At 41.9% G+C, this 72,089-nt stretch overlaps 1 protein-coding gene across 1 annotated transcript; it reads left to right on the forward strand.

The window, feature by feature from the left end:
- The first annotated feature begins 14,604 nt into the window (after positions 1–14,604).
- optc (opticin) lies at positions 14,605–39,049 on the forward strand. The gene is made up of 6 exons (XM_038965528.1): positions 14,605–14,802; positions 15,041–15,212; positions 15,863–16,021; positions 35,019–35,221; positions 35,476–35,571; positions 38,882–39,049. Exons 1-6 carry the CDS (start codon positions 14,605–14,607, stop codon positions 39,047–39,049), a joined length of 996 nt encoding a protein of 331 aa, XP_038821456.1.
- Positions 39,050–72,089: the final 33,040 nt, after the last annotated feature.

Genomic DNA, 72,089 nt, shown 5'->3' on the forward strand with positions numbered 1-72,089 from the left:
AGTAGGTATCAGTAGGAATAAGAGTAAATATCTTGTGTTTTTGACAAGGATTTCACGAGGCCAAATTCACATGTTATTCCTAAATAACACTAGGCTAATACATAATCAAAAACATTTTATTTTATTATTTTATTAAACTTAGATGTTGATTAATGATTAATGTGATCCATTTTGAGCATAGTGGGCCTGTCTAACTTGAGTCAAACAAAAAAAAAGGGTCGTTGTGCAGACCTCAATAAAAAACATGGGCTGGTGTTTTAGAAATGGCAGGGACAATTTTTGGTCCCAGTCCGCCCCTGATTAACCAACATCATGTTATTTCAAGTTATCCCTCTGGAGCACAATATCAAATTTTTTAAAAGGATGCCTACATTGGTTTGAGTTTATTTTTTATTTTTACAGGGACAGTGCACATTAATCAACGTTTCAGTGAAAGTGCCGGGTTTAGCCAGCCGGCTAATTTTCAACTGCAGTCCCTGGGCAGGTTATTAAAAACAATTACAATACAGACAATCATTGAGCAGTGAGCACACACAGAGCAACATAGGACAAGCAAGCAATGGTTATAGGTTACGCCTATACTGAAGAAAAAAATCCTTTATTAATAGTCAAGGTAAATTACTGTTCAAGAAACTGTGACATACTGTATAAACTGAATACAGTAGAGTAACGTAAATTACATTGCACTGTTGGGGAACAAATCTAAGTCCGGGAAATCTTTGACGTATTATGGACATTACCGTAAAAAAAAACGAGGAAAAAAAACTGAAAAAATACCATAATAAAAATACAAAAAAACACAGTAGCCTTTCACTCACTGTATTTGTGAATATTCACAATAGAATGCCACAAAAAAACACACGGGCAACAAAATCAAAGCACATGTTTTGAAACAAGAGAGAAAACATTATTTGCTAATTATTTTTATGTTAGATTTTATTCTTAGTTAATTGGTACCTGTTTTGTTATTTTATATGCATTACTTTGTTTGTGGCAGTGCTGTTTTATGTTTTAGAAAAAACATACAATCAGAAAGGCACCTCATACAAATAAATTATTTTTCATTGTAAACCAAGCACACACAAAATACTTCAAACAAGTCTCCCTCCTCCCTCACAATCAATTACAGTACCTGTAAGGGTACTGTCAATGGATTACAGTAACAGCATTGGTACTGTAAAACTGTTTTATTTGCGATAACTTATTGGCAGCAAATTACCTGTAAGTTCCTGTAAAACAATGGTAAAAAATATTATATTTCCCAGCATGCTGTCTGCAGATTTTGAAATTGTTTGTAATATCTGTGTTTTACATGTACATCGATAGACTGATTAATCTTATGATACACAAAGATAAATAACATGCATATTTCTAAACTAATCAAATCAAAAAATGTTCAATCATTACTGATATGGTTGTTCCAGTTTAAATGGTTAGGTAGTCACCTCACAATGTTCCTAACCCTGACAGTCTTTCTGAATGCAGGTTGTGGTTTATAAATTGGTGCCAACAGATATGGCAGCTCTGCTTCTAGCTCTTAAAACCTGTCTAGGACAGGGGTTCCTCTAGCGCCACTCCTCCCACATTCCACTGAAAAGGCAGAGCGCGAAATTCAAAAAATATTTTTTAGAAATATTTAACTTTCACACATTAACAAGTCCAATACAGCAATTGAAAGATAAACATCTTGTGAATCCAGTCAACATGTCCGATTTTTAAAACGTTTTACAGCGAAAACACCACGTATATTTATGTTAGCTCACCACCAAATCCAAAAAAGCACAGACATTTCTTTCACAGCACAGCTTATACAAAACCCACAAATAGAGATAGAATTATTCCCTAACCTTGGAAAATCTTCATCAGATGAGTCATATAACATCATGTTACACAATACATTTATGTTTTGTTCGATAATGTGCATATACATATATATAAAAAAAATCTCAGTTTACATTGGCGCGTTATGTGCAGTAATGTTTTGATTCCAAAACATCTGGTGATTTTGCAGAAATACTCATAATAAACATTGATAAAAGATGCAAGTGCTATTCACATAATTAAAGATAAACTTATCCTCTATGCAACCGATGTGTCAGATTTCAAAATAAACTTTACGGAAAAAGATTAATCTGAGAACGGCGCCCAGAGCCCCAACCAGCCAAAGAAATAGTCACTATTTTGGCGTCAACAAAAGCTACAAAAACACTATAAATATTTGTGTATATTACCTGGAACCCAAAAGGATTCTTCAAAGGATGTTCCTATGGGGACAACCGAAGAACCCTTTAAGGATTTAGATAGCACTTTTTTTCTAAGAGTGTAGGTCGTCTTCCAACTGTTCAGCCCACCTGGCTCTCGGTCTTCCTCTTGGACGTGGCCAGTTTGGGGAAGGCTCCTTGAGGATCAGGGCAGGCTTCAGAGGTGGGTTTGATCTGACCGGGTGACCGAACAGTCAGACGCGGTAGGCTCTGACCAGGGAGGAGACATGGGTCAGTCTTTTTCGTATTGTGGAGTTTGAGATGTGGTTCAGCCATGTGATGCCCAGTATGTGGACGAGGCACTTGTAGTCAAAGGTGTCCATACGACGTGTGAGATCCAGGGTGATGGTCCATGACTGATCCATACATCAGGATGGAGATGACCAGGCTATTGTATATGCAACATTTTGCTTTCAGAAGCAAGTTTGTTTTTACCAGATGATGTTTAGGTTGGCCGCCGATGCATAGGTGAATGTCAGCATTGCTCCTGCAGTTAGGTGTTTAATGTGCTTCCAAGGTAGCAGAATGTAGGAACAACGGAGACATGGTGGGTGTCCACAACAGGGCTGGTTGGAGGGGATGCGATGTCGCTGAAAGATTGGATTTTAGTCCTGTCCCAGCTGATCATGAGGCCGAGTTGATAGGTCTCCTCATTCATGATCTCAAGGGAAAGGTGTATGATGTCCAAGAGCTCCTCACTGGAAGCCCCATGTGAACCAAGGCTGCCTGGGCCAACGGGGTGTCACAAGAATCAATAGTAAGCCCTTGCGGCGCACCCACTTCAAGGTGGGCTGAATCGGAGCCACTGGCAGAAACTTGTAAAAGAAGTTCAGAGGCCACTGGTGCGCCTGAGAGAGATAAAAGATTTTAGGGGCAAGCCAAGTTTATGAGGGAGAGAGACAGAGTCTCTCCATCTGTTGATGCACGCCACCACTGACATACTGTCAGTTCTGACGAGCACAAGCCGGCCTGACAAAAACAGGGGCAGGCGCCTCAGCGGCAGATACCACAGGTAACTGACATGCAGTGCGCTCTGCATCATTGTCCATACCCCCCAAATTCCGGTATGCAACCAGTGGTGCAAAGTACTTAAGTAAAAATAGTTTAAAGTACTATTTAAGTAGTTTTTTGTGCTATCTGTACTTTAATATTTCAAGTTTTGACAACTTTTACTTTTACTCTACTATGTTTCCCTGACACTCGAAATTACTAATTACATTTCTATTGCTTAGACAGGACACTAATATGGTCCAATTTAATATAACACGTAGTCATCCCTACTGCCTCTGATCTGGCAGACTCACTGAACACAAATACTGTGTTTGTAAATTATGTGTGAGTGTTAATCTGTACTCCTGTCTGTCCGTAAATTAAAACATGAAAATCATGCCATCTGGTTTGCTTAGTATAAGGGATTTGATGTATAGCATTTACTTTTACTCAAGTATGATATTTGAGTATTTTTTCCACCACTAGATATAACTCACAAGATACAATCCATGGAAGCCCACTGAAAATAGCAGAGGGTCGCACCACTGGGCCATGGCTGGTGGGCCTGACATTGACACCCGAAGCGACCGGCTTAGGCTGTCAGATGCATCCAGGTGAGAGATTGGCACTCAGCGCTGGAAGGCCCTCATCAACAATAGCTCCACGGGAACAACTTCTCTCAAAGAAGCCATCATCCCCAGTAGGCATAGGCACTGGCAAAAATGCACTGTGACGCAGCCGAAATTTAGCTAAGCAGAGCCGGAACCCAGACACCCTCCGTGGGGACAGAAAAATTGCAATATGCGTCGCAATCTAGCTCGAGACACAGAAATGGAATGCGCTGAGATGAAGTCAGACAGCTCTTTTTCTGGTTTCCTATGAAGCCTAGAGACTTAATACGGGACAGTAGCATGGATGAGTGAAACACTATCACCAGTCAATCGCTGTAATAGCCCGGCAGTTTGTGAGCATTCTGGGTTTGTAAACTCTGAGGTGCTTGTTAAGGGTACGTAGGTCTAAAATGGGACACGAAGTCCCATCACTTTTCCTAACCAGGAATACCGTCTGTATCAGCCATCCTGGATCTTCGACATGGGAACCACTCAAATTGCCTGCTTCTGGAGACAGGGCGATATTTCCTGAAGCCTTGCGAACTGTCAACGATGATGCTGCAGACGCATGGGTGCAGACAACAAATTGTATCCTGTTCCCTGACGTCACTGTTCACATGATCCAGGGTGACACTGCGCTTGCAAGCCATTGGTCAAAATAGACACCGCAACTCCTGTGAAGTGCGAGCTGAAGGGTCGGAACGCCACATTGTGTACTGGGTGAGATTGGTTCTTCTTCCATTTCCACCACAACCGTGTGTCCGAAAATGGAAAAGGGTACTTTTAATCAAACTCACATGCAGGAGACAACACTTTTAACGCTCCTGAACACTGTGGAACCCGATGTTCCAAGGTTTGCCTAAAGCCAGGCCCACTCTGTGTACACAGGCTCTGGCTATTTGCCGTACCCTGATTGGCCATGCCACTTGAAGTTAATATTGTCACAACGAGCCTGACTGGGTTTAGGCGGTAAGATGTGTTCCGGTAACCAATTGACACCCAGCGCTTCCCCAACGTGTTAATGAAGGGTCCGGTTCCACCTCTGTGATCCAGTCCTTCGTGAACTACCATGCTAGCCAGGTTGGCTCACTCCCCGAGGTGAGCTAGCTATTGCTAACTATTCATGCCTCCCCATGATGGAGTTTCTGGGTAGCTCTCTTGTTTAGTATACATAGCGTTAAGTCCCTTGGTTATTCTAAATGGAACGTGCTGCACTTAAAGAGTCTAGCTAGCCTAGCTTAGCCTAAAAAGCATCCTGGCTAACGTCGGCCCTATGAAGTGTCTAGTGATACAGGTTATGGGTTCTAGAGGCAATTCGTTGTTGATAGCAGAGTCGAGAGAACGAGCAGGGTTGGACACTATCCCACACACATTAAAAATTAAAAATAGACACAGGGAAATAGTTATTAATAGCTAGTTCACCTCTGCGAGTTAGCCAACCTGGCTAGCACGCTATCCAGAGCTTGGTTAGCTAGACCTGTCTCAAAAGTCCACAAAGGACTGGATCACCGAGGTGGAACCGGACCCTTCATTAACACGTTTGGTAAGAGACGCACGCGGTGCTTGACCTAGCAGACACAGGCGGCAGGGGGTACAAACTGAATATGGCCACCCTCTCTTCTCAAGTAGCCTCCCGTAGAGCACACAGGAGCCGGGTTGGGCATGAGAGGGCACACAGGAGCCGGGTTGGGCACGAGAGGGCACACAGGAGCCGGGTTGGGCATGAGAGGGCACACAGGAGCCGGGTTGGGCACGAGAGGGCACACAGGAGCCGGGTTGGGCATGAGAGGGCACACAGGAGCCGGGTTGGGCATGAGAGGGCACACAGGAGCCGGGTTGGGCATGAGAGGGCACACAGGAGCCGGGTTGGGCACGAGAGGGCACACAGGAGCCGGGTTGGGCATGAGAGGGCACACAGGAGCCGGGTTGGGCATGAGAGGGCACACAGGAGCCGGGTTGGGCACGAGCATGTGATCAAATGAAGCTTCGGACGTCATCGATGACGTACTTCTGATAAATTGATACAAATTGATACACATATTCAATTGTCATTTCTTGAGTAAAAGTACTAAGTTAAAGTAAAAGCTATACATCAAATTCCTTATATTAAGCAAACCAGAGGGCACTATTTTCTTGTTTTAAAATTTACTGAAATAAACATAATTTGTGTTTACTGAGTCTGCCAGATCAGAAGCAGTAGGGATGACAACGCATTATATTGATAGGTGTGTGAATTGGACCATATTGCTGTTCTGTCTGAGCATTCAAAACGTAACGAGTACTTTTGGGTGTCATGGAAAATGTATGGGAGTAAAAAGTACATATTTTCTTTAAGAATGTAGTGGAGTAAAAGTAAAAGTACAGATACCCCCAAAAACAATTTAAGTAGTACTTTACACCACTGGTAATACTAATGTATTAGATACCCTCTTGAAATAGTTGATGAAATCAGTAACAGTAACATTTGCGGAATCAGTATAGCCCTTGACACAGTCTCTCTCCATCTCCCTCTAATCATAATGCCATATTGGCCCATTTATATTCTACTTTGTTCCCAGCTTTCTTTGCTGCCAGGGGGCTGAGTTCATTCTTTGACTAATCCAGCCAAACACACACACACGTACGCACTCACACACACAATTTCTCTGTTAAAACTCGAGTCTGCCAGAAATATCATGAGGAATAACTGGAATATTCTCAAGCAATCAATGTGACAGGTGAGTGCTGGATTCGTAAGCAATTCCAATTTTATGGTAATCCTAATGGGATTTTGTGGGAATGCAGAGGTAGTGTATTGCGAGTTACGGCAGAAAAAACATGGAACGCAAAGAGTAATTAAAAGGTGTTGTGAAGCGGAAACGGAGACAGAAAACTAAATGAAGTGAGTTGAAAACAACATGAAGTTGACAGAATGAAACAAATCACACATCATAGTGTCTGTCATACTTTAGTTGAATGGATTTGGGACTTAATCCTTGGGTGGTGTTCGGGTCTGTGGCACCCATGTTCAATGTTTACTAAAAAAAAAAATGATACGATGAATTATTTTTTCAACTTGAGACTCGTTGATCTTGGCTCATTTTCTGTAAAGAAACATTTTCATTGTGCACACACTGCACCCCCCTACACATTTATACTACATATGTGATGTTCGGTTCCACTGGACCCGAGGGTAATACATTTGTGGAAAAGTGTGTGTGTGTGTAGGTGAAAACAAGTAAAAATGAAAGAAAAAAGTTTGCTGTGTGCCTTCACTCTGTCTTCCTCCTCCCTGGGCCTGCTGTTTCAACATAGCACAAAGAACCTGTCAGTCTCACTGCCTGTCTGCCTGTCTCCTGCTTTTCTCGCACTCTTTACCCTTTGTAGTGTGTGAAACTATACACAATGTCTTGCGGGAACCTGCACAATGTTATTACAATACATTATTTTGAACCATTGTAAAAACAAATCTCTATTTTCCCACACTGTACCCCAGCCAGGTGCCAATTGGGAGAGGGACACAACAAATAAATAGCTTTGCATGTGTGGCTCCTTACCACAATCAATCAGTATGGCAAAAATAATCTCTGCTCATAGGGCCTTTTTTTGCAGAGAGAAAAGCTAGTGTGGAAAGAAAGTCTTCCACTTTGGAAGATGATGAATTTTAATAATATGAGGATAATGTCACTGTCAATTTGGAGTCTGACAGTGAGTTGGAAGAAGAGGATGAGATTGACCCTCAGCCAGCCCCAGGACCACCCCGTCAGCAACCAGCTCATCAACAGCCTGCATGAGAAATATGGATGTAAAAAAATTGCGAAATTGAATAGTCTTCTTGCCCAAGGAATGAACCACCCCACATGGCTGCCAATGTGATAAGGATGCAACCAGGGCCAACATGGATGGCGGTTACTCATGTGCAGGACATAAAAGTCTGCTTTTGAACTGTACATCCCAGACACCATCCAGAAAATCAATCTGGACTGGAATAATTTGGAGGGAAGGCGTGTTTTTGGAGAGAGATGGAAAGGGATGGACCAAACTCATTTACATGCATACTTTGGGGTTCTTATCATTGCTGGTGTTTTCAGATCCAATGGGGAATCCACAGATTCCCTGTGGGATGCAGAAACTGACATTAAACTTTTCTGTGCATCAATGTCTCTGGAAAACTTCCACGTTATTTCCAGGATTATCCGCCTCGATAACCGAGACACCAGACCAGCTCGGCAGCAGAGAGACAAGCTAGCTGCAATCAGGTCAGTGTGGGACAAGTAGGTGGACCAGCTTCCCCTGTTTTACAACCCTGGGCCCAATGTTACTGTTGATGAGCAGCTTATGCCATTTAGGGGCCGCTCCCCCTTCTGGCAGTACATACCGTCTAAACCCACAAAATATGGAATCAAGATCTGGGCTGCCTGTGATGCTGCTTCATCATATGTGTCAAACTTGCAAGTGTATACGAGGAAGCAAGATGGAGGAGCCCCTGAGAAGAGCCAAGTGATGCGGGTTGTCCTGGACGTGACACAGGGACTCAACATATGGCATTTGGCCACAACATAACAAGCAATAACTTTTTTACTTCGCACAAGCTGGGACAGGAACTCCTCAAGAGGAAGCTAACGATGGTAGGAACAGTACGAAAAAACAAGCCAGAGCTCCCAACTCAACTGTTGATTACACTGAACAGGCCTATCGATTCCTTTAAGTTTTATGTTCATGGCCGACACGTCCCTAGTGTACTACGTGCCAAAGGCAAAAATATGGTACTCATGAGTAAGCTGCATAGGGATGGGAGAATCTATGGCCAGGAACATCAAAAACGAGAAATCATAATGGATTACAATGCCAAAAAAGGAGGGTTGGACAATTTAGACAAGCTGGTGACTGGCTACAGCTGCAAAATAAGGACCCTAAACTGGACACTTGTGATATTCTTCAACATCTTGGACATATCGGCGTACAACGCGTTTATCATCTGGATGGCGTTGAACCCAGATTGGATCAGAGGGAAGCTCCAGAGGTGACGGATCTTTCTTGAGGAGCTGGGCAAGGCATTGGTAAGACCTAAAATGTAACATATCCCAATGATCCCAGCTTCTGCAGCCATCGTGAGGAGGATTCAGGAAGAGCATGCTGGTGCCCCATCCGCCCGACCCACAGAACCAGAAACTCCAATACCAGAAGTAAGTGTGAGTGATGTTGTTGCATGTGTGTGTCTGACTCTCCTACCTGCTGTGACTATATGAGTGAGTGAGTGAGATGTTAGTAAAATTCCTAAGCTAAGTGTTTTCATTCGGTAGCAAAAAGAAGCAGCGCTGCAATGTGTGTGGACCCAAGGACAAGAAGACACAGTACACATGCATCAAGTGCAATAAATACATTTGCAACACACACCCAGTAAAACTCTGTCCCTCATGTGGTGTATAAACTGACCTTAATTTCTTTTCAACGGGTCTCATTTATCATTTCCATAAAATACTGGTGTAACGGTGTTCCTCCTCCTCTTCATCCGAAGAGGAGGAGCATGGATTGAACCAAGGCGCAGCGTTGTGAAATGACATGATTTATTAAACAAGACGAAAAAACGAACTACACTTGAATAATTAACAAAACAAATAAACGATGTAGACAGACCTGGACGACGAACTTACATGAAACACAAAGAAAGCAATAACAGGAAAACTGACTACACAAAAACCGAACGAACAAACATACCGCGAACAGTCCCGTGTGGCGTAACATACAGACACTGACACAGGAGACAACCACCCACAACAAACAGTGTGAAAACACCTACCTTAATATGACTCTCAATCAGAGGAAATGAAAAACACCTGCCTCTAATTGAGAGCCATATTAGGTACCCATTAACTAACATAGAAACAGAAAACATAGACTGCCCACCCAAACTCACGTCCTGACCAACTAACACATACAAAAACTAACAGAAAACAGGTCAGGAACGTGACAACTGGATGTAAAATTTGTTCAGTTCAATGCAATAAACATCAATAGCGATGGAAACCTTGCTTCATTTATATTTGTTCAAGACAAACATGATTTATTCCACACGTCTTCATTATAATTGAATTTATTGCACTTTAAAAAAAATGTGATTTAGCAGAGGTAAATGGCAAATATTAACAATTTATGGTGTCTATATTGCTTGTAATTGTGGTAAGTCAACATCTATGTATTAAGAATTAAGTATTTTTACATAAATTGTTATGGCTGTATTGTTTTGAAAACCCAATAATGTTGTAGGTTCATCAGACCCGCAAACATTGGGTGAATAACAAAAACTTGAACACCACACAAGGGTTAATGCCAAGCCCTTTGACTAGTGACCACAGGAGAGTCTGGGGATAAGAGAAGCAGCTTTAGAGTTTAGCTTGAAAGTTTAGCTTTCACAACTCCATTAGGTAAAATACATAAAGCACATGTTTTTCCTAAGAGCTCAAAGTGCGTTATATTGAAAGAGGGGGAAATCACCTCATGCACTGCCATCCACTGCACTTCCAATGCCATCCATTTGTTTTCTCAAAGAGAATGAAAGAAGGGTTATGTTTGGCTAGTGTTCCTTATGCTGGTGACCTGGGTCATGTTCACGTGGGGAGATGTTTTGAAACAGATTTAGGTCATTCAGTGCAACCTTAACCCTCACTCTTATCCTTGGGGGGATTCCTGCGGTCACAAATAAAACATTTAGAAAGATGGGACATTTAGAAAAACCTAATGTTGAATAGTACATTTGAAACCTCTTCTAACCCATTGCAACACATTTGGGGTAGATAGGACGCTTAGAATAAGTGGGCAAAAATGTAAATAAATATTTTACCATTAACCTGTTGTGATCATCCAAAAATCGCAACCAGGATGTCCAAGAATGTTATCATCCACAGGGCAATATCTATACAGTGCCTTCAGAAAGTACTCATACCCCTTGACTTACTCCACATTTTGTTGTGTTACAGCCTAAGTAAAAAATGTATGAAATAGATTTTTTTTCTCACCCATCTACACACAATACCCCATAATGACTAAGTGGAAACCAATTTTTTTTAGATGTTAGCAAATTTATTGAAAATGAAATACATACATATCTAATTTACATAAGTATTTACACCACTGAGTCAATACTTTAGAATGACCTTTGGCAGCAATTACAGTTGTGAGGCTTTCTCTAAGAGCTTTGCACACCTGGATTGTACACATTATTATTAAAAAAATTCTTCGAAATCCGTCAAGTTGGAAGACAGCCATTTTCTAGTCTTGCCATCAATTTTCAAGTCGATTTGACTCAAAACTGTAACTAGGCTACTCAGGAGCATTCAATGTCGTCTTCGTAAGCAACTTCAGTGCATATTTGCCATTTTGTTTTATGTCCTGCTGAAAGGTAATTTGTTTGCCAGTGTCTGTTGGAAAGCAGACTGAACCAAGTTTTCCTCTAGGAGTTTGCCTGTGCTTAGTTCTATTGTCACACCCTGACCATAGAGAACTGTTTATTCTCTATGTTGGTTAGGTCGGGGTGTGATTAAGGCTGTGTTATCTAGGGGAATTATATATCTATGTTGGCCTGGTATGATTCCCAAAAGAGGCAGCTGTTTATCGTTGTCTCTGATTGGGGATCATATTTAGGCAGCCATTTCCCCTTTTGTGCTTTGTGGGATCTTGACTATGTTTTTGTGTAGCTGCCTGTGAGCAACCCAGAACGTCACGTTTCGTTTTTTCTTCTGTTTGGTGAGCTTATTAAGTATTAAACATGTGGAATTCTACGCACGCTGCGCCTTGGTCCAATCATTACAACGATCGTGACATCTATTCCATTTTTTTCATCCTGAAAAACTCCCTAGTCCTTGCTGATGACAAGTATACCCATAACATGATGCAGCCACAACCGTGCTTGGAAATATGAAGAGTGGTACTCACGGATGTGTTGTGTTGGATTTTCCCCAAACCTAACGCATTGTATTCTGGACATGAAGGTCATTTCTTTGCCAATTTGTTTGCAGTTTTACTTTTTTGCCTTATTGCAAACAGGATTCAAGTTTTGGAATATTTTTATTCTGTACGGGCTTCCTTCTTTTCACTCTGTCATTTATATTAGTATTGTGGATTAACTACAATGTTGTTGATCCATCCTCAGTTTTCTCCTATCACAGCCATTAAACTCTGTAACGGTTTTAAAGTCACCATTGGCCTCGTGGTGAAGTCACTGAGCGGTTTCCTTCCTCTCCGGCAACTGGGTTAGGAAGGACACCTGTGTCTTTGTAGTGACTTGGTGTATTGATACACCATCCAAAGTGTAATTAATAACCTCACCATGCTCAAATGGATATTCAATGTCTGCTTTTTACATTTTCACCCATTTAGCTGCCCTTTGCGAGGCCTTGTAAAAACTCCCTGGTCTTGAATCTGTGTTTGAAATTCACTGTTCGACTGAGGGACCTTACAGATAATTGTATGTGTGGGGTACAAAGATGAGGTAGTCGTTCAAAAATCATGTTTAACACTATTGTTGCACACAGAGTTTGTCCATGCAACTTTTTATGTGACTTGTTAAGGTCATTTTTACTCCTGAAATGATGTAGGCTTGTCATAACAAAGATACTTATTGACTCAAGACATTTCAGCTTTTCAATTTGAATACATTTGTAAAAGTTTATAAAAACATAATTACACTTTGACATTATGGGTTATTGTGTGTAAGGCAGTTGCACAAAATATTAATTTAACCCCTTTTAAATTCAGGCTGTAACACAACAAAATGTTGAATAAGTCAAGGGGTATGAAGACTTTCTGAATGCGCTGTAACTGGTGAAAAGGCTTGGATGTGGAGTTCCAGGTTAGATCCCAGCCGATTCCAGCCAAGGTAGAGCATCTCCTATTGCAAAGTTAGTCCAAGAACCCTAGCAAAACTCTAACCCTAACCTTAACTCCCATATGGTGCCTTCTTGTTGACGTAAATTGGACAAAGCTGGATAGAACCATTTTGGGAAGGTGAACGTTTTTGATTGTTCTGGAATTTTTCATATAGACCATATAATCCTTGTGTTATTCGAACATTACATTGGTCTGTCAGCTAGAGTAATCAGGCCTTCAAAAAGACTAGAGGAGGAGGGGTCTGGGAGAAGTAGGAATGTGTGCATGTGTGAGAGTGTGTACGTGTGTGTGTGTGTGGGGGGGGGGATTAGTAACAGCTGAGTACATGTTGACCTAAATGACCTTGCCTTCCCTCAAATGCACCCTTTTCTCCCCCCTCCTATGTACCTCTCCTAATAATGACCCATTATTTTGGCCACGTCCCTCACCAGCCAACTGAACAACAGGGGTCCATTCCTCCACTGGCTAACCCTGCTAGACCAGCACTCTAAAGGAGAACACAATAGAGGAGAGACGAGGAGAGGGGGACTAGTTAACCCTGCTAGACCAGCACTCTAAAGGAGAAGACAGGAGAAGAGAGAGGATAAAAAGGGGACTAGTTAACTCCTGACACTGGTAAGTTCTATTTCGTGAATACTACACAGTGTATTTGGAAATTGTTTTTCTCTCTAAGCATACTCTTGTGCTGCTAAACCCCACTGTCACTAGAGAATGACTCAAGGGCCAATGGGGTTTGGTTTTATTAAGGGACTAATACAATAAACTGGTCATGTCAATCGGTACACATCATCATAGAGTGGTGTAATTCCACTTTTGTTAGTGTCAGAGTGTGATTTGGATATTTGTCTGATTGGCAACAACATTACTGTGATTTTGCTGACTCATTACATACAATATAATTTATATTTATGCACATGTTTAATAAGTAATTCAATTGACATCCCTTGAAACTCATTCCTGCTGTGTCAGTAGCTGTGGCTTGACTAGTACAATATCAGCACTCAGTTTGTTGATAATATCAGTCATCTCAATATTCCATTCAATAGACCTTATTGGTCGTCAAATAATATAACTTCTGGTGCATAATCCTGTTTTGTGTATGACTTGTGTTAAGTTCTGTTGGCACCAGACAAACCCAAGGCCAGACTCACACACTCATGTCTGCTTTCAGAGCAAACATTCCATCTGCATTCTTACCAACAACTCAACAATACTCCCTTGGTTCCAAAGCAACAGGGATCCTAGATGTGACCCCTGGGCAACCTTAGGTCTGATCTGAGGTCAGATCTGAGGTGCAGAAACAAACACCAAAAGATACAGGGTCAAATTCGGAGAACAGGGAAATGTGGAGATCTGACCTAAAAAGACTGTACATCGTTTGAAATATCCAGTTGCATTTGATTTGCCCTTGGAGGTGGTTGTGTCTGAGACAGTGGACATCTGGAGTTGTCTGTGTGTGCGTGTGTGTGAACAAAGACATCTCCAGCTATACTTAGGCTAGACAGGCCGGAGGCGGTAGGGAGAGGTGGACCCTAGAGGTCATGCAAACATTGGACTAATGCCCTTGTTAAAAACAGAATAGAAGAGCCTATAAAATATAGATCAATTACCATGCAGATGGGGTTTACAAACCAAAAAATCCACCAGGTTACTATCGCTGATTGCGACCATACAGAATTAATTTACAACATTCGCTCTATCACAACTGTTTATCCTAAGAGGTGATATGGTTGTGATATGAATTGAAACCAAGTGCTGTATTTGTAAGATGACTTGGTACATTTTAGATGCTAGCATTAACACTAACCAAAGCCTACTGAATTTAACCCTTTGACTGACAATCTCTTATCACAGGTAGTTCCATGTGTAGCCTGAGAATGGCCCTGCTGTGTGTGGTTGTGGCCTTTGCCCTGACTCTGCTAGGCCCCTGCCCCAGTGTGTGTGCCCCTCAGGGGGGGGCGGAGCCAGACGAACAGCCCTATGACCTGGATGACTTTGATATGAATGGAGAGACAGACTGGGAAAACTTGGACCTCAATGGAGAAAACTATGACTATGAAGACCTAGACCAAGAGGTGAGAAGGAGAGGAGGAGAGAGGAGAGACTAGCAGAGGGTGAGAAAAAAGAGGAAGGAACAAGAGAGGAGAGGCAAGATAAAGAGAGAAGAAAAGTAAGAGTGGACAATATGGGCGATAGGAATAGGTGTGAGAGGAAAGGGAAGGAATGATGGGAGTGGAAGAAGGGAAACGAGAGAGAGTGGTTGAGAGAGGTGAATTGGTCAATCTACTAATGTACTCTTCTCTGTGAGAGCAGATCGAGTTGGGGACGGTGGCCCCCCCTGCTCCTGAGACCCCTCCCCCGGCCAACATGCCCCCTCCTGAGTATGAGGAGGAGATGACCCTGTCCCCCAGGCCGACCCCTCCCCTGGCTCCAGTAACTCTGGACTTCAAAGGACCAGGCCTGTTTGGACCCGACACTGGCCTGGGTAAGCCGCGCGCGAGCGTGTGTGTGTGTGTGTGTGTGTGTGTGTGTGTGTGTGTGTGTGTGTGTGTGTGTGTGTGTGTGTGTGTGTGTGTGTGTGTGTGTGTGTGTGTGCACAAAATGTAATCTCTCTCTGTGCAGGTATGCCTACGTGTCTGCTGTGTGTATAATAATAATATGCCATTTAGCAGACACTTTAATTTGTTGACATTTTAAAAAAAAAAGATTCCACCTTTATTTAAGCAGGTAGGCCAGCTGAGAACAAGTTCTCATTTACAACTGTGACCTGGCCAAGATAAAGCAAAGCAGTGCGACAAAAACAACAACACAGAGTTACACATAAACAAATGTACAAAAGGAAAGAAAAATAGAAAAATCTATTTAAAGTGTGTGCAAATGTAGAAGAGTAGGGAGGTAGGCAATAAATAGGCCCTGGAGGTGAACATAATTTCAATTTATCATTAATACCGGAGTGATAGATGTGCAGATGATGATGTGCAAGTGGAGATACTGGGGTGCAAAAGAGCAAGAGGGTAATAATATGGGTAATAATAGTATTTATAATATTTATAAATAATATTTATCTAAAGTGACTTACAGTCATGCATGCATACCAGTAGGAGTGTGTGTAATGTTCTCTCTGTCTCTGTGCAGGTATGCCTACATGTTTGCTGTGTGTGTGCATCAGTGGAAGTGTGTATTGTGATGATGCTAACCTGGAGCAGATTCCTCCACTGCCTAAAGATACCACACACTTCTACGGACGCTTCAACAGTATCAGACACATCAAGAACACTGACTTCATCAACCTCAGTAAGATATATGCAGGCACACACACACACACACACACACACACACACACACACACACACACACACACACACACACACACACACACACACACACACACACACACACACACACACACACACACACACACACACACACTACTGGCTGCAAAACCTAATTTCCCCCCTTTAGAGACCAATAATACTGAGGCTAGATAGGGCCAAAATAATAATAACTGACAATACAGTATATGTTCACCTCACCCCCTTCTCTGTGTGAAACAGTAGTTCACCTCACGCTGCAAGTAGTGAGGGTGATTACACGGGCTGCTGCGGCTATTTGATCATAATGTAGACCTACCAGAGTGGCCTACCATCAAAAACAATGGATAAAAATGCATCTCATAACATTTGAACATAGAAATAGCTGTTTTATCATTCAGCCTACAGTAGCAGCAAAGGTGTGGTTTTCAATGTAGGCCTACAATCCATGATACTTTTGAAAAAAATATGCACGGCTTGACAATAACCTGTTTAACCACTTGTCCTTCAGACAAGGCAGTGACTGAAAATGTTGTGTTGTTTGATGCAAGAAACCACTTTACAAAATAAAACTCATTATTATTCCCGTACCATTATTACAGAGAATCAGACAAATTATGCTACCCTCTGCCTATCGGCTGCTTAGCTTATTGAAGACAGTCTCAAAATACAACACTGCCCCTTTAAGATATAAAAAAGCTCTTTACCTAACTTGCTTTTCAAAGATTTTGTGCTCTCATAGGAAGCAACCACTCCCCCATTGTTGACTCCAAATTAGCTATAACTGGGCTAATAACTGACTAACTAGCAAAGAATATTAACAAATGTGCACAGGTGGCTACATGCAGCTCTCGCTTTGATCTCAAAACAAGTGCAACCACTCATGCTTTTAACACAGTCCAGGTCAAAGTGAATGGCACAGATCCATATATGGCAATGGTTATTTGCATATAGTCCTACTGCAGCTCTGATTGGTTATGGCACACCGGTCTGTGTAGAGTAGGTCCATGTGTCCTGCATGTTAATGCAATAGAATCTCTTGCACAGTTAGTTTTGCAAAATAAGTCTTGCATAGTTAGTTTTGTTTCAGTTTGTTACATTGAAAGTGGCTAATATTGTGTTGATTTGAGCACAATTCCCACAGTAGAGCGAAACGTTGATAGTGTTAATTAACTAAAGAGGGAAAGTTCAGTCTCTTGCTTCTCCTTCGGCAGTCCAATGACTTGATAAAAATATTAATTTACTACTATAGCCCAAACAAATGCATACATTTTTAGACAGTCTAAAAATACATCTTAAGGAATAAGGATTTGAAGTGTATGGCCTATATCTAGGAGATCTAAAAACACTCAGGAAATATTTGTATTTTTTTAACACAAAACTACAGTAACTTCAGAAAGTATTCATACCCCTTTACTTATTCCATATTTGTTGTGTTACAGCCTACATTCAAAATGGATTAAATAAATGCAAATTCTCACCCATCTACACACAATATCCCATAATGGCAAAGTGAAAACATGTTTTTAGAAATGTATTGAAAATGAAATACAGAAATCATTTTATATAAGTATTCACACACCTGAGTCAATACATGTTAGAGTCAGCAATTACAGCTGTGATTGTCACGATCTTCAAAATGAGCGGACCAAGGCGCAGCGTGCATTGAGTTCCACATCTTTTTAAAACAAAGTGAAACTGGAAACAAAACAACAAAACAAAGAACGTGAAGTAGTAGTGCCCAAATACACAAATACAAACAATCAATATCCCACAACCACTGGTGGAGAAATGGCTACCTAAATATGATCCCCAATCAGAGGCAACGATAAACAGCTGCCTCTAATTGGGAACCATATTAGCACCAACATAGAAATAGACATACGAGACCACCCCCTAGTCACGCCCCCTAGACCACCCCCTAGTCACGCGTGACAGTACCCCCCCCCCAAAGGTGCGGACTCCGGCCGCAAAACCTGAAACCAAATGGGGAGGGTAGGGGGGGGTGATTAGTGTCGGTGGCGGCTCCAGTGTAGGTCGTAGCCCCCGCCCAGACCCCGGATCCGGCCATCGCGCCGGGCTGAACGCCTTGCCTGGACTGGGCATCGGCACAAAGAAGGGCTCCGGCCATCGCGCCGGGCTGAACGCCGTGCCAGGACTGGGCACCGGCGTACAGGAGGACTCCGGCCATGGAGCTGGGTTGGACGCCGTGCCTGGACTGGGCACCGGCGCAGAGGAAGGCTCCGGCCTTGGAGCTGGACTGAACGCCGTGCCTGGACTGAGTACCGGCGCAGAAGAAGGCTCCGGCCATGGAGCGGGACTGGACGCCATGCCTCGACTGGGCACCGGCGCAGAGGAAGGCTCCGGCCTTGGAGCTGGACTAGACACCGTGCCTGGACTTGGCACCGGCGCAGAGGAAGGCTCTGGCCTTGGAGCAGGACTGGACGCCGTGCCTGGACTGGGCACCGGCGCAGAGGAAGGCTCCGGCCTTGGAGCGGGACTGGACGCCATGCCTGGACTGGGCACCGGTGCAGAGGAAGGCTCCCGCAATGGAGCGGGACTGGACGCCATGCCTGGACTGGGCACCGGCGCAGAGGAAGGCTCCGGCCTTGTAGCAGGACTGGACGCTGCGCCTGGACTGAGCACCGGCGCAGAGGGAAGCTCCGGGCCTGGAGCGGGACTGGATGCCGTGCCTTGACTGGGTACCAGCGCAGAGGAAGGCTACGGCCTTGGAGCTGGACTAGACGCCGTGCCTGGACTTGCCACCGGCGCAGAGGAAGGCTCCTGCCCTGGAGCAGGACTCTACGCCTTACATGGAAGCTCCGGACCGTTGAACGTTGCTGGAGGTTGCGGTCCGTTGACCGCCGCTGGAGGTTCCGGACCGTGGACCGCCGCTGTATGTTCCAGACCGTGGACCGTCGTTGGAGGTTCCGGACTGGGAACCGTCACCGGAAGCTCTGGACTGGGAACCGTCACCGGAAGCTCTGGACTGGGAACCGTCGCCGGAAGCTCTGGACTGGGAGCCGTCGCCGGAAGCTCTGGACTGTGAATGCGTACTGGAGGCCTAGTGCGTGGAGCCGGTACAGGTGGCACCGGACTGATGACACGCACTTCAGGGCGAGTGCGGGGAGGAGGCACAGGATGTACCGGATTGGGGAGGTGCACTGGAGTCCAGATGTGTGGAGCCGGCACAGGTTTCACCAGACTGCTAACCGGATCTTCTGGTCGAATGTTGAGCAGAACACACTTGCACAACATCTCTCTCATCTCTCAACTTCTCCATTGCCTCCCTGACAGTCTCTGGCTCTTCCCGCGGCTCAGCCGCCAGCTCCATGTGCCCCCGCCAAAAGAATCTTGGGGTTTCTTTGGCAGCAGACTGACGACACGCTCCTCATGGCGAGTGCGAGGAACCCGGCACAGGACATACCGGGCTGGGGAGGCGCACTGGAGATCTGGTGCGTGGAGGCGTCATAGATGGCATCGGACTGATGACTCGCTCTTCAGCCCGCCTGCGCTGCAGCCTACTCCATGCTAACCCCTCTCTCCGGTATCCTTCCTCACATTGTTCCATCGACTCCCAGGCGGGCTCTGACACTCTCCTCGGCTCGACCGGCCACCCCTTGTGCCCCCCCTCAAAAAAGTATTGGGGTTGTATAAGTATATAAGTATATATTTTATATAAGTATTCACACACCTGAGTCAATACATGTTAGAGTCAGCAATTACAGCTGTGATTGTCACGATCTTCAAAATGAGCGGACCAAGGCGCAGCGTGCATTGAGTTCCACATCTTTTTAAAACAAAGTGAAACTGGAAACAAAACAACAAAACAAAGAACGTGAAGTAGTAGTGCCCAAATACACAAATACAAACAATCAATATCCCACAATCACAGGTGGAGAAATGGCAACCTAAATATGATCCCCAATCAGAGGCAACGATAAACAGCTGCCTCTAATTGGGAACCATATTAGCACCAACATAGAAATAGACTAAACCACCCCCTAGTCACGCCCTGACCTACTACACCATAGAGAACCAAGGGCTCTCTATGGTCAGGGCGTGACAGTGAATCTTCCTAGGTAAGTCGCTAAGAGCTTTGCACACCTGGATTGTACAATATTTGCCCTTTGTTATTTTCTAAATTCTTCAAGCTCAAATTGTTTGTTGACCATTGCTAGAGAATTAAACTATATCAAAAATGTAAGTATGTATTAAAGTTTTAAAGCATTTTTTGTTGTTGTTGAATATTCTAGCACTTGCATGGCCATGAAAGACCTTCCATTCAAACAACTGTGTGTGTGTGTGTGTGTGTGTGTGTGTGTGTGTGTGTGTGTGTGTGTGTGTGTGTGTGTGTGTGTGTGTGTGTGTGTGTGTGTGTGTGTGTGTGTGTGTGTGTGTGTGTGTGTGTGCCCATCCCACCTATCACCATAGACAACCCTTGTATGATTTCCATTATCCATATATTCCGTTATATATATATTTTTCAATTGTGCTGTGATGTTTTACATAGGTTAAAACAAATTCTAATCATATAGTATCCACAGATTATGAGCTAAAGATGAAAACCTTTCCTACGAGTATTATTATATGATTTTGTGACTGACTCTGCCTTTCCAAATTGCCCAAAACCGCTATTTGTAAGGTGTATTTTAAGTGCATGTTGTGATTTTTGAACCATTACTGAACCTGTGATCAGAAACAAGCTACATGGGGGCAATACCAGAATAAATGATCTTGTGATTCTGATTCTACAGAGCTGAGATTGTTGTATGCCACATATATATATATAGCATTCTGTTGGTTGCAAGAATTTTATATAATAATTTAAATTGAAAAACTCTAAGTTTTGAATCAAGTGTTGTTTTTTGTACCAGTTCATAAACCATGTGCTATAGAATCGTTAATGGAAAATCTCTTCCTATTTATTTTGCAACCTGTTTGGCTCTGCTGTCAACATTTTTTCCTCAAATTAAACTGGTATATTTTTCTATTTATGCCAATTCCAAACAACTACCATATCTTCTCCCTTTTCCACTTGCCTCCTCTATTTTTGTAGTATTGCTGCAATCAGTTGGTTGTAAGTTTGGATTGAGCGGACATTCACATATATTTCCGATAGCTGCATATGTGACATAACTCCACCGTTTCTATTCGTAATTGAATTAATAAATATAATACAATCTTTTTTTTTTTATCCATAAAGAATGTTTTTTTATTAATCAGTATTTGAGTGTAACCATAACATTTCTGGAGGATCAAACTGAAATTGTAACCAGCTTTGTATGGCTTGTTTAAGAAAGGGCGATACTTTAAACAAAATGTAATTTTCAATTTGTCGGAAATGAGAAGTCTGTATAAAGACAAAAAGAATGAGCCTTTCTTAATAATCTACTGGAGAACCATTTTGGGTTATGAATGAGTGAAGCTTTTAGTGACAGGTTTAAAGCTTTAATATTTAATAATTTTAATCTCCCAAACTCATATTCATTATATAATTAGGCACGTTTAATTTTGTCTGGCTTAGGATTCCAAATCAAATGAAATATTTTTTGCTCATTTGATTTAAAAAATGAGTCGTCTGGAGTAGGCAGCTCCGTTAGTAAGTAAGTAAACTGTTCATTCTTTCAAGTAATTGTTGTATATTATCTCCAATAATTTGTCCATGTAAAAGATGGACCACACTGAATTTGGTGTTGATAGCTAAAAAAATAACAAGGAAACTATTAACAACTCATTCTTTGCATGTGTAACGCTAATACTCAAAACCATATGCAATCAAACGTACTCATTACATTTTGAATGCTTGGCAGGACAGGGGAAATGGTCAAATTCACACACTTATCAAGAGAACAACCCTGGTCATCCCTATTGCTGCTGATCCGGCGTACTCACTAAACACAAATGCTTCATTTGTAATTCAATGTCTGAGGGCTGGAGTGTGCCCCTGGCACACTTTAAAAAAATAGTTCTGTCTGGTTTGCTTAATATATGGATTTTGAAATGATTTATACTTTTACATTTGATACTTAAGTGTATTTTAGCGATTGCATTTCGTTTTGAAACTTAAGTATATTTAAAACCAAAAACTTTTAGACTTTTACTCAAATAGTATTTTACTGGATGACTTTCACTTTTACTTGAGTCCTTTTCTATTAAGGTATCTTTACTTTTACTTAAGTATGACAATTGGGTATGTTTTCCAACACCGAGGAACCATAAGTCAGATTCATTCCAGATGTTGTATTTAAACTCATTGCATCATTCTAGACAAGGTGGCAGGTAGCCTAGCGGTTAAGAGTGTTGGGCCAGTAACAGAAAGTTTGCTGGTTCGAATCCCTGAACCAGCAAGGTATACAAACCGTTCTGCCCTTGAGCAAGGCAGTTAACCGCTAACAACAACTGCTATGTGGATTAAGGTAGCCAATTTGGGACAAATGCGGAAGACACATTTTGGCTGGATGCAGTTGTGCATACTGACTAGGTATTCATTGTTTTGATAAATAAAAGAATTCTGCATTCAAATATGGTCACACTGTACCTATAGATGCACTTTAGCACATATGCTAATTCTAAAAATACTTTTAAAATCCTCTCATGAACTGTAAGTCCAATTGTCTTACAATGGCACCGGAGAGAATGGCTGACATTTTACAGTCTCTTAACCAATTGTGCTATTGTGTGTGTTTTTTCACGTTATTTGTAACTTATTTTGTACATAATGTTTCTGCCACCGTCTCTTATGAAAGAGCTTCTAGAAAAGAGCTTCTAGAAATCAGGACAGAGATTACTTACCTCGTATTGAAAGACAATTTTTTCTTTAACGAGTCGGACGAGGGGGATTTACTCCAGGCACCCGACAAGGCCCTCATCCCCGTCATTCGCAGACGAAAGAGACAGAGATATCGAGGACGAAGGTCGGGGTGCCTTGTGAGGATCAAGCGGCGAGTGTGTAATTTGCCTTTACGATCGGTCCTATTAGCCAACGTACAATCATTGGATAATAAAATAGACAAACTACAAGCACATATTTCCTACCAACGGGACATTAAAAACTGTAATGTTTCACTCAGTCGTTGCTGAACGACGACATTAAAACATACAGCTGGCGGGGTTATACACTATATTGGCAGGATAGAACAGTAGCCTCTGGTAAGACAAGGGGTGGAGGTCCATGTATATTTGAAAACAACAGCTGGTGCACGACATCTAAGGAAGTCTCAAGGTTTTGCTCACCTCGAAGCAACAAGCATGTTAAATGTGTAACCAGAGGGGAAAAAACTCTTGACCACCTTTACTCCACACACAGAGACGCATACAAAGCTCTCCTTCACCCTCCATTTGGCAAATCTGACCATAATTCTATCCTCCTGATTCCTGCTTACAAGCAAAAACTAAAGCAGGAAGCACCAGTGACTCAGTCAATAAAAAGTGGTCAGATGAAGCAGATGCTAAGCTACAGGACTATTTTGCTGGCACAGACTTGAATATGTTCCGGGATTCTTTCGATGGCATTGAGGAGTGCACCACATCAGTCACTGGCTTCATAAATAAGTGCATCGATGATGTCGTCCCCACAGTGACCGCACGTACGTACCCCAAACAGAAGCCATGGATTACAAGCAGCATCTGCACTGAGCTAAAGGCTAGAGCTGCCACTGTCAAGGAGAGGAAATCTAACCTGGAAGCTTATAAGAAATCCCGCTATGCCCTCCGACGAACCATCAAACAGGCATTGTGTCAATACAGGACTAAGATCGAATCGTACTACACCGGCTCCGACGCTTGTCGGATGTGACAAGACTTACAAGTTATTACAGATAACAAAGGGAAGCACAGCCGCGAGCTGCCCAGTGACACGAGCCTACCAGACCAGCTAAATTACTTCTATGCTCGCTTCGAAGCAAGTAACACTGAAACATGCATGAAAGCATCAGCTGTTCTGGGAAGACCGTGTGATCACGCTCTCCGTAGCCGATGTGAGTAAGACCATTAAACATGTCAACATTCACAAGGCCGCAGGGCCAGACGGATTACTAGGACGTGTACTCTGAGAATGTGCTGACCAACAGGCAAGTGACCTCACTGTCATATTCAACCTCTCCTTGTCTGTCTGTCATGTTTCAAGCAGACCACCATTTTCCCTATACCTAAGAACACTAAGATAACCTGCCTAAAAGTCTACCGACCCATAGCACTCACGTCTGTAGCCATGAAGTGCTTTGAAAGGCTGGTTATGGACCACATCAACACCATTATCCCAGAAACCCTAGACCCACTCCAATTTGCATTCCGCCCCATCAGATCCACATATGATGCAATCTCTATTGCACTCCACACTGCCCTTTCGCAAATGGACAAAAGGAACACCTATGTGAGCTCAGCGTTCAGCACCATAATGCCCTTACAGCTCATCACTAAGCCATGGACCCTGGGACAAAACATCTCCCTCTGCAACTGGATCCTGGACTTACAGACGGGCCGCCCCCAGGTGGTAAGGGTAGGTAACATCATATCTGCCACTCTGATCCTCAACACGCGGGCCCCTCAGGGGTGCGTGCTCAGTCCCCTCCTGTACTCCCTGTTCACTTATGACTACATGGCCAGGCACTACTCCAACACCATCATTAAGTTTGCTGATGACACAACAGTTTTAGGCCTGATCACCGACAACGATGAGACAGCCTATAGGGAGGAGGTCAGAGACCTGGTTGTGTGGTGCCAGGACAACAACTTCTCCCTAAACATGATCAAGACAAAGGAGATGATTGTGGACTACAGGAAAAGGAGGACCAACCACGCCCTTCATTCTCATCGACGGGACTGTAGTGGAGCAGGTTGAGAGCTTCAAGTTCCTTGGTGTCCACATCAACAACAAACTAACATAGGCCAAAGACACCAAGACAGTCGTGAAGAGGGCACACCAAAACATATTCCCCCTCAGGAGACTGAAAATATTTGGCATGGGTCCTCAGATCCAACCAGTGATGGTTGCATCACTGCATGGTATGGCAACTGCTTGGCCTCTGACCGCAAGACACTACAGATGGTAGTGCGTACGGCCCAGTACATCACTGGCGCCAAGCTTCCTACCATCCAGGACCTCTATACCAGGCGGTTTCAGAGGAAGGCCCTAAAAATTGTCAAAGACTCCAGCCACCCTAGTCATAGACTTTTCTCTCTGCTACTGCAAGGCAAGCGGTTACTTTTATTTCTTATTTTATACTTATCTATTTTTTACTTAACATTTTTCTTAAAACTGCATTGTTGGTTAAGGGCTTGTAAGTAAGCATTTCACTGTTAGGTATTACCTGTTGTATTCAGCTCATTTGACAAATACATTTTGATTTGATTTGATTTGAAATTGACTCCATGTGGTATATAAACTCAACGAATTAGCTTCTAATGAATTTGAAAATGATTCGTTGCCGAATTCAAAGTAATGCTGAACATATTACACAAATCTTAACATAAACCATTAGTCAAATTGACCCCAGAATTGGAATATAAACTCAATACATTAAGTATTGACTTTAAGAATGATTACAGTATTTTCACTGATTGTACATATTTGAAGATCGTTCATACACGATAGAGTGCTTGTTTTGTTATCCTACACTTCTTGTGTCCTTTCTGTCATCCTGTGAACCCTGGTCCTTGCTGCTCACAGCTATATTTTGTTGAACTTTTTCCCCAAATAACTGCCAGGTGTTTGTTTGAAGAGAGTAGTGGGTTGTCTGTGTTTACATGTCTATACCACTGGCTTTTATGATCTGATTGTCTGTATTTTAGCCAATGAGGCTCAATGTGCCCAGCGAAACTAATGCACTGCCAGGGATAATTGTCACTTTGGCCTGTGGGGAGGAAGAGACACAGCAGCAGTGTTAGTATGGACGGTAGGGGAAGTCAGGATTTTGCAATTGAGTTTTATTTGTCTATTTAAGGGCCATGTAAGTTTGGTGTTGACCAGTTGACTAATGGCATTATGCTAGAGATAAGCAACCGTGCTCAGGTGACTGTCCCACAGTCAGAGTCATGCAATAAGTTGATTTTAGATGTGCTGCAGCAGAACTTTGATCTTGGGGCTTACATTGCTGATGACAGTAACTCTCCGCAATCTATCAGTGGATTGATGTCTACATTTGAATGAAAGCAAACGGGAAACGTTTAGCTGGACTGAAAGGGGGGGGTTGATAAGAGAGTGTTTCATCTTCCTAAAAGATGCTAGAGTCAGGATCTACTTTTTTTGTAGGAGATTGTGATGAAGATGACAGTGTCGCTGTGTTGGAATGTGCTCGGGAGACAGACTCTGTTGTAGAGGAGTTAGATAGGGAACGTGGTGATAGGAGGAACCTGGAAAAGGAGTGTGAGCGTCTCAGGGAGGAGAGAGACAGGCTGTACAAGGAAAGGATAGATGAGGCTGAAGCTGTTACACAGATGCTGTTAGAGAGGTTTGTATGGATTTTATCCCTACCATGTGTGTTATTTCAGTAAAAGCATCACAGGTTGTCAAGGTTGTTTTGGAAAAACTTGGTGGGTCACAGGTTGACAGGTGACCAGGTCCAATATTCTGCATGTACATGGTTTTGGAGGCATGACAGTTTTCAATGCAACATCTGGAGGATGCTTTGAATAAGCTCACCCTTTGCACTGATGCTACTAGTAAGTTTGAACACAAGTACGGCCCTGCAGGCATATTTCTAAAGGATGGCACCAAGTTTGATTTAGATTTTAAAGAGCAGGAATCCATCTCTACCAAGTGCACCTTTGACACAGTGCGTGCAATGGTTTACGATGTGGTCAGTAGTGGTGGTGGAGACATTGATGCAAAGGGACACTTTTTGTAAGATTAACCCATTACAGTCTAAAGGGGGGGGGGGGGGGGGGGGGTTCTACTAAGCTGTTTTAGGAAGGTCATACCAAGGAAATTTTGCTACTTAATTTAGATAATTTTTTTATGTACAGTGCATTCGGAAAGTATTCAGAACCCTTCCCTTTTTCCTAATTGTGTTACCTTACAGCCTAATACCAAAACATATTAAATAAATTGTTTACCTCATTAATATACACACAATACCCCATAATGACAAAGCGCAAACAGATTTATTCCAAATAAAAACATAAATAATTTATCTACATAAGTATTCAGACCACTTGACATGAGACACAAAATAAATTGAGCTCAGGTGCATCCTGTTTCCATTGATCATCCTTGAAATGTTTCTACCATGTCTGGTCAATTTAATTAATTGGACATGATTTGGAAAGGCACACAGCTGTCTATATAAAATCCCACAGTTGACAGTGCATGTCAGAGCAAAAACCAAGCCATGAGGTGGAAGGAAATGTTATTAGAGATCCGAGACAGGATTCTGTAGAGGCACAGATCTGGGGAAGGGTACAACAACATTTCTTCAGCATTGAAGGTCCCCAAGAACACAGTGGCATCCATCATTCTTAAATGGAAGATGTTTGGAACCACCAAGACTCTACCCAGAGCTACCCACCAGGCCAAACTGAGACATCGGGGAGAAGGGCCTTAGAAGGGCCTTGGCCAGGGAGGTGACCAAGAACCCGATGGTCACTCTGGCAGAGCTCCAGAGTTCCTCTGTGGAGATGGGAGAACCTTCCAGAAGGACAACCTCCTCTGCAGCACTCCACCAATCAGACCTTTATGGTAGTGGCCAGATGGAAGCCACTCCTCAGTAAAAGGTACATGACAGCCCCCTTGGAGTTTGCCAAAAGGAACCTTAAGGACTCTCAGATGATGAGAAACAAGATTCTCTGGTCTGATGAAACCAAGATTGAACTCTTTGGCCTGTATGCCAAGCGTCACGTGTGGAGGAAAACTGGCACCATCCCTACGGTGAAGCATGGTTGTAGAAGCATCATGCTATGGGCATGTGTTTCAATGGCAGGGTCTGGGAGACTAGTCAGGATCGAGGAAAAGATGAACAGAGCAGATCAGAAAGTACAGAGAGATCCTTGATGAAAACCTTCTCCAGAGCGCTCAGGACCTCAGACTGGGACGAAGGTTCACCTTCCAACAGGACAACAACCCCAAGCACACAGCCAAGACAACACAGGAGTGGCTTCGGGACAAGTGTCTGAATGTCCTTGAGTGGCCCAACCAGAGCCCGGACTTGAACCCTATCGAACAGCTCTGGAGATACCTGAAAATAGCTGTTCAGCGAAACTCCCCATCCAACCTGACAGAGCTTGAGAGGATCTGCAGAGAAGAATGTGAGAAACTCCCCAAATACAGGTGTGCCAAGCTTGTAGTGTCATACCCAAGAAGACTCAAGGTGCTTCCGAAAAGTACTGAGTAAAGGGTCTGAATACTTATGTAAATGTGATATTTTCAGGGGGGTTTTGTTATAAATTTGCAAACATTTAAAACATAAAAAAAAAAAATCTTTGTCATTATGGGGTGTTGTGTGTAGATTGATGAGGGGAAAAAACAATTGAATATATTTTAGAATAAGGCAGTAACGTAACAAAATGTGGAAAAAGTGAATACTTTCCAAATGCAATGTATTTTAAAATATTTGATGAACATTTGTATTGGCCTTACTGCTATTAGTCCATACAAACATAGCACAACAGATAGTCCCCCGAAAAATCAAAAGGAAGTTTGTTCTGAAGTGTCTGTCCTATATCTGAGTGATACCATGAATGGGATCATTTACAAAGTGTGAGATCTATCAATATGAACGTTTGCTTGAGCGTGTGCATAAATTACTCAGAGCCATGATCATGACGCACAGTCCCCCTGACTGCTTGTCAAGCATAGCCTAGTGAACGGGGAAAATGTATGTTGAACATGTGGGAAATTGTGAGAGTAATAATTAAATCATTTTACATTTTTCAATAATAATCCATGTAAAGTACAGTAACTTGTTAAATTAGAGGCACGTATGAAAGTTAATTTATTGTTGAAATATTATAAAAGACTGAGATAATGGGGCATTGAATGAGAGATGGCTGATCTTTCTCTGTTGGAAGATTTTGCACATGTTGCATTTCGCAGAGAGCCCGTTTTTAGAGAAAGGTGGGATTGGCTTTTCAACGGGCACTTTTCAGCTGGAACTTGACGATGGGTATTTCACAGCCCTCGATGAGCCGATGTTTTGGATGCAATCATCAGCAAAACGAATAGTTACATACAATTGCCATAGACCATCGCAAAACAGGTTGAAGTGAAGAGAGGCTTCTTTGCCATCAATCAGCCTGGTCTCATAGACTAGACATAACATAGTAAAAGTACATTTATGACACTCAAGTTAGTATGATGTTACCTTTGGTTTAGTTACATAAGACAGAAGGTTACTTAAAGAAAAAAGTAGGGTGGTTAGTCAGGGTGGATGGTTGGGTGTACAGTCGTGGCCAAACGTTTTGAGAAAGACACAAATATTAATTTCCACAAAGTTTGCTGCCTCAGTGTCTTTAGATATTTTTGTCAGATGTTACTATGGAAGTATAATTACAAGCATTTCATAAGTGTCAAAGGCTTTAATTGACAATTACATGAAGTTGATGCAAAGAGTCAATATTTGCAGTGTTGACCCTTCTTTTTCAAGACCTCTGCAATCCGCCCTGGCATGCTGTCAATTAACTTCTGGGCCACATCCTGACTGATGGCAGCCCATTCTTGCATAATTAATACTTGGAGTTTGTCAGAATTTGTGGGTTTTTGTTTGTCCACCCGCCTTTTGAGGAATGACCACAAGTTCTCAATGGGATTAAGGTCTGGGGAGTTTCCTGGCCATGGACCCAAAATATCAATGTTTTGTTCCCCAAGACACTTAGTTATCACTTTTTCCTTATGGCAAGGTGCTCCATCATGCTGGAAAAGGAATTGTTCGTCACCAAACTGTTCCTGGATGGTTGGGAGAAGTTTCTCTCGGAGGATGTGTTGGTACCATTCTTTATTCATGGCTGTGTTCTTAGGCAAAATTGTGAGTGAGTCCACTCACTTGGCTGAGAAGCAACCCCACACATGAATGGTCTCAGGATGCTTTACTGTTGGCATGACACAGGACTGATGGTCTGATGGTACCGCTCAACTTGTGCCCCAAACAATCGGAAAGGGGATTCATCAGAAAAAATGACTTTACCCCAGTCCTCAGCAGTCCAATCCCTGTACCTTTTGCAGAATATCAGTCTGTCCCTGATGTTTTTCCTGGAGAAAAGCAATAAAATGCAAATTAATTACTTAAAAATCATACAATGTGATTTTCTGGATTTTTGTTTTAGATTCCGTCTCTCACAGTTGAAGTGTACCTATGATAAAAATTACAGACCTCTACATGCTTTGTAAGTAGGAAAACCTGCAAAATCGGCAGTGTATCAAATACTTGTTCTCCCCACTGTAGGTCTACCCCTGAGTCCAGGTTGCGTCAATCAATTCCCATATATAAATGGATCAATAGATGGCACCCACATCTCCGTAAAAGCAGCATCCCAAAACAAGTTAAAATATGTGAACAGAAAACGTTTTCACTCATTAATATGCAGGCGATAGGTTGTGCAAAATACACTGCTGAATGTGGTGGCCAGGTGGAACGCATGACTCGTTCATTCTGCAGAACAGCAATTTGGCCTAAGAACGGAAATGTTTGCCTATATGACTACAGGAGGGAGCTGTTTACAATGGATGGCTTAGTGACAAGTGTTGCCTACTCATTTGAAGTATATTTGCCAAATGTAAAGCAAGTTGTCCTAATGGTCCTCTCTTTATAGCTATGTTTTTTATTTTTACTTGTCAAGTGACAACTGAGCGAGCCAAATAAAATACTATATTTTGGTTGTTCTCGACCTGTAACGCTTGTCGTCGGAATGAGACCAAGGTGCAGCGTGGTAGGCGTACATTCTTCTTTAATTTAAATGTACACCAAAAAACAATAAACAATACAACGACCGAACAGCTTCGTCGTGCAAACTACATGCACTCAAAACAAAGACAAGATCCCACACTGAAGGAGGGAAAAAGGACTGCCAAAGTATGATTCCCAATCAGAGACAACGATAGACAGCTGCCTCTGATTGGGAACCACACTGAGCCAAAAACAAAGAAATAGAAAACATAGAAATAAAGAAACTAGAAAGCCCACCCTAGTCACACCCTGGCCTAACCAAAGTAGAGAATAAAAACCTCTCTATGGCCAGGGCGTGACACGACCTCTGACCATAGCACCTCTATTTCAGTCTAGAAAAAGCTTTCTTTGGTTGTGCCATTGCATTTCATGGTACGGCGTTTCATATTCCCTACAGGCTTTAAAGGGATGACTTGATGACGTCATGTTCATTTGGCCCATGGTGACACCAATACTTCCCACAGTTCAGTCAAGTCGGCTGGATGTCCTTTGGGTGGTGGACAATTACTTGATACACACGGGAAACAGTTGAGTGTCAAAAAAAACAGCAGCGTTGCAGTTCTTGACACAAACCGGTGCGCCTGGCACCTACTAACTACCATACCCCGTTCAAAGGCACTTAAATATTTTATCTTGCCCCTTCACCCTCCAATGGCACACATACACAACCCATGTCTCAAGGCTTAAACATCTTTCTTTTAACCTGTCTCCTCCACTTCATATATACTGATTTAAGTGGATTTAACAAGTGACATCAATGTGGGATCATAGCCTTCACCTGCAATCCCCTAGTCAGTCTGTGTCATCGAAAGCAGGTTTTCTTAATGTTTTGTACAATCAGTGTAGGTTCACACTTATGTTGAGAATATTGGGCTGTGGAGAGAGAAATGATCTACCTGTCTCAGCTAAAGTGGGGTGGAAAATACTCAGTAGGTTCTCTACTGACCAAATATGTGTCGTTTTGGAGAGGGACTGTGTCGTATATATCCAGCAGCACTTCATTCTCCACCCCCTCCATAGCCACCAATGGACTGTACATGGGATACAAATTGGCTTGTAGTGTTAATAATTATATTTTCCGATATTTATTCCCTATTGGAATTCGGCCTCTAGGTACCCTCTCTCAGGCCAGAGGTCACCGTAAAGCAGGCCTCAGTAACTGGTATATGGGCCCCTGAGCCATAAAATCAGCCATAGGTGTCCTTAAGCAATTATGTTTCAAATGTATAGTCTATTCAACCCCAAGATCTCAGCCTTGATTTAATGCTTTGGCACCAGGCACGAAAGGGTGAAACAGCAAACAGCTAAGGCAAGAGAGTATTTAGGTCAGCCCTGCCAGCTGGAGGGGGAGAGATTTGCTGTGAACAAATCTCTTAGAGGAATGTGTCTGTCTTCCAATACATCTGTCTACGTCTGTCTATGTCTGTATTTGTCTTTCTACGTCTGTCCAAATTGTTGTGGTAAACCGTGGGTTTTGGGTTGAGCGTACAGAGATTAACACAGAGAAAGGGAGGTTCTAGTCAGAAAACACGACTTTACTAGGCAACAAAATAAACATAACAAAATAATGTAGGCTTGGCTCGGTCCTTCTTCTCAGGTTCTGCTCAGTGTCTGTCTCTCTGTCCCTCCTCGCGGTGTGCCACGTTGCTCCCTTTATTTGGCCTGCGCGGCTGGTTGGCACTCTCCCCTAATTACCTCTACTTGGAGCCATCCATGTTGGGGTGCCCAGCCCGTGTACTCCCAGCAGAAGGTGCCAACGTCGCAGCATGTACCTCCCCTCTATCACCAACCCCCAGGGTAGACTTCCCGGGATACTATACTGTCTATGTCTGTCTGTATTTGTCTGTCTATGTCTGTATTTGTCTATTAAACCTTTAAATATAGAAGTTGTTTGCCTTATATTTTGCATCTAGCATTTCTCCACACCTAGACCAGGATTTCAATTCCTAACAGTAGAGTGTAAGCTTTTCTACCTGTCTTAGCTAAAGTGGGGTGGAAAATACTCAGTAGGGTCTCTACTAACCAAATATGTGTTGTTTTGGAGAGGGACTGTATCGTACATATCCAGCAGATATGTACGATACACATATCCCCATGTGCAGTGCAAACCATTGGCTTTTTTATGGCAGTTTTGGAGCAGTGGCTTCTTCCTTGCTGAGCGGCCTTTCAGGATATGTCGATATTGGACTCGTTTTACTGTGGATATAGATACATTTGTACTTCCTCCAGCATCTTCACAAGGTCCTTTGCTGTTGTTCTGTGATTGATTTGCACTTTTCGCACCAAAGTACATTCATCTCTAGGAGACAGAACGCGTCTCCTTCCTGAGCGGTATGACGGCTGCGTGGTCCCATGGTGTATATACTTGCATACTTTTGTTTGCACAGATGAATGTGGTACATTCAGGCGTTTGAAAATTGCACCCAAGGAAGAACCAGACGGGTGGACGTCTACCATTTGTTTCTGAGGTCTTGGCTGATTTCTTTTGATTTTCCAATGATGTCAAGCAAAGAGGTACTGAGTTTGAAGATAGGCCTTGAAATACATCCACAGGTACACCACCAATTGACTCAAATGATGTAAATTTGCCTATCAGAAGCTTCTAAAGCCATGACATCATTTTCTGGAATTGTCCAAGCTGTTTAAAGGCACAGTCAACTTAGTGTTTGTAAACTTCTGACGCAGTGGAATTGTGATAAAGTGAATTATAAGTGAAATAATCTGTCTGTAAACAATTGTTGGGAAAATGACTTGTGTCATGCACAAAGTAGATGTCCTAATCGACTTGCCAAAACTATAGTTTGTTAGTAATACATTTGTGGAGTGGTTGAAAAACTAGTATTAATTACTCCAACAAAAGTTTATTTAAACTTCCGACTTCAACTGTACATACCGTATGCGCTTACAGTAGAAACGAGAACACGATATACAGAAAATAAGGAACGTACTTTGATAGGAACGCACACATGTCCAACGTTATTATGTGTAAGGAAAACAACAAGGAAGGCAAAGCGAGCGCCAGCAAGAACATTTTCAAATTCTTGCAAAACTGAGCTATTATTTGCATACTTGATCTGTGCAAACGTGTGAAGTTTGGTGTGTTCTCCTGGAAGAGAGAATTTTATCTGGCTCAGTAAAGCCTCAAACATAAATTTACCCAAACACTGAAATGGTCTACTTCTATGTGAATTAATGAGGCGGAACACACCTCAATTCAAACTGTTGTCAGAAAATACAACTTGTACGAAATTTGAAATTTTATTTGAAATTGACAAGTTGAAACACGGCCTATAAATAATTAGCAGGCAGCGCATGTTAACTGTCCTGTTGTGTAATAATCATATTTTGGAACAGTGAGTGCATTCTGACATGTGCATAAAACATGTGAATTAAACAACTCACGCGGGGGCGACCGTTAGAGATATTTGGAACTTGGAACTCACACGTGAAAAGATTAATTTCACAGATTTTTATGGAGATTTTTGTATTATGCTAATTAAGCTCCGGACCTCGTAGGGTAAGAGCTGAGTACCCCTGCTGTAGGCTGTCTTTTGACATGTGTGGAGTGGGAACAGTGGTTATTCTTGGAAACAGTGATATTTTGGAATATTGCTCATCTCTTCACTTTTGAGAGTTATTTGACAATGGCAAGTATTTTGGAAACCTCATCCTCTGATCTTTCTGATACTATATGTACAAATCAATATACAGAAATCAAAACTTCTTACCTGCATGTGACTCTGTAGAAGGATTTGAAAAAGTAATTTTTTGGCACTCAGGGAAAATAATGTCTTCTTAAGACTGCTTATAACACAGATTCTGTTTCTGATGTCGAAATTCTAACATACATTTGTTAAATAGACGTAGGAAAAGTCAAAGAAGGAGGTGGGCATGTGTGTGGGGGACATAATGCAAGTATTCCAAAAGTAACCGAAAGTAATCAGATTATGTTACCGAGTATGACATTACTGATGACAATTTTGAACAGGTAACTAGTAACTGTATACTAGTAACTGTATCGGATTACATTTAGAACGTAACCTACCCAACACTGTGTGTGATACAATATATGTTCACCTCAACCCCCTGGTCTGTGCGTTCCAGACAAGCTGAAGAGCATCGACTTAACAGGGAACCAGATCTCTGGGGTGGATGAAGATGCATTCCGCCCCCTACCACAGCTCCAGGACATCCTGTTGGCTGATAACAACCTGCAGGCGTTGCCAGAGCTCCCACCCACCCTCAGATACATCGATGTGCGCAACAACAGACTGATCAGCAATGGACTACATACAGATGGGTTTAAGGTGCACACACACATTTGCACGCACACACATAAAGACATTCACACGCACACACGCTCTAGCTATAATTTTGATGAATTCTTTGAAGTAAATGCCAGAAGGCATTCCTTTTTACAACATCATTGAACAGTATATACCAAACTAGCTGAAGCAGTATTGTAGGATACAGTTTCTCTTGACTGAATAGAGATGGAGCTCCCTCTGGTGGCTTTTATTGATGTTTTACATTGTTGTTTTACTCCATCTGGCCTAAACAGGAGATGAGCCTGCTCGAGTTCCTGTATCTGTCTGATAACAATCTGGACTACATCCCCGTCCCACTACCTGAGAGCCTCCGAGTACTACACCTGCAGGTATCAACATGCATGTACACACACCCCTCCTACACCTCACACACCTCTCATACACTCCTCATGCATCTCACACACACCTCTCATACACCTCACACACCCCACATAAAAAATACTACAGGTTACTATAGAATATTATAGTACTTACTATATCATTCTATAGCATTTTGTAGTAAACTCTAGTATACTTTAAAATCCTCAACAACAACAAAAAAGGATCCCTCGATCACGTGTAGTACTTGCTATAGCATTTTGAAGTATACTGTAGAATACTCCACACTGTAGTATACTGTAGTATCCCTCGATTGTGTAGTGCTTACTATAGAATGTTGTAGAATACTACACTACAAATCAAATCAAATTGTATTAGTCACATGGTCCGAATACAACAGGTTTAGACCTTACAGTGAAATAATTACTTACGAACCCCCAACCAACAATGCAGTTTCCAAAAAATACGGACAAGAATAAGAGATAAAAGTTACAAGTAATTAAAGAACAGCAGTAAAACAACAATAGCGAGACTATATACAGGGTACTGGTACAGAGTCAATATGCGGGGGCACCGGTTAGTTGAGGTAGTATGTACATGTAGGTAGAGTTATTGAAGTGACTATGCATAGATGACAGCGGTGTAAAGAGGGATGGGGGGGCAATGCAAATAATTTGGGTAACCATTTGATTAGATGTTCAGGAGTCTTATGGCTTGGGGGTAGAAACTGTTTAGAAGCCTCTTGGACCTAGTCTTGGTGCTCCGGTACCTCTTGCCGTGTGGTAGCAGAGAGAACAGTCTATGACTAGGGTGGCTGGAGTCTTTGACAATTTTTATAGGGCCTTCCTCTGACACCGCCTGATATAGAGGTCATAGATGGCAGGAAGCTTGGCCCAAGTGATGTACTGGGCCGTTCGCACTACCCTCTGTAATGCCTTGCGGTCGGAAGCCGAGCAGTTCCCATTCCAGGCAGTGATGCAACCTGTCAGGATGCTCTCGATGGTGCAGCTGTAGAACCTTTTGAGGATCTGAGAACCCATGCCAAATATTTTCAGTCTCCTGAGGGGGAATAGGTTTTGTTGTGCCTTCTTCACAACTGTTTTGGTGTGTTTGGACCATGTTACTTTGTTGGTGACGTGGCCACCAAGGAACTTGAAGCTCTCAACCTGCTCCACTGCATCCCCGTCAATGAAAATGGGTGCGTGCTTGGTCTTCTTTTTCCTCTAGTCCACAATCATCTCATTTGTCTTGATCATGTTAAGGGAGAGGTTGTTGTCCTGGCACCACACGGCCAGGTCTCTGACCTCCTCCCTATAGGCTGTCTCATCGTTGTCGGTGATCAGGCCTACCGCTGTTCTGTCATCAGCAAACTTAATGACGGTGTTGGAGTTGTGCTTGGCCGTGCAGTCATGAATGAACAGGGAGTACAGGACGGGGCTGAGCACGCACCCCTGAGGGGCCCCTGTGTTGAGGATCAGCATGGCAGATGTGTTGTAACCTACCCTTACCACCTGGGGGCGACCCGTCAGGAAGTCGCCCCCAGGTGGTCGCCCCCACCCCCCGGGTGGCGCAGTGGTCTAGGGCACTGCATCGCAGTGCTAGCTGCGCCACCAGAGTCTCTGGGTTCGCGCCCAGGCTGGGCTGGGTTCGCGCTCAGGCTCTGTTGCAGCCGGCCGCAACCGGGAGGTCCGTGGGGCGACGCACAATTGGCATAGCGTCGTCCGGGTTAGGGAGGGTTTGGCCGGTAGGGATATCCTTGTCTCAGTATGTAAAATGTAATAAAAAATCTCTCATCTCTCTAACTACCATCAGGCTACCAAAACAACAAATCCCACCTTACCTCCTCCACCTTGTCCATATAAAATTAAGGAAAAAATATATCAAGGCCAGATCCCCCCCCACACCAAATCGTAAATAAACCAGCTTCAGAAACACATCAAATAACAATTTACCCTGCAGAACCAGAATAACTGGACCGCATTCTAGAATCAGTTTGGCAAAGACTCCAACCCACGCATCTTCTGGCAGAAAATAAAGAGTCTTAATGGGAACACAAAGTACCACACATTCCCGACATTCTCAACCCGTAGAGAATAACTAAGAAAAGGCCGTACTGTTACAAAATGTGCACTCCTGCACCCCCCGCACGTCAATGCACCCTTAATAATACCAAGCCTTGAGTCAACCACGCCCTCCTTGCCCCTGCCTGCCTTGCCTCCTCCTCTCATCCCATGAGATGAAATGGATAGAAAAGAGCAAAAGCTTTGAACTATCCAATTAGGGTCTAGTCCTACCTACCTACAGATTACTGAAAGGAGCAGCCGTTCAGTTCCCAATCCTAACTCCTACAGGTTATGGACAACTTTCTATTTTTGTATTTGTCCGGTAGGTTTCACTAAAGGACAAAGGCCCAAATAGCAAAAATATATAGATAAACACAATAGTAAATACTACAGTACACTGTCCTACAGTTTTCTGCAATGATGTCTGCAAAATTACTACTGTAAATACTACAGTAATGTCTGCAAAAAACACCACAGCATACTAGTCATATCCGTAAAAACACTAAATGAAATACTACAGTATTCACTTTAGTGTTTTTGTACAAAAACACTGCGAGAAAACATTAGAGTGAATAGTATAATGTATAAATATAGTAATACCAGTACTGTATACTTCAATATTTTTTCCTGTGGGACTCCCCACACCCAGCACAACCAGACTAGCATACACATGAGACTCTGTCTCAAACCTAGTATTCTCTGAGGGCTGAAAATAGAGGAGACTAACTTTTCACCCCACACAGCTCTACAGCAATCCTCAGGCTGTCCCCCATACTGTTTCAGACCCAGTATAACCTGGCTTTTCGATTCCCACAAAATGGCCAAGCTGCAAAGTCGTAATGATTTCTGAAAACAAAAATTCGCTTTTTGGTCTTAATTTAGGCATAAGGTTAACAGTGTGGTTAAGGTTTGGGTTAGAGTTAGGTTTAAAATCAGAATTTAAAAAGAGAAATTGTAGAACTAGGAGGAGCTTCCGACATTGCAACTTGGTCAGATAGTGACGACCTGGTTTCTCCTCTCCTCTGTAGTCATGGATTCACAACGGGCACAGAGTCAAATTGGAGCAGTGACGTAATGAGAAATTGACTCTCCAGATTCAATGAATTAATCTAATGACGTCTGCCATCATGTCTCTGCTTCATCCAGTTGAATTTCCTCATCAAAGTAACACATAACCCCCCCACACCCCCCTCGCTCTGTTTGTCCGTCTGTCTGTCTCTCTCTGTCTCACTCTCTCCTCCTCTCCTCTCCCCACCAGAACAACAACATCCAGAATCTTCATGTGGACACATTCTGTAACAGCCACGACCGTAACTACATACGACGCTCCCTGGAGGACATCAGGCTGGATGGAAACCCTGTCAACATCAACCTGTACGCCTCCTCCTACATCTGCCTGCCTCGTCTGCCTATCGGGAGCCACTGAGGGGGGCATTGAGGGGACATGGATGGAGGCCATGGAGGAGCTCTGCAGAGAGGGAGGCAGGGATGGATCTACAAAGATGGTGGTAGGGAGGGAGGGTGAGTGAGGGAGGAAAGGGAAAGAGAAAATATTCATTTTATAAAGCAAATCAAAGACAGAGATGAGCGTGAGGGTTGGGGAAAGGAAGGATGGAAAGGGGGAGTTGTTAATTATATTCTGGTTCGCTATCTCTTTAACATTAGCTGCTAACTCAATCCTGAGACAACTGTTATGTCACACCAGTAAGAGGCTGTCCTGACTGAATGATTGATTGGCAGATGGCCAGATAAATGAGGGGTCGTTTGCTTGTACCTGACAGGTATCAATCATGCTGAAATCCAACCTGGGCAGAGGAAAACAGCTGCCACTGTATCGACAGTCTGTATGTCTGCCTGTCTGACTGCTACTTTTGCCTACTGAAACACGTGTGTCGCCTCACAATGAGATCGTCATTCTTTATTATAGGTTGACCATAATAAAAACAACTGTGATTCACTTAGTTTGTTTGTTAATCAATGATGTAAATTCATCAATTAAAGTATAAACACTGCTCCATTATTGTCACTTCCCGTGTATAAATATATTATAACGGTAGAGTAGCCAGATCAACATGATATTGTATTTTGTTTCATTTCCATTTATTATCTCATCACTGGGATGTGTTCGGTAAAACAGCAGTGACATCAGAGAGAAACATCTACCAATCGCAAATTGAACCCTATAGCCCCTGTCCCCCATGCATTTGTGGAGATCTGAGGGGAGGGATTACAATTTCATGTTGGTCCACTTTCCCTACTGATAGGCTAGGTGTAATTTCCGCCAAAGTGCTTTTACCTCCCCAATATTCTCAGATGATGAGATGAGGTGAGGTATTGAAAGGTTTTGAAAATAGGAGTGTCAATCATTTTGACTCCTACCTTTTTTATAATAAAAAATATTGTTAAACAAAATCTCTTTCGCTGAGCAATAGTCGACACAGTGGACATTTCATAATACCCATAATACCTAGCGACAAAACCCGATAATGATTCCAATCGTTTTTTCAAGGATGAGCATAAAAAGGGGAGAAGACCAATATAAGTCTGCCCATGTGGAGAAGTGCAGCTATAGTGAGGTTTGGTCAGGGCCAGCATGAGGAATAAAGTTGATCCTGTGTCTGTGAGTGTAGTTATTAAGTTAAGTTTGAGCATCATAACATGTTCTATACAGCTATAATCTTTCTACAAAGAAAGAGACACTTAATAATTTATATAATCATTAAACAGATTTCCCCGTATACCAGACGTGGATGAGTGATAACTCAGTTCTAGAATGTTGTCAAGGAGAATGAATCAAAAACATCTATTGACATTCAGAATTGACTTTGTTTAGACATCCATCCTGTATTGTAGTTTCATGACCAGAGACAAATCTTCAAAGGCAGTATTGTTTATTCGTGGTGTTGCATGCATTCACACAGCCTTGATTTATAAGATCCTTCCCACTATGTCAAGTGATAAAATCCCAAATGATCAATTAAAAGTTCATGGAAAAACTGCACTTGTCCTTATGTGAAAATTACATTTGATTAAATACTCTACAGCTGTAATGTCATCAATGAAATCAAACTTTATTCACATAGCACATTTCTTACAACAAATGCATTTCAAGGTGTTCAAAGTCATGCGTTGAAAGGCATGTGGCTCTTAACAGGTCTCTACAGGTGACCTGGGGATTCTCTCTACCACATGTGAATGCCCCCGTGGAGCTCATAAGTGTAGCCATGCAGCTGCATTGGCTATTTTTTTGCGGTTCACAATATCGACTGTACTTATGTGGAATGCTAGTGGAGGAAACCAGCCGTGCCAAACCAGGTGCAGTCAGTGGAGGACCTGTACCCGGCCAAAGACTACAACCATCTGTCCACAGAGGAGGATCTTCAGTGGCTAAGGAACCATCTCTGGGTCAGGTTAAGTGGAATGACGTGGCTCCTTAAACCTGAGCCAGAACAACGCTGCCGTCTCTGTCATCCCTGTCTGCACTGGACATTGTTGAAAAACAAGCGAACAATGAATAAAGATCATAGACAAACAATAGATTCCTAGAATAGGTTATATTACATTAAACTTTTGGTCAAAGCAGCCAGCTAAAGTAGTGTAGTTAGCATAAGTTCAATCACAAAGGCTGGTCTGAGAGCATCTCCTCACAGTTTTATTCAGGAGTACATCAAACATTCACATAACATTTTATCATGGTCACAGTGGGAATGTACATCTGTGTTGTTTGAATTATGTCTTTCCCCAGAGTGAGAGAGAGAGTACACCACTTCCAGCAGATCTCCTTGCTGGCATTGATCATGCACTGCTTTTCATGGGGTGAGCCTGATGTTCCACATGTCACGCCTCATGTCTAAAGCATGGGGGAAAAGGAAACATAAAGTCAAATTCTACAAATGCAATGTTTTACACAATATTGTATCATATTTGATGAGTTTGTGTTTTGCATGGGGGAATTTTTTTTAGCCCAAATCAAATCAAATTGTATTTGCCATATACACAGATGTTATTTTGTGGGTGTAGCAAAATGCTTGTGTTTCTTTCTCCAACAGTGCAGTAATATCTAACAATTCACAACAATACACACAATACACACAACCTAAAAGAAAAATAATGGAATGAAGTAATATATAAATATAAGGATGAGCAATGTCGGAGTGGCATAGACTAAATACAGTAGAATAGAATACAGTATATACTACATAAGAGATGAGTAAATCAAAAATATGTAAACATTATTAAAGTGAATAGTGATCCATTATTAGAGTGGCCAGTGATTACAAGCCTATGAATATGTGGGCAGCAGCCTCTAAGGTGATGGCTATTTAACAGGGTGATTGCCTTGAGATAGAAACTGTTTTTCAATCCAACCAGGAAGTGGGAAATCTGAAGTGGGAAGTGGGAAATCTGGTTTGTAGGTTTTCAACTCTTTGCATATCCAAGATACAGTGGAAATGGGGTCATGTTGCACTTCCTCAGGCTTCCACTAGATGTCAACAGTCTTTAGAACCTTGTTTGATGCTTCAACTGTGAAGTGGGGGTGAATGAGAGGGGATTGAGTAAGGTCTCTCCCAGAGTGCCACGAGCTGACCATGCGCTGACCATGCGAGAGTTAGCTGCATTCCATCGCATTTCTGAAGACAAAGGAAATCTCCGGTTGGAACATTATTGAAGATTTATGTTATAAACATCCTAAAGATTGATTCTATACTTAGTTTGACATGTTTCTATGGACTGTAATATGACTTTTTGTCCGTACTTTCCGCTGGACTTGCACACGCCTCATGAATTTGGATTTGTGAACTAAACGCGCAAACAAAAAGGAGGTATTTGGACATAAATGATGGACTTTATCGAACAAACTAACATTTGTGGAACTGAGATTCCTGGGAGTGCATTCTGATGAAGATCAAAGGTAAGTGAATATTTATAATGCTATTTCTGACTTCTGCTGACTCCACAACATGGTGGGTATCTGTATGGCTTGTTTTGGTCTCTGAGCGCTGTACTCAGATTATTGCATGGTGTGCTTTTTCCGTAAAGCTTTTTTTGAAATCTAACACAGCGGTTACATTAAGGAGAAGTTGATCTATAATTCCATGCATAACACTTGTATCCTCTATCAATGTTTATTATGAGTATTTCTGTAAATTGATGTGGCTCTCTGCAAAATCACCGGATGTTTTGGAAGCAAAACACTACTGAACATAACGCACCAATGTAAACTGAAATTTTGGGATATAAATATGAACTTTATCGAACAAAACATACATGTATTGTGTAACATGAAGTCCTAGGAGTGTCATCTGATGAAGATCAAAGGTTAGTGATTAATTTGATCTCTATTTCTGCTTTTTGTGACTCCTATCTTTGGCTGGGAAAATGGCTGTGTGTTTTTTGAACTTGGTGGTGATCTAACATAATCATATGTTGTGTTTTCGCTGTAAAGCATTTTTTAAATCGAACACGATGGGTAGATTAACAAGATGTTTATCTTTCATTTGCTGTATTGGATTTGTTAATGTGTGAAAGCTACATATTTCAAAAAAATGTAAAATAAATCCCGTGCTGCCTTTTCAGCGGAATGTTGTGGGGGGGTTCCGCTAGCGGAACCTGTGTCCTAGAAAGGTTAAAGCAGCAGATGTCATTTTCAGGATACGTCAATACAGCACAGAAAGCTTATTGTGGTTGTTCATTAGGTGATGGGAAATATGCAATATGTATACAAAATAATATACTTACCTTCCTTGAAAATCCATCTATACCGCCAAAGATGACAATGTTGTATCTTGGAAAAAAGCACTGGAATTAAAGTGAAATGTTTAACTGTTTCATTATGTATGTATTACCAGTTGATGAAGAACTCAAATTTCATACATCACTGAAAATGTGTCTACGAATAAGAATAAAAAAGTTAAAATAATTTCTTAGATTTGATGGAGACATTATACATCTTAGTACCTTATGAATTTATGATTTGTATCAATGTGGACGAGAGGAGCAGGAACTGAGTATTTTTGCAGAGCAATGCAACGAAGCTGGATCATTCTTGCAATGATACCTGCACCATCTACACGCTGCAAAGACTCCCAAACTCTTTGCCATTGTACATGATGGCCCATTGCTTAGAGACTTCCTTAGACCAGAAAGTCAGGGCCATTAAGGCAAGGATGCAGGCTTTAGAATGGTCAAACTCTTCATCTGACATATCAGATTAGCATTCCCTTACAGACATATTGTGATCAGATTCAGTTGAATTGTTCACGTCATTACCGGTCAAAACTAGTAGACTTGTTTACGTGCTGCTGTGCATTTTGTTGCTAACCTTACTTTGCTACCTGACAACATTACGGTTTTTACTTTTTTATTACCGTTTATATCTTTTGTTTTTCCATTGCTCAACTTTTTTTTCATTCAGTTTTTTCACGCCGAACGCTTTACCTGGACATGGTTCGTCAGGACCTCCACCAGCCGAAGCTAAGTAGTAACATTAACCTGATGAGGATAGAGAGCGCTATTTACACTATGGGGGAAAAACTGAACTCATTCTGCAGCACTTTTCCTGACCCGGAAGTTCAAAGTCTGAAATCGAGGCTCTCTTCCTCTTCATGCCTATAAATGGGCACAAGAGCTATTAGTATACATGCACGTCAAACACCTTCCTCTGGGTGTCAAGAAGGCTGTGAGAGAAGAAATGAGGTGATTATCTCGATCTGGGATGGAATAAATCCTCTTGGAATGACGTGTACCCAATTTCCGGTACTCTGAAGAACGCAATTTGGACAGTGGGGTTGCCTTTTGTTTTGCTGACGTTATAGGCGAATATTATTTCCGGCTTTGATTTTATTTGATACATGTCACCATATCATCGTAACGTATGTTTTTTCAATATAGTTTCATCAGATTATTGAAATTTTTTCGGGAGTTTTGCCGTGTTCCGTTCTCTTCCGTTTGTTTACATGGAGAGATCCGTGCAACCCGGCTAGCGCGCTTGCTAAATGGAGAGAGAAAGTTGCCATTCTGAATCCAAACAACGACTCATCTGGACAAAGGACACCTTGTTCAACATTCTGATGAAAGATCAGCAAAAGTAAGACCCAATTTATGATGTTATTTCATATATCTGTCGTAGTCGCCGGCAACCAAGTGTTTCTATTGTGCTAAGCTAAGCTAATATAACGCTACATTTTGTTTGCGCTGTAAAACACTTAATAAATCTGAAATATTGTCTGGCATCACAAGATGCCTGTCTTTCATTTGCTGTACACTATGTATTTTTCAGAAATGTTTTATGATGAGTAATTAGGTATTTGACGTTGGTGTCTGTAAATATTATGGCTGCTTTCGGTGCAATTTCTGAATGTAGCTGCAATGTAAACTATGATTTATACCTGAAATATGCACATTTTTCGAAAAAAACATATGCTATACAATAAATATGTTATCAGACTGTCATCTGATGAGGTTGTTTCTTGGTTAGTGGCTATTTTTATCTTTATTTGGCCGAATTTGTGATAGCTACTGATGTAGTAAAAAACTGATGGAGTAATAAAAGTGGAGTCTTTTGCTAACGTGGTTAGCTAATAGATTTACATATTTTGTCTTCCCTGTAAAACATTTAAAAAATTGGACATGTTGGCTGGATTCACGAGATGTGTACCTTTCATATGCTGTATTGGACTTGTTAATGTGTGAAAGTTAAATATTTAAAAAAAATATCTTTTGAATTTCGCGCCCTGCACTTGAAGTGGCTGTTGTCATAAGTGTACCGACGTCGGGCTGCAGCCATAAGAAGTTAATATCTTTTGCTGGTTTTGTCGCTATCGCTACTGTTGCCTTGAATCAATGTAGCTGTGTGGTTGGCTATTGTAGTAAGCTAGTATAATGCTATATTGTGTTTTGGCTGTAAAACACTTAAAGAATCGGAAATATTGGCTGGATTCACAAGATGTTTGTCTTTCATTTGCTGTACACCATGTATTTTTCATAAATGTTTTATGATGAGTATTTAGGTATTTCAATTTGGTCTCTGTAATTGTTCTAGCTGCTTCGGTGCAATTTCCGATTGTAGCTGCAATGTAAAACTATGATTTATACCTCAAATATGCAAATTTTTCGAACAAAACATAGATTTATTGTATAACATGTTATAAGACTGTCATCTGATGAAGTTGTTTCTTGGTTAGTTTGGTTGGTTCTTGGTTAGTTTGGTTGGTTTTGTGCAAGCCACCTGTGCTGTGAAAAATGTCTGTGCCTTTTTGTATTTGGTGGTGAGCTAACATAAATATACGTGGTGTTTTTGCTGTAAAACATTTTAAAAATCGGACATGTTGGCTGGATTCACAAGATGTTTATCTTTCATTTGCTGTATTGGACTTGTTAACTTCTTTTGGGATAGGGTGCAGAGTTTTCACTTATGGAAAAATAGCGTGCACAATTTCAACTTTGTTCTACTCATCCCCAGAATATAAGATATGCATATTATTAGTAGATTTGGATAGAAAACACTCTGAAGTTTCTAAAACTGTTTGAATCATATCTGTAAGTATAACATAACTTATATAGCAGTCAAAACCCTGAGGACTAACTTTTTTTTTTAAGGAGATATTATAGGCAGGCCAGAATTCTAATCACTTTAGTCGCAGTTCCTACTGCTTCCACTGGATGTCGCCAGTGTATGGAAAAAGATTAAGGTTAATCATTTGAACAGTGTGAAAGAAAAACACCAGGAAGTAGGTTGACGTCTGGTGTTTTTGTTTGATTGTTGCGCAAGACTTGAAAAGTACCGTGAGTTTGTTTATCTCCTATATTGAAAACAGATTGACCCGTCTTCAATTTGATCGATTATTAACGTTTACAAATACCTTAGGTTGTATTACAAAAGTACTTTGAAATGTTTTGGCAAAGTTTAGAGGTAATTTTTTTGATATTTTGTCATGACTTTCTGCAAATTGAACGCTGTTTTTTCCTGGTACAATGGCGCAAAATAAATGGACAATTTGGATATATATGGACGGAATTAATCAAACAAAAGGACCATTTGTGATGTTTATGGGACATATTGGAGTGCCAACAAAAGAATTTCGTCAAAGGTAATGCATGTTTTATATTTTATATCTGCGTTTTGAGTAGCGCCGGCATGGTTGAATAGGCTACACTCTCTTGTTGACATTTTGCTATCATCAGATAATAGCATCTTATGCTTTCGCCGAAAAGCCTTTTTGAAATCTGACATGTTGGCTGGATTCACAACGAGTGTAGCTTTAATTTGGTATCTTATATGTGTGATTTAATAAAGTTTGATTTTATATAATTTTTTTAAATCTGGCGCTCTACATTTTAACATGGCTGTTGGGACGCTAGCGTCCTGCTATCCCAGAGAGGTTAATGTGTGAAAGTTAAATATTTCTAAGAAATATATTTTGAATTTCACGCCCTGCACTTGGACTGGCTGTTGTCATATTTTGCCCGACTTCGGGCTTGCAGGTTAATCTGAAGATGGAGCTGGCTAAAGCTAAAACTGGCGAGTGTAGAGAGTATGGGGATATTTTTATCCACTTTGGTACCAATAAAGTTAGGATGAAACAGTCACCAAGTGCAACATAGCTTCTCTGGCCCCCTCCCAGTTAGGGGGAGTGATGAGCTCTACAGCAGAGTCTCACAACTAAATCGCTGCCCCTCCCAAAATATAGAATTTGTAGATAATTGGCCCTCTTTCTGGGACTCACCCACAAACAAGACCAAGCCTGGCCTGTTGAGGAGTGACGGACTCCATCCTAGCTGGAGGGGTGCTCTCAACTACGAACATAGACAGGGCTCTAACTCTCCTAGCTCGACATTGAGATAGCCAGCCTGCCAGCTTAGTGGAGTCTGCCATAGCACAGTCAGTGTAGTCATCTCAGCTATCCCCATTGAGACCATGTCTGTGCCTCGACCTAGGTTGGGCAAAACTAAACATGGCGGTGTTCGCCTTAGCAATCTCACTGGACTAAAGACCTCCTCCATTCCTGCCATTATTGAAAGAGATCGTGATACCTCACATCTCAAAATAGGGCTACTTAATGTTAGATCCCTCACTTCCAAGGTAGTTATAGTCAATGAACTAATCACTGATCATAATCTTGATGCGATTGGCCTGACTGAAACATGGCTTAAGCCTGATGAATTTACTGTGTTAAATGAAGCCTCACCTCCTGGTTACACTACTGACCATATACCATGCGCATTCCGCAAAGGCGGAGGTGTTGCTACATTTAGGATAGCAAATTTCAATTTACAAAAAAAACAAACAACCAAGGATCATCAAAAATCGTGCTATGAATTCTCGGAAAGCCCAAAGATTCCTAGATGCACTTCCGGACTCCCTCCGCCTACCCAAGGACGTCAGAGTACAAAAATCAGTTAACCTGTTATGGCTGCAGGCCGGTGTCGGTACACTTATGACAACAGCCCGTCCAAGTGCAGGGCGTGAAATTCAAAAGATATTTTTTAGAATTTTTTAACTTTCACACATTAACAAGTCCAATACAGCAAATGAAAGATAAACATCTTGTGAATCCAGCCAACATGTCTGATTTTTTAAATGTTTTACAGCGAAAACACCATGTATATATATGTTAGCTCACCATCAAATACAAAAAAGCACAGACATTTTTCACAGCACAGGTAGCATACACAAAACCAACCAAACTAACCAAGAACCAACCAAACTAACCAAGAAACAACTTCATCAGATGACAGTCTTATAACATGTTATACAATAAATCTATGTTTTGTTCGAAAAATTTGCATATTTGAGGTATAAATCATAGTTTTACATTGAGGCTACAATCGGAAATTGCACCGAAGTAGCTAGAACAATTACAGAGACCAAATTGAAATACCTAAATACTCATCTTAAAACATTTATGAAAAATACATGGTGTACAGCAAATGAAAGACAAACATCTTGTGAATCCAGGCAATATTTCCGATTCTTTAAGTGTTTTACAGCGAAAACACAGTATAGCATTATATTAGCTTACTACAATATCCTACCACACAACCACATTCATTCAATTCAACGTTAGCGATGGCGAATAAACCAGCAAAAGATATTAATTTTTTCACTAACCTTCATAAACTTCATCAGATGACAGTCCTATAGCATCATATTACACAATACATATATGGTTTGTTCGAAAATGTGCATATTTAGAGCTGAAATCCGTGGTTATACAATGTGACCATGTAGCAATTATTTTCCAGAATCTCCGTATATGTTTCTGACACTCACCTATTCTGACCAAATAACTATTCATAAACTTTACTAAAAAATACATGTTGTATAGGAAATGATAGATACACTAGTTCTTAATGCAATCGCCGTGTTAGAATTCTAAAAATAACTTCAGTACGACATGCAGCTTACGTTATAGCGAGAGAGCGCCCAAAATCTGGGCGCAAACTAATAGTAAACATGTTCGACAGATATATGAAATAACATCATAAATGGGTCCTACTTTTGATGATCTCCCATCAGAATGTTGTACAAGGGGTCCTTTATCCAGAACAATCGTTGTTTGGTTTTAGAATGGCATTTTTCCCTCTCGAATGAGCAAGCAAAACTAGCCAAGTGGCGCTAAGCTCTCCTTCGTCACCAAACGCAAAGAACGCAACACGCCTAAACTCCCGAAAAAAATTCAATAATCTAATTAAACTATATTGAAAAAACATACTTTACGATGATATTATCACATTTATCAAATAAAATCAAAGCCGGAGATATAAGACGTCTATAACGAATGCTTTTCAGAAGCCAATACTGGTGACCTTTATTTGCTTCCTGAACAAAGGAATTCTGGGGTCATGTCATTCCAAGCTCTCTCTTTTGACCATAGAAATACCTAGAAACCCCATTTCACCTCTCACAGCCTATTGACATCTAGTGGAAGGCGTATTAAGTGCATGTATACTAATAGATATCAAGCACATTTATAGGCAGGCCCTGGAACAGAGCCTCGATTTAAGATTTTTCACTTTCTGACAGGAAGTTTGCTGCAAAATGAGTTCTGTTTTACTCACAGATTTAATTCAAACGGTTTTAGAAACTTCAGAGTGTTTTCTATCCAAAAGTAATAATAATATGCATATTGTACGAGCAAGAATTGAGTACGAGGCCGTTTGAAATGGGCACCTTTTATCCAAGCTACTCAATACTGCCCCTGCAGCCCAACGAAGTTAACCATCTAACTGAGGAACTTAATTTAACCTTGCGCAATACCCTAGATGCAGTCGCACCCCTAAAAACAAAACATTTGTCATAAGAAACTAGCTCCCTGGTACACAGAAAATACCCGCGCTCTGAAGCAAGTTTCCAGAAAATTGGAACGGAAATGGCGCCATACCAAACTGGAAGTCTTCCGACTAGCTTGGAAAGACAGTACCGTGCAGTATCGAAGAGCCCTCACTGCTGCTCAATCATCCTATTTTCCAACTTAATTTAGGTAAATATGAACAATCCAAAATGTATTTTTGATACTGTCGCAAAGTTTACTAAAAAGCAGCATTCCAAGAGAGGATGGCTTTCACTTCAGCAGTGATAAATTCATGAACTTCTTTGAGGAAAAGATCATGATCATTTGAAAGCAAATTACAGACTCCTCTTTAAATCTGAGGATTCCTCCAAAGTTCAGTTGTCCTGAGTCTGCACAACTTTGCCAGGACCTAGGGAGACACTCAAGTGTTTAAACTCAGACTAAACAGAGATGCTTGTTCTAGGTCCCAAGAAACAAAGAGATCTTCTGTTGAATCTGACAATTAATCTTGATGGTTGTACAGTCGTCTCAAATAAAACTGAAGGACCTCGGCGTTACTCTGGACCCTGATCTCTCTTTTGACTAACATATCAAGACTGTTTCAAGGACGGCTTTTTTCCATCTACGTAACATTGCAAAAATCCGAAACTCTGTCCAAAAATGATGCAGAAAAAATGTATCCATACTTTTGCCACTTCTAGGTTAGACTACTGCAATGCTCTACTTTCCGGCTACCTGGATAAAGCACTAAAAAAAACTTCAGTTAGTGCTAAACATGGCTGCTAGAATCTTGACTAGAACCCCAAAATTGGATCACATTACTCCAGTGCTAGCCTCTCTACACTTTCTTCCTGTTAAGGCAAGGGCTGATTTTAAGGTTTTACTGCTAACCTACAAAGCATTACATGGGCTTGCTCCTACCTATCTTTCCGATTTGGTCCTGCCGTACATACCTACACATACGCTATGGTCACAAGATGCAGGCCTCTTAACTGTCCCTAGAATTTCCAAGCAATCAGCTGGAGGCAGGGCTTTCTCTCATTTTTATGGAATGGTCTGCCTACCCATGTGAGAGACGCAGACTGGGTCTCAACCTTTAAGTCTTTATTGAAGACTCATCTCTTCAGTAGGTCCTATGATTGAGTGTAGTCTGGCCCAGGAGTGTGAAGGTGAACGGAAAGGCACAGGACCAACGATCCGCCCTTGCTGTCTCTGCCTGGCCGGTTCCCCTTTCTCCACTGGGATTCTCTGCCTCTAACCCTATTACAGGGGCTGAGTAAATGGCTTACTGGTGCTCTTCCATGCCGTCCATAGGAGGGGTGGTTCACTTGAGTGGATTGAGTCAATGACGTGATCTTCCTGTCTGGGTTGGCGCCCCCCCTTGGGTTGTGCCCTGGCGGAGATCTTTGTGGGCTATACTCGGCCTTGTCTCAGGATGGTAAGTTGGTGGTTGAATATATCCCTCTAGTGCTGTGGGGGCTGTGCTTTGGCAAAGTGGGTGGGGTTATGTCCTGCCTGTCTGGCCCTGTCTGGGAGTATCGTCGGATGGGGCCACAGTGTCTCCCGACACCTCCTGTCTCAGCCTCCAGTATTTATGCTGCAGTAGTTTGTGTTGGGGGGGGGGGGGGGGGGGGGTCGGTTAAATCTGGAGTATTTCTCCCATCTTATTCGGTGTCCTGGGGTAATTTAAGTATGCTCTCTCTAATTCTCTTTCTTTCTCCCTCTCGGGGGACCTGAGCCCTAGGAACATGCCTCACGAGTACCTGGCCTGATGACTCATTGCTGTCCCCAGTCCACCTGGCCATGCTGCTGCTCCAGTTTCAACTGTTCCACCTGCGGCTATGGAACCCTGACCTGTTCACCAGACCTGCTGTCCCAGACCTGCTGTTTTCAACTCTCTAGGGACAGCAGGAGCGGTAGAGATACTCTGAATGATCGGCTATGAAAAGCCAACTGACATTTACTCCTAAGGTGTTGACCTGTTGCACTCTCGACAACAACGGATTATTATTATTTGACCCTGCTGGTCATCTATGAACATCTTGGCCATGTTCTGTTATCTTCTTATGGCTGGGTGCAGTATTGAGTAGCTTGGATGAATAAGGTGCCCAGAGGTGCCCAGAGTAAATGGCCTGCTACTCAGTCCCAGTTGCTAATATATGCATATTATTAGTATATTTGGATAGAAAACACTCTGAGTTTCTAAAACTGTTTGAATGATGTCTGTGAGTATAACAGAACTCATATGGCAGGCGAAAACCTGAGACAAATTCCAACCGGGAAGTGGGAAATCTGAGGTTGGTCGTTTTTCAATTCATTCCCTATTGAAGATACAGTGGGATATTGGTCATGTTGCACTTCCTTGGGCTTCCACTAGATGTCAACAGTCTTTAGAAATTTGTTTGAGGCTTCTACTGTAAAGGAGGGGCTCATAAAGGCTCTTTGAGTCAGTGGTCTGGCAGAGTGCCACAGGCTCGTGACACTCGTTCACGTGAGAGGTAGCTCGCATTGCATTGCTTTAGATTTAAGATTTATGTTAAAAACATCCTAAAGATTGATTCTATACATCGTTTGACATTTTTCTACGGACTGTAACGGAACTTTTTGACATTTCGTCTGCTCCTAGTGAACACGCTTCGTGACTTTGGATTTGTTTACAAAAATCGCTAACAAAAGTAGCTATTTGGACATAAATGGACATTATCGAACAAAACAAACATTTATTTTGGAACTGGGATTCCTGAGAGTGCATTCTGATGAAGATCAAAGGTAAGTGAATATTTATCATGTTATTTCTGACTTCTGTTGACTGCACAATATGGCGGATATCTTTTTGACTGGTTTGGGCTCTGAGTGCCGTACTCAGATTATTGCATGGTTTGCTTTTTCCATAAAGCTTTTTTGAAATCTGACAGCGGTTGCATTAAGGAGAAGTGGATCTAAAATTCCATGTATAACACTTGTATCTTTGATCAACGTTTATTATGAGTATTTCTGGAAATTGATGTTGCTCCCATTGGAAACGACAGGTTGTGGTCTATCTTGGTTTAGTTATACAAATCTTTGTCTACATCTCCCAGAAAAGGATGTCAAGGAGACATTTTTGTATCTAAGAAATATTTAAAAAAATGGTAGTCTTTGATTAACCTAAAACGTTTCAAGTTGATAGGTCATTGTGAAGTGAATTTACAAAGTATTTAAAAGAAAAAATCTGATTCCCTGATTTATCCATCTCTGAACCAATCACGTAGCTTAGCTAAATTAAGAGATGTACCATGGGCCTACATACCGAACTAGGTGTTATTTGGACCATTCCTGAGAATACATTTTTCAAATGTTTGAAAAGATTTCCAAGATGGAGGAAAATCTACCCTGTCCTCGAGGCAAATATGTTCAGCATGAGGAAAGAACCTACATACAAAGTTTAAGGTATCTAGGTCAAGGGTATTAAACAAATGTTTCCCCGGGGGCTGCATTCGGTCATAAACGAGGTACAGAGGACCGCGCTGACAATTATTTATATTTCCTTGCCGTGAAAAATGTCCCTAAATAGTCCTCTATCCATCATTCTAAAATGTTTAAGCTCCCTGACTGTCTAGCTTCCATTTCGGTGATTATAAGCAATCTAGACAGTCAAGAAACAATATGAATGTCGGTCTATTACTGTTTCTAAAGTTTCGATTTGGTTTTAGTCATTTTAAAGTACTGTGAAATTGGAAAGTATTTAGACCCATTTACTTTTTTCACATTTTGTTACGTTACAGCCTTATTCTAAAATGGATTAAAACGTTTTTTCCCCCCCTCGCCAATCTACACACAATACCCCATAATTACAAAGCAAAAACAGGTTTTTCGAAATGTTAGCAAATGTATAAAGAAAAAAAATGAAATATCACATTTACATAAGTATTCAGACCCTTACTCAGTACTTGTTGAAGTACCTTTGGCAGCAATTACAGCCTCGAGTCTTCTTGGGTATGATGATACAAGCTTGGCACACCTGTATTTTGGGAGTTTCTCCCATTCTTCTCTGCAAATCCTCTCAAGATCTGTCAGGTTGGATGGGGAGCGTCGCTGTACAGCTATTTTCATGTCTCTCCAGAGATGTTCGATCAGTTTCAAGTCCGGGCTCTGGCTGGGCTACTCAAGGACGTTCAGAGACTTGTCCCGATGCCACTTCTGCATTGTCTTAGCTGTGTGCTTAGGGTCATTGTCCTGTTGGAAGGTGAACCTTTGCCCCAGTCTGAGGTCCTGAGCGCTCTGGAGCAAGGTTTTAATCAAGGATCTCTCTGTACTTTGCTCTGTTCATCTTTCCCTCGATCCTGACTTGTCTCCCAGTCCCTGCCACTGAAAAACATCCCCACAGCATGATGCTGTCACCACCATGCTTCACTGTAGGGATGGTGCCAGGTTTCCTCCAGACAAAAAGTTTCCTCATTGAACAAAAAGTTCAATCTTGGTTTCATCAGACCAGAGAATCTTGTTTCTTATAGTTTGAGAGTCTTTAGATGACTTTTGGCAAACTCCAAGCGGGCGATCATGTGCCTTTTACTGAGGAGTGGCTTCCGTCTGGCCACTCTACCATAAAGGCCTGATTGGTGGAGTGCTGCAGAGATGGTTGTTTACATTTACATTTAAGTCATTTAGCAGACGCTCTTATCCAGAGCGACTTACTCACAGACAAGGAGGTTGTCCTTCTGGATGGTTCTCCCATCTCCACAGAGGGATTCTGGAGCTTCGTCTTAGTGACCATCAGGTTCTTGGTCCTCCCTGATCAAGGCCCTTCTCCACCGATTGCTCAGTTTGGCCGGGCGGCCAGATTTAGGAAGGGTCTTGGTGGTTCCAAACTTCTTCCTTTTAAGAATGATGGAGGCCACTGTGTTCTTGGGGCCCTTCAATGCTGTAGACAGTTTTTGGTACCCTTCCCCAGATCTGTGCCTCGACACAGATCTGTCTCGGAGCCCTACGGACACTTCCTTTGACCTCATGGTTTGGTTTTTGCTCTGACATGCACTGTCAACTGAGGGACCTTATATAGAAAGGTGTGTCTCTTTCCAAGTCATACACAATCAATTGAATTTTCCACAGATGGACTCCAATCACGTTGTAGAAACATCAAGGACGATCAATAAAACAGGATGCACCTGAGCTCAATTTCGAGTTTCATAGCAAAGGGTCTGAATACTTATGTAAATAAGGTATTTCTGTTTTTGTTTTTTATACATTTGCAAACATTTCTAAAAACCTGTTTTAGCTTTGTCTTTATGGAGTATTGTGTGTAGATTGATGAGGAAAAACATTATTTCATCCATTTTAGAATTAGGCTGTAATGTAACAAATGTGGAAAAAGTCAAGGTGTCTGAATACTTTCCGAATGCACTGTATGTTGAGTTCGTTTTTCCCCACTCAAACCAGCCGTATGTTTGAAACTCCTGCTCGAGGTCAAACGGGGCAGCGGATTTGAGGGTCTAAGTTAGTCTTCTTATAAGAGCTCCACCTATAGGCCACTTGGTGCCATTCTTTTTGACCAATTACTCATGGCCTCTCATTTCTGTGTGCCAAATTAGAAAAGGAGTTACCAATCTATGCTTGAGTTATTTGACCGTGTGAAGTTATTTGACCATGATGATACTGACCTTGTGCTTTGATGAATTGGAAGGTATCTAGAAATAACAAAAAAGGGTCACTATGCAAATTAGCCATTCTAAGAAAATTCTTGAGACACATTTTTTCAAAACCAGTATCGATTAGCATGAGTCACAGTTCTATAGTAACATAATGTTAGTAACTATTCACACAAAATCATGACATTATTACTTCAGATTAGACATCTTATTGAGCTCACGTTATTTAGTAGCACGGCAATACCCCTCTAGGCAAAAAACGACATCTTCAAATCAAAGTAGAATGGACTGATAAATTGAGACATCAACTTACCACAGTTATAGCTGTAGACTACTACAAGAACTTGGAATGGAGGAATAACTCACAGACAAGGAGGATGACCAAAAACAGATGACCAGCCATATCAGGGGTGAACAACACCATTTTCACAGATCCTCCGACTCTCACAAACTACTAGGAGTATGGTGTCTGTGACTGAGAGAGCGGTTTGAATAGAGAGGTAGATGAGAAACTTCCTCGCAGGAAAACCACAAACAAAGTCCATTAACTATCAAGTAGTGTCTCACATCATGAGGTTGGGGGAAGGTCAATCAGTCAAAGTTCTGTAGTTATATTTTGATCCTAAAATATCAAATGAACCAAAAAGCATTAGCTTCACTGTCAGAGTAAATTCATACGTTTTATTTGAGTCCTTTTTGACTGTGACAACTTTGATAAAAAAGAAGTAAGGTTCATGTACAGCATTGGCAACACCCAACAGTTAATATTTTGGCTGTGACTCCATGTCTGGCTCTGAAACTCAACAACACTACATGTCTGTTGACATCTTGAGGGGCTTACAGTAATTGTCAGAAGCATTCATTGGTTTCTCATGTTGGTATTTTTAGAGGCTGTATTTAGTTTGGGTTTTCATATCTAAATAGTCTGGTAAAGATGTTAAATGTAACCATAGCGTCTGTTGAATGTATCTGAGGTATCTGAGGTTTGGTTCAACTTCAACAGTTGCTTTTATGTGTAAGGTGGATGTTGGTGTTGTTTTACAGTTTGCTTAACTGACACCTAATGGAATTAGCTAAACAGATGAATAAAAAGCCAATATACTTATTAAGCCACCTCAGTTTATCAGAATAAAAACATGAGACATAGAAATACCAAAAATACAATCACAGAGACAGGCGTAAGAGATAGGTAGGTGTTTAACAGAAAGTCTTACTGTCTGACCATTGAACTCAAGACATGCTCTATATACAGCATCCTGTGAGAGACGAGCATTTAACTTGTTGAGCGGAACAGACATATGACATTATATGAGAGGGGTATTCTGGGATCTGTAGCTAGGGAAAGTGACAGTTGTGGTTTCACTATGAGTTTGCTGGTCTGTCGGGGATTGAGCTGTACACGTGGTGCAAATCGGACTACAAGACAGAAAGAGACAATTTGACAATTAGAATTAGACAAACTCTGGCTATCATTTTTATTTGTGCTGTACTTTTTGAGATACCTGCGTATCCACTCCAACAGTGGGCATTAATGTGGATGGTACAGAAGTGATCAGTTTCATGTATCCCCTGAATCCACCTGGAAGAGAGAGAGAGAAAATTAGATCTTAGTTATCCTGTCTGTCTGTCTGTCTGTCTGTATGTCTGTCTGGAACAGCAGTCAACCAACTGTTGGTTTGAAACTTGAATGTTCAAGGGTCGTTCTTGAATTGCGGTGGCATTTGGGCATTAATACATTTTTGTTGATTTTGTATTAATTTAAATGTATTTAGGTACATCTTCCCATTATAAATCAACTGATATGTCAGCTTAATGACTTTAAATCATGTTTACCATTATGGTAACATTGTGACACCAGTAGAGTAACACCAATGACAATGTTTTGGTCGTTTTAGTTAATTACCCTTTAAAAATAATTGACTAAATCAATGTGATTAAATTGAGTTACACCAATGGCACTTTGTATTTAGACACATCAAACGATTAATGGAATCCTCAAGTGTACGGCATAATAAAAGGGAAGGAATCTTTTAGAATGTTCTTTAATGGCCTCCTGAGTGGCGCAGCGGTCTAAGGCACCGCGTTGCGGGGTCACTACAGCCTGGGGTTCGATCCCGTGTGTCACGACCGGCTGTGATCGGGCAGTCCCATAGGGCGGCACACAATTGGCTCAGCGTTGTCTGGGATTGGCTAGGGGGTTTGGCTGGGGGGGCTTTACTTGGCTCATCACGCTATAGCGACTCCTTGTGGTGGGCCGGGCACCTGCAGGCTCGGTCGTCAGTTGAATGGTGTTTCCTCTGACACATTGGTGCAACTGGATTCTAGTTTAAGCAACCGGGTGTTAAGAAGCACGGCTTGGTGGGTCATGTTTTGAAAGACGCATGACTCGACCTTCGCATGACCACTGATAATCTCCCTCGATCTGGGGCTCCACGCAAGATCTCACCCCGTGGGGTCAAAATGATCACAAGAACGGTGAGCAAAAATCCCAGAACCACACGGGGGGACCTAGTAAATGACCTGCAGAGAGCTGGGACCAAATACTTATTTTCCACCATAATTTGCAAAAAATTCATAAAAAATCCTACAATATGATTTTCTGGATTTTTTTTCCTAATTTTGTCTGTCATAGTTGAAGTGTACCTATGATGAAAATTACAGGCCTCTCTCATCTTTTTAAGTGGGAGAACTTGCAAAATTGGTGGCTGACTAAATACTTTTTTGCCCCACTGTACACTACCGTTTAAAAGTTTGGGGTCACGTAGAAATGTCCTTGTTTTTGAAAGAAAAGCACCTTTTTAATCTATTAGAATAACATGAAATTGATCAGAAATACAGTGTAGACATTGTTAATGTTGTAAATTATATTTGTAGCTGGAAACGGCTGCTTCATTATGGAATATCTACATAGGCGTACAGAGGCCCATTATCAGCAACCATCACTCCTGTGTTCCAATGGCACATTGTGTTAGCTAATCCAAGTGTATCATTTAAAAGGGTAATTGATCATTAGAAAAACCTTTTGCAATTATGTTAGCACAGCTAAAAACTGTTGTTCTGATTAAAGAAGCAATACAACTTGCCTTCTTTAGACTAGTTGAGTATCTGGAGCATCAGCATTCATGGGTTCGTTTACAGGCTCAAAATGGTCAGTCTATTCTTGTTCTGAGAAATTAAGGCTATTCCATGCGAGAAATTGCCAAAAAACTGAAGATCTCATACAACGCTGTGTACTACTCCCTTCACAGAACAGCGCGAACTGGCTCTAATCAGAACAGAAAGAGGAGTGGGAGGCCCCGGTACACAACTGAGCAAGAGGACAAGTACATCAGAGTGTCTAGTTTGAGAAAGACACCTCACAAGTCCTCAACTCACAGCTTCATTAAATAGTACCCGCAAATCACCAGTCTCAACGTCAACAGTGAAGAGGCGACTCTGGGATGCTGACCTTCTAGGCAGAGTTCCTCTGTCCAGTGTCTGTGTTCTTTTGCCCATCTTAATCTTTTATTTTTATTGGCCATTCTGAGATATGGCTTTTTCTTTGCAACTCTGCCTAGAAGGCCATCATCCCAGAGTTGCCTCTTCACTGTTGACATTGAGACTTGTGACTTGTGGGTACTATTTAATGAAGCTGCCAGTTGAGGACTTGCTGCCAGAGAGACTAGGCGATCACAAACTGTCTCCCCAACTCCCAGTGACCTCTGATTCCAGGCCACCAATAGGTTGCTAAGGAGCAGGACACCTGACAGTCCTTCTGCCTGCTCAGGTCAGAGCCTCCTCAGTCTCTCTTCAAGTGGACAAGAGTGATGGAGTGCGTGGACAGAATTGAGTGATGTTGTTATTGTTATTAAGTTCTGCTTTTCTGATGTATCAAATACTTATGTCATGCAATAAAATGCAAATGAATTACTTAAAAATCATACAATGTGATTTTCTGGATTTTTGTTTTAGATTCCGTCTCTCACAGTTGAAGTGTACCTATGATAAAAAATTACAGACCTCTACATGCTTTGTAAGTAGGAAAACCTGCAAAATCGGCAGTGTATCAAATACTTGTTCTCCCCACTGTATAACCAAGGTTATTACTTTTGCTGTACTTACATCTTTGTTTGCAGATTGCTGCACAGGACCTGCATCTCACAGAGAGAAAGACAAAGCCACAAGTAAGAGGTTTGGGGGGGGGGGGGGGGGGGTCAGAAGAAGTGAAAATAACAGGGCTTGATGTCACTTCACACTTCTCCTCCTGACTCAAACCACCCTGGAGACTTGCAGCTCTGTTCTCACACTTTCAAGATGCTCTGACTAAAAAATGTAAGTTAGTATGGTTGGCATTGAGTGATTAAGTGTTATTGTACTGAGGGTCCCAAATTCACGTCCCAGGTCAGGAAGACAGGGACAGAAGACATTCTGTTACAAACTCACCTGAGGGCAAAAATGTGGACGGTACATAGGCGATGAGAGAATAGATCCCAGCATCCCTTGAATCCAACATGCCTGACTGCTCATAGCTCCCATCACCAAATCATCTACAACAGAAACAAAATGAAAATGAAATTAGAATATGTGTTTGTACATGCATGTGTGTAGTTGTGTTAGTAGTGTGTGCAGTGTTTGATGTATTTTGTTTGGAACATACATTGGCTGTGATCATCCTGTCTGGCTGTAGGTCTGTACAACATAAACGTATAAGAAGGTTGTGGTAAGAACATCTCATCATGGACAATACAGAACTAAAGGTTGATACAATCTGCATCATATTCACAAGGGGAATTCTTACCTCTGAGAATTGGTTTTCTCTGAAAAACAAATTAGACTAAATGAATGATGTTGAATATAGCCTACACTACATCACCAAAAGGAGTTGAAAGATTAACCCATGTCAAAGGCACTTACATTAATATGAGAAAGGAAAATGTTTGCAAATGATTTGTTATGCAGAATCAGAAGTACTCACTGGTCCTCCTGCAGAGACAGACAGCTGTCAATCCCATCAAGAACACACCCACTCCAGAAGCCAGACCCACTGCTGCCTGCCATAATTGCACCGCTGTTTGGTGACATGATGACATCAGGAGAGGTCATTAGCTCTTAATCCAAATGTAAATACTTCAATGTTAGACAGGTGTTAGAATACCACTTTATTATTAGTCTTGGTAAACGTTTCCGTTTTCATATATGTGAGAAAAGACAGCTAGTTAGCTAAACATTCTACATTTGAGTCTGTGAAGGAAAATGTTATGTTTGTGCTTTTCTAATAACCAATTCGACTGGGTTCATGCAAGTGACTGATTGATCGTGACTGGGAGGAATCCTCACTATCAGTATAAGCAATTTGGCAGTATGCCAAGAACATTGTTTTGAAAACCGAAAGGCTGTGTCTCAGTTTCAAGATCTCAGCTTGAAGAGAAAAAGCCTCGTGAGGTATTGGTTGGTCACATGCATGAACCGAACGTTAATGATGAAATCATCATGAATAAGCTAAATCTTGCAAATATAACTTGTCTGTTTAAGCAGTATATAAGACAACTAATGGGACTTCCCCGGTGGAGCTCCCGACCAACGTGTACTATGGTACATTAAGATTGTTGGAACCTCTCCAGCTTGTTGATAAGAATGATTAATTTAATATTGACTTCAGGTGTCCCTGATGGTCATTTCCGCGACAAGTAATTTAGCAGAGGCTCTTATCCAAAGGGACTTACATTAGTGCATTCATCTTAAGATAGCTAGGTGAGGCAATAACATATCACAACCACAACAAGTACATTTTCCCTCAACAAAGTACTATCAGCAAAGTCAGTGCTAGCAGGAAAAGACAAGTGCATTTTTGCTGTGGGATTACTAAATAAGGACACTTACCCCAAACACTTTTTTGACTGTTTGAATTCACAACGCTGTCTGTGGAGCTTTGACCTCCCATACAAGATAGAGACGGTTTGTTAACAGTTAACACACATCACAGTCAACACCAATAAACAACAATTGTGTAAGGCATCTTAATGGGATGATTTAATCAATCCAAAATCAACCTCTTTTCTAGTAATTAGGCACATTGTGCTGAAAAAAAGAATACAAAGACCTGGGTAAGATAAAATAAGTTTAAAAAATTCAACCAAAGATAACCAACACACCTGATGTAGGATTCACTGCTGTTCTGGGGGCCAAAGGAGAGGTCAAACCTGGTGAGAAGAGAGGAGAAGAGAAATGTACATTTATTTTTTACAAAATAAAATAGGTTTTGTCACATGCGCTGAATACAACAGGTGTTACTGTCACGTTCGTCGTATCAATCGGACCAAGGCGCAGCATGGTATGCGTACATTCTTTATTATAATAAGAATGAACACTAAACAAACTAACCAAAATAACAAAACGACAAACAAAACGACATGTGAAGCTATACAAAACGAGTGCTGACAGGCAACTACACATAGACAAGAACCCACGAACACCAAAGGGAAAAAGGCTACCTAAATATCATCCTCAATCAGAGACAACGATAAACATCTGCCTCTGATTGGGAGCCATATCAGGCCACCATAGACATACAAATCACCTAGACCTACAAAAACTCTAGACGACATACAAAAAACCCTAGACAATACAAAAACTAACGTACCCACTCTAGTCACACCCTGACCTAAACAAAATATAAAGAAAACAGATCTCTCTGGTCAGGGCGTGACAGTACCCCCCCCCCCCCCCCCAAAGGGGCGGACTCCCGGCCGCAAACCTGAACCTATAGGGGAGGGTCCGGGTGGGCATCTACCCTCGGTGGCGGCTCCGGTTCTGGACGCAGCCCCCCCTCTTTACGCTGATCCCTCCGCCTTTGTAGAACCGGACCGTGGATCATCGCCAGAGGCTCTGGACTGCGGATCGTCGCCGGAGGCCCCGGACTGGGGACCGTCGCCGGGAGCTCCGGACTGGGTACCGTCGCCGGGAGCTCCGGACTGGGTATTTTTGCCGGAAGCTCCGGACTGGGTACTGTCGCCGGAAGCTCTGGACTGGGTACTGTCGCCGGAAGCTCTGGACTGGGTACTGTCGCCGGAAGCTATGGACTGGGTACTGTCGCCGGAAGCTCTGGACTGGGTACTGTCGCCGGAAGCTCTGGACTGTGGAAGCGCACTGGAAGCCAGATGCGTGGTGCCGGAACTGGTGGTACCGGGCTGAGGACACGCACCTCAGGGCGAGTGCGGGGAAGAGGCACAGGACGTACTGGACTGTGGAGGCGCACTGGATGCCTGATGCGTGGTGCCGGAACTGGTGGTACCGGGCTGAAGACATGCACCTCAGGGCAAGTGCGAGGAGCAGGAACAGGACCTATTGGACTGTGGAGGTGCACTGGAGATCTGGAGCGTAGAGCTGGCACAATGTGTCCCGGCTGGATGCACTGGGCTGTGCAGACGCACCGGAGACACAGTACGCAGAGCCGACGCAGGATATCATGGTCCAAGGAGGTGTACTGGAGACCAGAAGCGCTGAGCCGGCACCATCCGTCCTGGCTGGATGCCCATTCTAGCCCGGCAAATGTGAGGAGCTGGAATAGAGCGCACCGGGCTATGAATGCGAACTGGAGACACCGTGCGCATCTCTGCATAACACAGTGCCTGACCAGTTACACGCTCCCCACGGTAAGCACGAGGAGTTGGATCAGGTCTCCAACCTGACTCAGCCAATCTCCTCATGTGTCCCCCCAATTTTTTTTATTGGGGCTGCCTCTCGGGCTTCCGTGCTAACCGTGTCCCCTCGTATCGTTGCCGTTCCTCCTGCGCTATCTCCACTTGCTTCCATGGAAGGCAATCCTCTCCGGCCAATATTTCCTCCCACATCCAGGATCCTTTACCGTCCAAAATCTCATCCCATGTCCATGTCTGCTCCTTCTGAACACGCTGCTTGGTCCTATTATGGTGGGTTTCTTGTGTCACATTCGTCGTATGAATCGGACCAAGGCGCAGCGTGGTATGCGTACATTCTTTATTATAATAAGAATGAACACTGAACAAACTAACCAAAATAACAAAACGAAACGTGACGCTATACATAACGAGTGATGACAGGCAACTACAAATAGACAAGAACCCACGAACACCAAAGAGCAAATGGCTACCTAAACATGATCCCCAATCAGAGACAATGATAAACAGCTGCCTCTGATTGGGAACCATATCAGGCCACCATAGACATACAAATCACCTAGACCTACAAAAACCCTAGACCTACAAAAAACCCTAGACAATACAAAAACTAACGTACCCACCCTAGTCACACCCTGACCTAACCAAAATATAAGGAAAACAGAGATATCTCAGGTCAGGGCGTGACAGTTACAATTCAACCTTACCATGAAACACTTACTTTCAACAATGCAGTTTATTTTAAGTAAGAGAATATTTGCAAAAAATTTCTAAATAAATAATATTAAAACAACTTTTTAAAAAGTAACACAATAAAAAGTAACACAATAAAATAACAATAACGAAGCTATAGGTAATTCAGGTAATATGTATATGTAGGAAGGTGTAAAGTGACTATGCATAGGTAATAAACAGCGAGTAGCAGCAGAGTAAAAAAGGAGGTCAATGCAAATAGTTTGGTTAGCCATTTGAGCCTTTTGGACATAGACTTGGCGATCTGGTACCACTTGCCATGCGGTAGCAGAGAGAACAGTTTATGACTTGGGTGGCTGGAGACCTGACAATTTTTTGCTAGAAAAACAGTCCTGTAGCTTACCATGTGTGTCATCTGACCACTTCCGTAATGAGCGAATCACTGGTAAGTCCTGCTTAAGTTTTTGCTTGTTAGCAGGAATCAGGAGGATAGAATTATGGTCAGATTTGCCAAATGGAGGGTGAGGGAGAGATTTGTAAACATCGCTGTGTGTAGAGTAAAGGTGGTCTAGAGATTTTTTTCCCTCTGGTTGCGCATTTGACATGCTGGTAGAAATTAGGTAAAATGGATTTAAGATTTCCTGCATTAAAGTCCCCAGCCACTAGGAGCGCCACTTGTGGATGAGCATTCTCTTGTTTGCTTATGGCCTTATACAGCTCATTGAGTGCGGGATTAGTGCCTGCATCGGTTTCTGGTGGTAAATAGACAGCTACGAAAAATATAGATAAACTCTCTTGGTAAATAGTGTGGTCTACAGCTTATCATGAGATATTCGACCTCTAGACTTCCTTAATATTAGAGCTTGCGCACCAGTTGTTATTGACAAATAGACACAGACCACCAGCCTTCGTCTTACTGGAGGTGTATTGTTCTGTCTTGCCGATGCACGAAAACCCAGCCATGATCCATGTTCTCGTTCAGTCATGACTCGGTGAAACATAAGATACGGATGGTAAACCAGGATTATCCACTTGCAGACAAATTCTCACCAAACATCATGATCTGCAGCCCCTGTATCGGAATCTGAGAGATGCTGTATGAATACTGTTGTAACACTAATGTTTTGGGAATGTCCTGTGGTGTCACAGTTCTGGTCACATGTTCCAAATGTCCTTACAAAAATGTGTTTCCCTGTGAAGATCCACCTTTATTTTTGTTGAATGATAACTGGTTCAGAAAATAATCATTAATGCTGGGTTAACAGCAGCAAAAAAGGTTATCCTTAGTGGATTACCCCTACAATCCTCTTGCCTCAAACACGGTTATCATATTTTCAAGATATTGTTCCTATAGAGCGATCAGCGGCCATGATAAACAAAGCTCGGGCAAATACAATTGAGGCATGGGATGTATTAACCAAAACTCTATCAGATATCAACACCTCTTGAACAAGCAATGGACCTACATGGTAAGGGAGTTGGAGATAGACATTTTATTTTCTGAGAATAATATAGAATATTTTTTATTGTAAACTTCACTTCCTTCCTGTAAATGTCTAATTTGTCTGAGAAAAGACAGGTAGTCAGCTAGAGATGGATGCTTACCCAGAACGCTTTCTGTGGAGCTTTGACCTCCTGGGCACATGCAAGAGAGAGACTGTTTAATAACAGGTAACACACAACACAACTTATTACGCCACTAAACTAAAATCATGTGGACTCTTTGGGGTGTCAGTTGTCAAAGTAGAACTAGCAGTCGAACCTGGTGCAAAGCAAAGTCATTGGATCTGATTATACAATAATAACGGTATTTAAATGAGTTGATTTAATTGAGATATAAACTTATATTTTTGATCAGGGGAAATTAGGAGTAAAAACCTGAGTAAAATAAATCTAGTCTATTTGTTTAGGTCCTTTCTGCTAACTAGAGAAAGATGACCAACACACCTGATGTAGGATTCACTGCCGTGCTGGGGGTCAAAGGAGAGGTCAAACCTAGTGAGAAGAGATTACACAAGAACAAATGTAATTTAATGTAAAAGATCTAAGGTAATTCAATAAGCAGAAAGAGAGCAGTACACTACACATTACCTACAAATCAGATGGACTAAAAGTACACAAATCTGGACTGAAATTACAAGCAGCAATGAATGGGTCAATTCATAAATCGGACGGAGCTTTAGTGAATTAATGTTAACAAAAATATACATTGAAGTTAACATGAGTGGGCCTACTTACTGGTAGTTGATCTCACTGGGGTGTCTGGGGTCAAAGTAGAAGTAACAGTCGAAACTAGTGGGAAGCAATATAATTACACAAGAATAAGGTATTACATAATGTTGGTCTCTTAATTTTACAGACCTGTAATCTAAACCATTGACTGTATAATTGGTATTTGCAGAGATGGTCATTTAGAGGCCCAACACACCTTCTGTAGGACTCACTGTCGTGCTGGTAGGCAAAGTAGATCTAGGACCTTGAGTCAAACCCACTGAGAAAACACATATTAATGAAATTAGCATTTTATTAATGATCGTATTATTGATTATCATGGTGTTGTTGGCCTAATTAACCCTAAAATCTAAAAGTGCATAACTTCATCTCCTATTGCTTCAGTCAGTATTTAAAATGTATATTATATAAATAATATAAAATAATCGGGTGTGTTAATCTTGAACCAGAATAGAAAAACACTGGGGTATAATAATACATACCCCGCTTACCCAGGAGAGTGACTGAGACAGGGTCACTGTAAGGAGAGTATATAGACATCTCTACAGCATAGTAGATACATCTCATGTTGACCTTGGTGGTTGGACCACGACCTGCCCATTCAAGCTGCTTGGTCCCTGTGACTGAATGATGACAGAATGTGGTATGTTGGAAATGTTGTCTTTCCTCTATGTAGAAGTAACACTGAGACACAGAGGTAGATTGAGAAGTGTGACATCTCAGCTGAACTGTGTCTGTATCCCTGATGACTTCAGGACTCACTGTCAGCTGAGGAGGGACTGTGAGTTCAGAGGGAAATAGTATGTCAATCTAATATTCAACAGATTACTATGTAGATAAAATCTTCATGTGTAACAGACCTGAGCATTTCAAGAACATGATTCATCACTTCAAATGACTTCTAGATTGTCAAAATGATCACAAGAATGGTGAGCAAAAATCCCAGAACCACACGGGGGGACCTAGTGAATGACCTGCAGAGAGCTGGGACCAAATACTTATTTTCCACCATAATTTGCAAAAAAATTCATTAAAAATCCTACAATGTGATTTTCTGGATTTTTTTTTCTAATTTTGTCTGTCATAGTTGAAGTGTACCTATGATGAAAATTACAGGCCTCTCTCATCTTTTTAAGTGGGAAAACTTGCACAATTGGTGGCTGACTAAATACTTTTTTGCCCCACTGTACACTACCGTTTAAAAGTTTGGGGTCACGTAGAAATGTCCTTGTTTTTGAAAGAAAAGCACCTTTTTAATCTATTAGAATAACATCAAATTGATCAGAAAAACAGTGTAGACATTGTTAATGTTGTAAATTATATTTGTAGCTGGAAACAGCTGCTTCGTTATGGAATATCTACATAGGCGTACAGAGGCCCATTATCAGCAACCATCACTCCTGTGTTCCAATGGCACATTGGGTTAGCTAATCCAAGTTTATCATTTAAAAGGGTAATTGATCATTAGAAAAAACTTTGCAATTATGTTAGCACAGCTAAAAACTGTTGTTCTGATTAAAGAAGCAATAAAACTGGCCTTCTTCAGACTAGTTGAGTCTCTGGAGCATCAGCATTCATGGGTTTGATTACAGGCTCAAAATGGTCAGTCTATTCTTGTTCTGAGAAATGAAGGCTATTCCATGCGAGAAATTGCCAAAAACTGAAGATCTCATACAACGCTGTGTACTACTCCCTTCACAGAACAGCGCGAACTGGCTCTAATCAGAACAGAAAGAGGAGTGGGAGGCCCCGGTACACAACTGAGCAAGAGGACAAGTACATCAGAGTGTCTAGTTTGAGAAAGACACCTCACAAGTCCTCACCTCACAGCTTCATTAAATAGTACCCGCAAATCACCAGTCTCAACATCAACAGTGAAGAGGCGACTCTGGGATGCTGACCTTCTAGGCAGAGTTCCTCTGTCCAGTGTCTGTGTTCTTTTGCCCATCTTAATCTTTTATTTTTATTGGCCTGTCTGAGATATGGCTTTTTCTTTGCAACTCTGCCTAGAAGGCCATCATCCCAGAGTTGACTATTCACTGTTGACGTTGAGACTGGTGATTTGCGGGTACTATTTAATGAAGCTGCCAGTTGAGGACTTGCTGCCAGAAAGACTAGGTGATCACAAACTGTCTCCCCAACTCCGAGTGACCTCTGCTACCAGGCCACCAATAGGTTGCTAGGGAGCAGGACACCTGACAGTCCTTCTACCTGCTCAGGTCAGAGCCTCCTCAGTCTCTCTCCAAGTGGACAAGAGTGATGGAGTGCGTGGACAGAAGTGAGTGATGTTGTTATTGAAAGTTGTGCATTTACTGTTGGTTGTTACTATTGCTGGTGGTTAATAGTAGTTGATGCTGTGTATTATACCGTCCTTTGCTTATGTCACTATCTCCTTATACAGTTAATTTTATTATTGCTCATGTGCTGTTACTCATTCCTTTTCATGCTATGTTTATTAGTATATTCATTCATATTATTCTCTGTTCAGAACCACATCCATCTCATATGTCCTCTGGAAATAAAGTCATTTAGTGTGAGTAACGCTGTGCGGTTGCCGTAATCCTCTGACTGGGAAAGGTGGGTTTTTCATGCTCAGCAGTTTACCGTGTGTATCAATAATGATCCACCACCAAAAGGACATCTAGCCAACTTGACAACTGTGGGAAGCATTGGAGTCAACATGGGCCAGTATCCCTGTGGAACGCTTTCGACACCTTGTGGAGTCCATGCCCCAACGAATTGAGGCTGCCCTGAAGGCAAAAGGGGATGCAACTCAATATTGGGAATGTTTTGTACACTCAGTATATGATGATACTCTTATTCATAACAAAAGAACAGGTAGCTAAATATAATGTGCCTTTATTGAGAAGAGTTAAAATCTAGGCCTGTTTATTTCTTCTTTGGATTCTATAATAGTTCGAAATCGGCATCTATCTATACATTGCAGAACAAATTCCTCACCTTTACTGACTGTGATTGTTTCATACTTACGAAATAGCTCATAGGCCCTCTACAGCAGGGCTGCCCAACCCTCTTCCTGGAGATCTACCATCCTGTGGGTTTTCAGTCCAACCCTAATTTAACACACCTGATTCAACTAATTAGCTGCTCAACAAGACGTTAACTAGCTGAATCAGATATGCTAAATTAGGGTTGGACTGAAAACCTACAGGACAGTAGATCTCCAGGAAGAGGTTTGAGCAGCACGGCTCTACAGGATCGGTGTTTACAGCAAATGTCACTGCAAAAGAAAACATTTTGCCACCTCCAAAGACTCGGCTGGTTTAAGGAAGAAATTCAGAGTCATCATTGTCCAAGACCAAGTCAAGACCGAGTGAGAATGGATTTGAGACTGAGACACTCAATATGTGGTATCGAGACGGAACTCGAGTTTAAGAAAAGGACATTAAAAACATGGTGGGGATATTATTCTTGAGAACAAACATTTAACATTTGTATCGATTGGCATCAGTCAAAGTGCACGAGTAACATCATGTTAGTAACTACCCACTGGGTAAAAACTGGTTGAATCAACTTTGTTTCCACATCATTTCAACCAAAAAACTCAATGTGATTACATTGAAATCAATGTGGAAAACTGATTGGATTTGAAAAATGTATTTGATCTTTTTTCACCCAACTTTTCACCTAAATCCAATAAAATTGGTGAAAGACCATGTGTTCTTAATGTTTTGTTTACTCAGTGTACAATATTCACATGAAATATGATCAAATTAGACACTCAATACCAATGATATAGCTGTATACAGTGTATATATACTAGTGCAAGAGTTGGATCAGAGGAATAACTCACAGCAAAGGAGGATGATCAAAAACAGATTACGAGCCAGATCAGGGGTGAATAATGCCATGTTTCAGAGAAACAGACTATCACAAACTACATAATAAGTACGGTGTCTGTGACTGAGAGAATGCTTTTAATAGAGAGGAAGACGAGGAGCCTGCTCACAGGAAAACCACAAAGAAAGTCCATCAACTGATGTGATTAGAGGTAGATGTCTCCTGCTCCTAACATGAGCCAAAACCATTTGCTTATCTGTCAGAGGAAATAACTATATTTTATTCAGGCTTTCTTTTTAACTACACTGCACAATAAAAAGCAGGTTTCATGTACAACTGCAGTATATATTGCCAACATCCTAAAGTAAGAAACAAGAAACAGTCTTGCTGTGTCTCCATATGACTCTCCACAGTGTGCATTAGAGGCAATATTTCTCCTATCTACTGTAGTTATTAGCTTAATAATAGAGGTGCAGATACATAAGCAGTAAACAACGACACTGAACATTTCCATGGAAATATAGCATGACAAGTGGGGTTTCATCACTCGTGAGATGCTTGTTGTAATGGTCAGAAGCATTAATACATTTCTCATATTGGTGTTTTTGGGGGCTGAATTTAGTTTTTTTATTTCTTGCTAAAATTGTCTGGTAAAGTAGTTGAAAAATGTCAGTTAGATGTATCTGAGGTTTGGTTCAACAGCTCTTCTCTCAATCTCCTCAACACAACTAGTCTCTGAAATATGATAGGCTGAAGTTTCAGAAGGACAGGATAAGGCAAGTCTCGTCTAACTTTCCACCCGACTGTGATGTGTGTGTGTGTGTGTGTGTGTGTGTGTGTGTGTGCGTGTGCATGTGTGCACTCGTGCACCTGTTTGCAGGTGTGGATACATGACAGCATACATGTACTGGTTGGTATGTCATCTGTAGACTGTCTGACTGCTGCAGGAGAATGTAGGCCACTTTGCCTCCCTCACAGTAGAACCAACCACAATACAGATAATCTGTAAATTGTCCTTTGAATAATATTTTTAGTCCAGGACTAAGCATTATCTGTCTCTGGGAAAATCAGGGGAGAAGGGCCTTGGTTCGGGAGGTGACCCAGAACCCGATGGTCACTCTGACAGAGCACCAGAGTTCCTCTGTGGAGATGGGAGAACCATCCAGAAGGACAACCATCTCTGCAGCACTCCACCAATTAGGCTTTGATGGTAGAGTGGCCAGATGGAAGCCACACCTCAGTAAAAAGGCACATGACAGCCCGCTTAGAGTTTGCCAAACGGCACCTTAAGGACTCTCAGACCATGAGAAACAATATTCTCTGGTCTGATGAAACCAATGTTGAAGTCTTATGCCTGAGTTCCAAGCATCAAGTCTAGAGGAAACACTGCACATTCCCTATGGTGAAGCATGGTGGTGGCAACATCATGCTGTGGGGATGTTTTCAGCAGCAGGGACTGGGAAACATAAACAGGGAAAGCAGGGACTGGGAAAGATGAACAGAGCAAAGTACAGAGAGATCCTTGACGAAAACCTGCTACAGAGCACTCAGGACCTCAGACTGGGGCGAAGGTTTACCTTCCAATAGGATAATGACCCTAAGCACACAGCGAAGACAACGCAGGAGTGGCTTTGGGACAAGTCTCTGAATGTCCTTGAGTGGCCCTGCCAGAACCCGGACTTGAACCCGATCAAACATCTCTGGAGAGACCTGAAAATAGCTGTGCAGCAACGCTCCACATCCAACCTGACAGAGCTTGAGAGGGTCTGCAGAGAAGAATGGGAGAAACTCCCCAAATACAGGTGTGCCAAGCTTGTAGCATTATACCCAAGAAGACTTGAGGCTGTAATTGCTGCCAAAGGTGCTTCAGCAAAGTACTGAGTAATGGGTCTGAATACTTATGTAATTATAATTTTCAGTGTTTATGTCTAAAAACCTATGTCTAAAAATCAGTTTTTCCTTTGTCATTATGGGGCATTGTGTTTAGGTTAATGGGGGGGGGGCTATTTAATCAATTTTAGAGAGGCTTTAACGTAACAAAATGTGGAAAAAGTCAAGGTGTCTGAATACTTTCCGAATGCGCTGTATATGGACTGAAAGAAACATTTAAGGAAAATAGCACCTTGATCTTCACCAATGGCCAGAAAAAGGTGACATAGACAACAGTACATAGTTTTTGCATTATCTTG

This window comes from Salvelinus namaycush, chromosome 2 (genome assembly GCF_016432855.1).
Source record: "Salvelinus namaycush isolate Seneca chromosome 2, SaNama_1.0, whole genome shotgun sequence".
Taxonomy (NCBI): domain Eukaryota; kingdom Metazoa; phylum Chordata; class Actinopteri; order Salmoniformes; family Salmonidae; genus Salvelinus; species Salvelinus namaycush.

Excerpts from the sequence above, each read along its gene's own strand:
- optc (XM_038965528.1), top strand. The coding sequence starts at position 14,605 with ATGGCCCTGCTGTGTGTGGTTGTGGCCTTTGCCCTGACTCTGCTAGGC. Across the intron at positions 16,022-35,018 it reads CACTGACTTCATCAACCTCA|ACAAGCTGAAGAGCATCGAC; the intron begins GTAAGATATATG and ends TGTGCGTTCCAG. Across the intron at positions 35,222-35,475 it reads TACATACAGATGGGTTTAAG|GAGATGAGCCTGCTCGAGTT; the intron begins GTGCACACACAC and ends TGGCCTAAACAG.